This window comes from Carya illinoinensis, chromosome 6, assembly GCF_018687715.1.
Source record: "Carya illinoinensis cultivar Pawnee chromosome 6, C.illinoinensisPawnee_v1, whole genome shotgun sequence".
NCBI lineage: Eukaryota > Viridiplantae > Streptophyta > Magnoliopsida > Fagales > Juglandaceae > Carya > Carya illinoinensis.
In genome coordinates, this window is record NC_056757.1 from 1,671,665 (window position 1) to 1,743,753 (window position 72,089).

At 33.7% G+C, this 72,089-nt stretch overlaps 3 protein-coding genes across 42 annotated transcripts; all 3 read left to right on the forward strand.

The window, feature by feature from the left end:
- The first annotated feature begins 9,995 nt into the window (after nt 1–9,995).
- LOC122314404 (cyclic nucleotide-gated ion channel 1-like) lies at nt 9,996–20,561 on the forward strand. 35 transcript variants are annotated; one of them, XM_043129993.1, is made up of 10 exons: nt 9,996–10,223; nt 12,002–12,223; nt 12,332–12,470; nt 14,167–14,521; nt 14,611–14,800; nt 14,978–15,261; nt 15,736–15,847; nt 18,522–18,734; nt 18,777–18,848; nt 20,139–20,561. In XM_043129993.1, the coding sequence occupies exons 5-10, from the start codon at nt 14,774–14,776 to the stop codon at nt 20,253–20,255; spliced, it is 825 nt and encodes a 274-aa protein (XP_042985927.1). In that variant the 5' UTR covers nt 9,996–10,223; nt 12,002–12,223; nt 12,332–12,470; nt 14,167–14,521; nt 14,611–14,773; the 3' UTR covers nt 20,256–20,561. The 35 variants fall into 35 exon arrangements, 32 of the variants coding, with proteins under 32 accessions (XP_042985927.1, XP_042985928.1, XP_042985895.1 ...); XM_043129994.1 differs by having other exon boundaries at nt 14,611–14,856; nt 18,522–18,848; XM_043129961.1 differs by having other exon boundaries at nt 18,522–18,848.
- Nucleotides 20,562–42,623: 22,062 nt separating this feature from the next.
- Nucleotides 42,624–43,358, forward strand: LOC122313647 (uncharacterized mitochondrial protein AtMg00310-like). Its single transcript, XM_043128821.1, has one exon. It carries the CDS (start codon nt 42,624–42,626, stop codon nt 43,356–43,358), a length of 735 nt encoding a protein of 244 aa, XP_042984755.1.
- A 7,031-nt stretch (nt 43,359–50,389) lies between these two features.
- LOC122314400 (cyclic nucleotide-gated ion channel 1-like) lies at nt 50,390–61,826 on the forward strand. 6 transcript variants are annotated; one of them, XM_043129947.1, is made up of 8 exons: nt 50,390–50,492; nt 52,058–52,202; nt 52,847–53,285; nt 53,782–54,045; nt 55,119–55,411; nt 55,885–55,996; nt 60,127–60,396; nt 61,218–61,826. In XM_043129947.1, exons 2-8 carry the CDS (start codon nt 52,165–52,167, stop codon nt 61,656–61,658), a joined length of 1,857 nt encoding a protein of 618 aa, XP_042985881.1. In that variant the 5' UTR covers nt 50,390–50,492; nt 52,058–52,164; the 3' UTR covers nt 61,659–61,826. The 6 variants fall into 6 exon arrangements, with proteins under 6 accessions (XP_042985881.1, XP_042985879.1, XP_042985878.1 ...); XM_043129945.1 differs by having other exon boundaries at nt 50,391–50,487; XM_043129944.1 differs by having other exon boundaries at nt 50,396–50,765.
- The last annotated feature ends 10,263 nt before the right edge of the window (nt 61,827–72,089 follow it).

Here is a 72,089-nt window from a genome sequence, read left to right on the forward strand (position 1 = left end):
CTTCATCCTCCTCTCCCACGTAAACTCTAACTCAATTATAAATAAAAGATAAAAAGGGACAAAGACCCGAATAAGTATATCAAAACATTGAATACAGGCCCGACAAATACATGATCAGATAAAAACAAATGAAGAATCTAAAGCCCTGATTCTTGACCCATGCATATATGGTTAAAAAGATGGTCCGGCCGCCTCGAAACCCTCTGAAGGATCGGAAGATCAATATTTTTTTTTTTTTTTTTTTTTTTTTTTTAGGGAATATGATCTTAATTACATACATGAACGGTTGCTTCCCAAAAAAGAGATGTACGTCTAGTCGTTAGTACTGCATATATTTAATAGTATTTGCGACAAAATAAAGTACTCCTTAATTGAAAAGGCGTATTTGCAACGAAAATAATCCTTTAAAATATTTTTGTAATGAAAAAAAATCATTCAGATCAATCATTATTGAAGACAAAAAAAAATTATGAAAAATGTAATATTATGGTATTAGAACAGTCTCATTGGATTATCTATATCCAAAAATAAGTGTACTTTTTAACAATAGGATAGAAAATTCACTTACAATGGATTAGCCATTAGCAAATTTTATAACTTTTAGCTACAGTAATTGTAAAGAAAGTATCAAATTTGATATTTACTATATATATATATATATATCAAATACTTATTTTATTATTTTTTATAACACTCTTTCTTTTCTCCCCGTCTACATCCACAAATTTTCATAAGTTTCTTTAAATTAAATAGTAAAATATGATAAAATAAAATAAAATAATAATTAAAAAAATAAAATACTTTTTAAATTATTAATTACTGATTACTATATAATAAATAAATGAATCTCCAATGTGGAGATTGTAAAAATACTATAAAATAGATTTGATGAAAGGCCAGAATAATTACTCTGGTTGTATTGATCTCTATATAAAGAAGTATACAGATAATGTTTGTTACAAGAGCTATCTATTTACACCATAAGTTATATGAGTAAGATAAATACAATCTACAATCTGTTAAGATAAAGATAACAAATCAAAACAAAAACTGAAGATAAGCTTCTAATCATAATCTGATTCTGGAGTTATCTTAACAGCCCCTCTCAAACTCATGGGAAGTGGGGTGATCATGAGTTTGTCTCTCAGAAACAGGAATCGAGCAGACATTAGTCATTTAGTAAAGATGTCTGCACATTGATCAGATGTGGAGATGAAGTACTGGGGCTCAATATCCTTATGCAGAATTTTCTCTCTAATAAAATGATAGTCGATTTCTATATGTTTTGTCCTTGCATGAAAGATGGGATTGGAAGCAAGTGAAATAGCTCCTAAGTTGTCACACCAGACCACTGGTGGAGAAGAAAGTGGTAGCTGAAGCTCTTTTAATAACATTCTTAACCAATATAATTCTGTTGTGACAATGGCCATTGAATGATATTCTGACTCAGTACTTGATCTGGAGACAACTGGTTGCTTCTTAGACTGCCAAGAGATCAAGCAATTGCCAAGAAAAACCCCAAAACCACTTGTAGACCTTCGATCAATAGGATCCCCAGCCCAATCTGAATCACAATAGGCTTGGAGAGTCAAAGAACCAGGAGTAAACCAAAGGCCATGATCTACTGTCCCTTTCAAGTATCTGAGAACTCTTTTGTTGCAGTGAAATGAGTTGTTGTGGGGCAGTGTAGAAATTGGTAGAGTTGATTCTCAGTAAAGGCAATGTTAGGCCTAGTAAGTGTGCAATATTGTAATGACCCTACAATATGTCTGTAAAGGGAGATATCCTCAAAGGGATCACCATCAAACTTTGTCAAACGTTTGCCTAAGGTACAAGGTGCTGAATAAGGTTTGACTCCAACCATGCCAACCCGATGGAGAAGGTCTACAATATACTTGGATTGATTGAGGTGAAGACCTTGATTAGTCCTATGTACATGTATACCTAAGAAGTATGAGAGGTTCCTAAAATCTTTCAACTTGAATTCAACCTGCAATTGCTGAAAAAGCTAATTAATATGAGTAAAATGGGTGCCTGTGACAATAATGCCATCGACATAAACCAGTATAAATAAATGGACTGGTGGTTTGTGCAACATGAAGAGAGAGGTGTCCACCAGAGAAGTTGTGAACCTGAGAGCTAGCAAGGCTTGAGACAACCTATGAAACCAGGCTCTTGGAGCCTGTTTGAGGCCATAAAGGGCTTTGTGAAGTCTGTACACATAATTTGGATAATGGGAGTCTACAAAACCTTTTGGTTGTTCCATGTATACTTCCTCAAAAAGTTTTCCATGCAAGAAGGCATTTGAAATATCCAGTTGTTTAAGTGGCCACTTGAACTGAAGAGCTACTGCCAAGAGAAGTCTTATAGTTGCTAGCTTGATAACAGCGCTGTTAGTTTCTGTAAAATCAATACCATCTCTTTGCTCAAATCCTTTGGCAACTAGTCTTGCCTTGTACCTATCGATGGTCCCATCAAGTTTAGTTTTCAGTTTATAAACCCACTTGTTTCTAATGATATTTTTGTTGGGTGGTCTTGGACAGAGAGACCAAGTTTTGTTTTCCAGCAAGGCATTGAATTCACTCTCCATAGCAGCCATCCAAAGGGAATTTGAAGAAGCCTAAAGAAAGGTAGTGGGCTCACTGGGTAATGAAATTATAGTAAGGGCTTTTAATGGGTGCTTGGTTGAATAATATAACTGAAAATCTAAAAAGTCTTTGGGTTTGAGATTGCCAGTTTGGGACCTAGTGATTATACAAGATGATGGTTGTTCAGGAGGTTGGACTTGGCTTAGAGAGGTGGTATTTGTGGATGGTAGAGTTTGTAAAGTAGGGTGAGATTGTTGACCAGGTAATTCAGGAAGTGTATTGATCTGTGAAGTGCTCTCTGGTAATTACTTGAAGAAGGCATATGTATTGCATGAGAATTTTGAGAAGAAATGCTATCATTTATGGTAACACCAGAAGGTTCAACAATAGAATGATCAATAGGAATTTGAGAGTCATTAACAAGAAATATACCTGGAGGAGGATGGTTAGTAATAGAAGATCCAGAAATGGTCTTGTCCAGTGAAGGAAACAGAAGTTCATCAAATATCACATGTCTTGAGATGAATATCTTTTTGGAGATTGGATCAAGACATCTATATCCTTTGTGAATGGAGCAATAGCCAAGGAAAATGCATTGCTTGCTGCGAAATTCAAGTTTATGCTTGGTATATGACCTACGATAGGGGTAACATGCACAGCCAAAGGCTCTTATGTGAGTGTAATCAACTCTAAGGTTAAACAATTTGGTATATGGGATTTAGAACTGAATGGATGAAGAGGGTAACCTGTTTATCAGATACACATCAGTTTGATAGGCTTCAACCCAGTAACTTGTAGGAAGTTTGGATTGATCTAAGAGAGTGAGACTTGTTTCTATGATGTGTCTATGTTTTCTCTTGGCAATGCCATTTTGCTGAGGTGTATATGGACATGAGATTTTATGATGAATTCCATAAGAAGATAGAAACTTAGTGAATTGATGAGATAAGTATTCCCCTCCTCCATCAGTTTGAAGTTGGCGAATCTTAATGGAAAGTTGGTTCTCAATGAGACATTTAAACTTAGCAAAACAAATAAAGAGGTCTGATTTCAATTTCAAAGGAAACAACCATGTATATTTAGGGTAGTTATCCACAAACACAACATAATACTTGAATCCACTTATTGACATGATCGGTGAGATTCAAATATCACTATGAACTAACTCTAAAGGTGAGTTGGTTACATGAGTTGACATTGGAAAGGGCAGATGCCTATTTTTGCTCATTTGGCAAGAATTACATAAGGTGGATTCTTTATTGGTTCGGGACACAGGTAAATGATCTGATGTGGTTATTCTCTGGAAAAGTTGATCATGAGGATGGCCTAGTCTTTTATGCCAAATTGCTGAGGTAGTTCAAGCTCCAACAAAGGCTACAGGGCTTCTCTCTTTATTCATGAAGACTTATTGCTTCAACTTCACTGGATAAAGACCATTCTCACTGGGTCCCTGCAGTAGGATTTTCCCTGTTACATTGTGCTTGACAAGAAAATAAGTATCTGTTAGTTTAAACCAATAGTCATTATCTTGACAGAATTTTTATATAGAAAGTAGGTTGGTTGAAGCATTTTGGTAATGAAGAATAGTTTTAAGATGAAGCAAGGAGTTTCTGGTTTTAAAAGAAAAGGTGTCTGTATGAGTTATGTGAGTCCACTACCATTTCCAATAGCAAATCATTTCTTTTGTAAGGCTACTGCATGGTAAGATTCTCCAATGAAGCTGAGATATGACTATTAGCTCCACTATCAGCCAACCATTCTTCCTTCTCTTGAATTGCATTGGTTTGGGCAACCATTGTAGCTAATTCCTTAGATGGATGTCTGCCTTGAAAGGCATAATCCATTCAATGAAAACAATCTAAAGCTTGGTGACCATTCCTGCCACAGATTTGACAAGGGGATCGATTAGATGATTTCTGATTTGTATAAGTGGGAGTGCTTTTACCCTGATTTGAATGACCCCCAGTATGATAATTCCTTTTGATTGCCTTTTGTGCACTAGAGTTCCTAAAGGAAGTGCCTTGATTTCCATAAGATTTCTTCTTCTGAGTTGAGGGCCTTTGAGTATAAAAGGCAACTAAGTTGCTGTTGTCTGAGTCTACAGCTTGGTGTTCCAAGAGTTGTTCATAACTGAGCAATTCTGATTGAAATTCCTCAGTAGATAAAGGTCTATCTCGTGTGGAAAATGAGATAGTAGTGATAAGAGGAGTATATTGTGGGTTAAGGCCTCCCACAATATAGGAAGGAGATGAGATCATAATCTCCTACTGGCTTTCCAACTAGAGCCAGTTGATCAGCAAGTGTCTTAGCTGCATGAAGAAAATCAGAGCAGCTCTTGTTACCTTGTCGTAGGTTTTGCAGCTGGCGACGTAGATGATTAATTCGAGACCTTGAGGGTCAGGCAAACCTGTTGGCAAGTGCAATCCACACCTGATGTGAGGTGTTGAGACCATAGATAGTAGATATAACTTTCTTAGAAAGTGTGGAGATAATCCAGCTTAGTATATATTGATCATTTTGCTCCCAGGTTATGTATGCAGGGTTAACAGTTGGATCCTTTTTATTTGAGGTTGATGGTATTTATTTTTTGGGACAAGGTTCTGAGCCATCTACAATGCTCAAGAAACCATTGGTGCACGAGATGGGAAGAAACTGATAGACCCATATAAGATAGTTATTGTCATCATGTTTGGTGAAAACAAGATGAGCAATATTTGGAACTGAAAAGGAGTTTTTGGAAGCAATTGATGATTCGGCCATGGATGGGTGGTGTGAACCTAGGGGCTCTGATGCCATGTAAAAATACTATAAAACAGATTTGATGAATGGTCAGAATAATTACTCTGATTGTATTGATCTCTATATAAAGAAGTTCACAGAAAATGTTTGTTACAAGAGTTATCTATTTACACGATAAGCTATATGAGTAAGATAAATACAATCTACAATTTGTTAAGATAAAGATAACAAATCAAAACAAAAACTGAAGATAAGCTTCTAATCATAATCTGATTCTGGAGTGATCTTAACAGAGATTTGATGTGAATAGTTGAAGGCAAATTCATCTTATATTATTTTATTGTTATATAATAAAAAATAGTTATTCTAATGTAGAGATTTTTGTAAATGGAATAGTCAAAATCTAAATTTATCTTATATTCATTAAATTATCTTTTACATATGCATAATCCATTAACAATGCTCTTAGTCGGTTGAATACTTATATTTGCAATGCAAATTGATCACTATTGATTATGACGCTAATGTCCTTATAATAGTTATAAAAATTAGAGAAATCCTTGAAACTGGTCGGGCTTATGTTACCCAAATAGCAACCCACCAATGATGTAATGGCACCTAGACTTTCTATCACAACAATCTTGTGAATTCACTACGTCAGATTGGAATGCTATTTGCCCTTTTGCACCCCTCGTTTTCTTAGTCCTCTCGCGATTTGCCCTTTCCCTTCTGCACTGAAGCCACCGCTAGGTTCCAAGAGCTGGCCCTTGCCTACGAGGTCCTCTCCAACCCCAAAGAGTGTGCTTGGTATGATTCCCAATGCTCCAAGATTCTCTTCTCCAATCCCAATTTGACCACCAATGCAACCGTCCTCGACCCCTTCTCCTTCTTCTCCAGCATTGCCTTTTCTGACTACTCCAACTCCAGTTGTGGGTTCTACAAGGTCTACTTGGATCTTTTTGGTGAAGTCTATGCCAATGAGATTGATTTTGCTAGAAAAATGGGTTTGGGGTTGGACTTGATCCGCAAAGCTCCTGTCATGAGGGATATAGAGAATTCATAGGTGCATGTGACTACGTTCTACAACTACTGGCGGCAATGGTTTTTTTGCAAAAAAAATTAAATGATTTGTTGCATAAATAAGAATGGTCCCTTTATTTCTCATCACTCTCCTCCTTTGAATAGAAAAAATGGTCCATTTAGACTCGGTTTTTGTGGTCTTGTTTAGATCTTTATCTCTTTGGCTATTAGGATCACTTCAGTTGTAGTCTCGTTTGTTCTCCTCTTCTTTTATTGTCATTCTTCTCCCTTTTCAATTACAAAACAAATAAGTTGAGTAAAATTTCTGAACTTGTAACATTTTTGCCTAGTCCCTCCTCTTTTTTTCTCTCTCAAAGTTCCTCAATCACCGGAATCTACCCTTCACACCACACAAAAACCCAAAGCAGTCACTCTCTCCAGGAGACACAAATGCATAAGAGGAAACCATAGCCCAATCTCATCAAAACCGATTTGTGCATGTTTTGTTCTTGGAAACTGGGTACTTTCACCCCAAAATTTATGGGCAATTATTCATGTGGGCGTAGTGGGTGACGGATTAGTGGGGCGAAATCAGTGAGTGAACGACTGAGGTGGTGGGCAATTTCTAAGGTGGGCAACGGATACTTGTTGTCGGACTGGTGGTGGAACTCTGCTTGATGGTGAAACTGGAAGCATAGCTCAGTTCCTATTTTGAAGCACAAATTGGTTTCCTATCTCTTTTCTTTGCCCTTTTTTTTTTCCATGTGAACGAGTGTAAGTTGAGTTTGATGTACTTTCTGAGGTGGTAGCATGTAAGTGGAAGGCTGTTATTTGAGGAAAAATGGCCCAACCGTATGAGCACTCCCATTGGATTATGTAAAATCCATATATCTGTAAAATTTGAAGAATTTAGCTTAAAATGCACATCTAACCGATTCTTTACTTCATCTTTATTTTTCAGTTTGCTACAGTGTTACCACTACATGCAGCGTGACACTGTTCATGAATCTAAACATTTTAAAATTAATCTTATTTCACAAAAGCACCGTTGTGTGTTTGGCATCATATTCCCTCCCTGTTCTCGCCGATTCCAGCAACCATAGTTTACTTTTAGTTGATCTTCCTTGTCTGAGTTGGTTCTGGCCCTCTGAATAATCTTCCATGAACTCATCCAAAGATCATCTTATGAGGTCCAAAATGAAGTGTTTGTAGAGCTAAGGGATTGCTAGAAGTGAGTTCGTGGTGAAACTTGTTTAATTTGGTAGGATTGTATTGGTGCGTTTTGGAGTGTGAGATGAGGGTGGGTTTTGATTTGGTTGGAAACAAGGTGGGTGATGGGTACGACAAGAATAGTGCCATGGATTTGAGGAGAGGACAATGGTGGGGTTGGGTACGGATTTGAAGGTGATTTTGGTGGATTGGAGGAAGGTAAAGTCACGATTTCTAGAGTTTCAGATTCTTCATGTGATTTCTAGTTTTTGGAGAGAGAGAAGTCTGAAGGAAGAGGGGGGATATTGTAAATATTAAAAGAGATGGGGCCGGGATATAATTGATAGTTAGATAAAATATTGGAAATGAATAAAAAAATATTATAAAGTATAATATTTAAATGATATAAAGAAAAAATAAATAAGTTGATATATGATATATTGTAAAAGTCAGTATATAAAATAAAAAAAATAAGTTTTAATAATATATTTTAAAGAATAAGATGAAAAAGCCATTAGAAGCTGTTCTGTAAAACTTATTACAGCGAGAACTTTGCCAATGAGGGGATCGAGTTAAATGGAAAACATTTAAAGGGGCAACATGCATGCAGTATCATGTGCATGCATGGTCCAGGCATGAGACACCACCATTCTTGTCTTTATTTGTAGAATTAATTCAAGAGAGAGAATTCGAACGACGTCAGTACTGATATAAATTATCATATATGAAGACTTAAAAGTCTACGCACCTAATTAATCTTTAAGTCCATAAAAGTTGTTTATAAGTATAAAAGTTGTCAATTAATGTACCAATTCTCTAGGTCGAATGTATAGTATATCAGTCTATCAGAAACACAAGTTACTGAATTGTCAAAAGTGTCTAATTTCAGAACAAACAAGTTGTAGCTAGAAATATCGTCGAAGGCAGTACTGGCGGAATAACCACGTACGTTAACATGACTAAGAACAGAAAACCCCTTGCCTATTCTTTTTAAAGTTTACTAGTTACTGCTAGACTAAATGATCTTAGAAAAGAAAAGAATTTGGAGTCATTCCATATGATTGAGTTGGTCTTAAATTATTGTTGCGGGAATCTTTCGCTTAAATTATTGTCGATAAAAGAAACACTTTTTTTGGAGTCATTTCATATGATTGAGTACTTGATCTTAAATTATTGTTGCGGAATCTTTCACGTGGTCAGTCATAACATAAATGTGACCTTTATTTTTGATTTTGTTACCTTTATCTTTGTACAAGATATCTTTTGTCAGATCATCTGCATGTCTCTCCTTTTCCGTATTTTGGTGTTTTTTAGCTCTCTTTTTCCACGTTGGAAATACTTGTTTTTTTGTATATTTTAAATATTTTAAACAGTACTACTACAAGTTTTACACTTTATGCCCTAAATTATTAATACTAATACATTATATATATATATATATATATATATATATATATCAAAACATCAATGTCATCAATTAAAAATAAAAGCATTACAAATTAATGTTCTTATCAAGCCAAATAGCTTGGAAATATATTTCAGTATTTACCACATTCCAAGCCAGTCTACCTAATATATATATGTCCAGCCAGCTTCATTTTTCAATCTGTGAACATGTACACTTTAAAGTATTCTGAGAATACTTTATTATTATTTATTATTTTATCTTTAGATACTTTTTATTTTTTTATAATTGAATGAATATTATGAATAGTAAGAATGTCTGCTTATAAGAAAAATTAAGCCAAGTGAAATAATGAAAACAAATAAAGATTTTCTTACCAAAGTTGTATTCTAACAAAATATAGTTAGTTCGAACTTAACTTTAATAAGATTCAAGTATTCTTTTAGTGATGATCTCCAGCTTTCGTCACATGATCATGGTAGCACGTATGTTGGCAGTGAATAGGTACCTGTGTGGGGAACCCCATTTCTGTCCCTTTCAAAGGTAGAAAAAAAACAATTAATGGGTAAGATTCTTGTGCAGGCCGAGAGGATAATATTCTAATTTTATTTATATATCTTCATTTGTTGGGTGAGAATGTCATAATAAAGATATTACTAGGTGTCAAACCAGCAATTCTCCAATCCTAAAACCAAGTATTAATCGCAAACCTCATTTGTATTTTTGAATAAATAGAAAAATAAGCATTATTATAAAAAAAATATAGATAGTATGGCAATAAATTGGATTTTACGTCATAAGTTGATCTATTACAGGAGTTACTTGAAAATGTTATATCTATATAAATTGTTGTATCATATAAATATTTTATTTAATGTGCTATACATATCGATCTGATTGAAAATCCATACCACAAATACAAGTACTCAACACACTACAACAAATTCTTATGATTTTTTCTGCATCTAGATTCCAGATATATATATATATATATATATCTACTTATTTTAAAATAACAAATGTGTCATGTCTTGCATGTTCGAAGATTATAAATATCAATTTTCGGCTATAAAGGATATATAAGCCCCGTCGCCTGGGCCGGCGCCCCCGTCTCTACCTCACCAATTTCTTCGAACCTCCTCTCTCTTTTCGAAGAAGTAGAAAAATCTTCCTTCTAGCTTGAACTGGCCCCCCACGGAATTCTCCATCATGTACTGTACATCCTGATTGTCTAATTACTCTTAGCGTACTCTCCTTGTCCGGTGGGTTTCTTTTGTCGATCTTGTTTTATTATTACGGTTTCATGATCGATTTGTTTTGCCAATCCAGAACCTCCCCATGCAAGTGATTGTCCTTCAACTTTGTCATTATAATTCGATTCTATTTTTTTTGTCTTTTGGTTCCAGTTTGGTTTTTGCGTCTCTCTTCCACTTTCGTTCGCTTTGTGTTTAGTTTTTCTGTATATTAGGAGGAATTCTATTGAATTTCGTTAGAAACGGATTAAAGTTTAATGTGTTAAACTTCCGTAACGAAGGATTCGAATTTTTTTTGCTAATTCTTGTTTCCAAAAGTTGAGTTGAAAAGTTCGCTGCTTCAAGTACCATATTCCTCGATCATTATGTCTAATTATTGTGGATAATCGTCAAGTCAATAGATTTATAGTAGTACTAATTGGTCGATCTGGACATCAGAGTAGCGGTGTATTGCTTTTTTATAATATTTTTGGTATGGATAGTACTAGTGGAAGAAAAGTACTGCCGCTACAAATATATTAGCTAGTGAACTCGCGTATTGATATGATACATTAATTCTAATTTATAATAAAACTAAAATGACAATCTAACTTTTTACATCAAAATATATTTGTATGTAATTTTACTTTTATAAAATTCTTTCGTGACCAAAGCATTCATCTTAGTGGAAATATATGCAAATTTGGACTCTTTGACAAAGTTTAGAATTCCGTTCCATTTTGCAAGGAACAACCGTCAGAGTTTCTTGTTTTGGTCGAGTACCTTGTACACTATACATCCATATTGCATTTTGTTCCAAATTCAAGCCCGTTTCAGCCAATTCTTGTTTACATTCCATTCTAGACTGTTTTAATTGAAATTTTATAATTTTATTAAGTTTGGATGACATTTTTATAAGTTGCAAATCTACATGGCATTCATGTGATTTTAAAATCTAAAAGAGAGTTATTAATTAAATTTTTTTTGTACCTTTGAATATGTCCCCTAATTCTTTTAAATCTCATTATTTTTAACAATTTTTCATCTCTTAATTTTTTGAGTACTATTACTACCAGTACTGGGCCATTTGAATCCTACTGCTCAGATGACTCTCTTGATGTAGCACAACCACATAGTGTCACTTGGTTTCTTATATATATATTTATTTATTAAAACAAAAGGGTGTTAAAGAATACAAAAAGAGGAATTATATAGAAATATATATTCTAACTCTTTTGTGTTTGTATTTTTGTTGTATTATTTTACTTTTTAATAAACTACGTGGCATGACAGTATCACGTGGAGAGGGTGATCATCTGAGCGATAAGTTTCAGATGACCAAGTAGCATTATTCTTAATTTTTTTCTTTGTTTTCCTTGTGTTTCAACTCAAGTTTATGACTCTTTAATATTATATGGACTCTAATATTTCTTCATGTTTTAAATGTTTTCAACATATATTCATTTTATAAATCTTAATTCCTCCGTGTATATATATAGCTAATCCTGAACTGCCATATTGAAATGTACGGTACCAAAATATTATGTTCCAATTTAATTAAACCAGAATGATCACCAAAACAAAATTTAAAATATTGTTGTTTGGTAGTCCACTGCACGGGCCATCACTACCACTAACTTTGTTCCTATCATCCTTCGACCTTTTATTGATTACTTCTTGTAAATTAAGGTGCACAAGAAATTTTGCGACCATGGTGCCTTAAAATTATCAATTATTATAGGGCGAAATTTGGGGAGGATGTGCGATGAAATGCAAATATTCTAATTTCAACTTGTACCTCTCTGCAGGTTTTGGTATTGCGAGTTTTCGTGGTGCATGAAGAAGTTATTCCTTGGGTTGATCAACTTTTCAGGGCTCAATTCTTCATTGGGAAAGCCGTGTGTTATTATAACCAAGATGAGGAATTTAAGTGGTAATGAGATGCTTCAGTTTTCGCAAGTACGTACTGTCAATGATTTTAGAAGCAAATAAATTAAAATCTGGCAGTGTTACTTGAAATAATTTTCCAGGTAGAGTGTTGGTTTTTGTATAGTTCTACCGTGATTATTATTATTATTATTATTATTATTATTTTATAGGAAACATGGTGAAATTTCATTAATAAAAGAAAGTTACAGACAGTTATCAAACCAAATGGCTTGAGAAATAAAGTCTGGACAACAATCACACTACATGGAGATACTCTCAACATTCCAAGCAAATCGACCAAGAATGTGAGCAACCCTTCTCAACATTCCAAGCAAATCGGGCAAGAATGTAAGCAGCCCATTTGCCTTCTCTATATACATGTTGAAATTTGCATTCTACAAACAGTCCTTGTAGCTTTCTGATTTCACTTAATAATGGAACCAACAATACATCATATTCAAGTTCATTTTTGAGCACTTGTACAGCCATCAAACAGTCTGATTCCACCATCAATCTTTGGATACCCATACTCACACACAGCTGTAAAGCTCGAAATATAGCCACCAGTTCAATGGCTTCAGCATTGTTCACTTCAAACTCAACTTAGCTAACTGCCAACAGAACATTACCAGTCCCATCTCTGAGCACCAAACCCACACCTGCTTTATGAACCTCATCAGAAACAGCACCATCCACATTTAGTTTCAACCAACCAGTTGTTGGGGGCTTCCAGTCATAATAAACTCGAGCCTGTGGCTTAAGCAATTGTCTCAGATCAGTAAATGCCCTTATAACAGAAAGAGCATAGTCAATGATCTGTTGAACTGCAATAGTCTTCTGCTCATGAACCATTTGGTTTCTTCTCCACTAAAAACCCCAGGCAATAGCAAATAAAGAGGCTAGTTCTCCCTCCTGTCCCTTGTCTAACACTACCAATGCTATCTGCATTTCAGACAAATTTTTTCCTATACGTTTTATCATAGGGATGTAAGAAAACCAGCTGGAATGTATATCTTGACTGTAAAATAAAGTATGAGCTGTGTCTTCAATTTGTTGCTTGCAAAAACAGCAGGGCCCCTCGATATTAACATGTTTCTTATGTAGATTTGGTTCAGATGGTACCTCCTTGCATGCCCTCCAAGTAAAGACCTTTATTTTATTAGGGACTTTCATTTTCCATAATGCCTTCCATAAAGATTGTTGTTGCCTTTCATTTGAAAATGCCCTTGATCTGCACCATTGTAGCTTCTCCTTAAAGAATCTGTAACTGCTTGTCACACTAAACTTTCCACTTCTTTCTTGTGACCAAATCATCTTATCTGGATAGATCATTACTTTTAAAACATCTGCAACCAAGCTTGGATTGAAGAGAGCTCGAAGCTGTTCCACTTGCCAACCTCTAGTACCTGGATCAATTAATCTGTCGATAGAGACTCCTCTAAATTCATCGGAAATTAATATGTCTACCGTGATTAATTTGATTATTAATGTTAAATCAAAAGAAAATATTTCTCTAGATTCTTTACAATATCTGAAGGCATCATTAATACGGCATTTTAAATATTAGCATATTCTATGGATTAAATTAATATAGATCAATCCGTCTTTGAATATTTAGATTTTTTTAAGAACTTGTAATTGAAACATCCGTTAATTTATGAGAATGCTTAGTTCCATCTATTAAGAAAACGTTCTATGTGGAGTGTAAAATTTATACAATGCCTTAAAAATGTTATTTTATCTTCCTATTTTTTGTATGTGACATCAAATGATTGATAAATAACAAAAGATCATAGTAAATAATTTTCTACTCATGATTTAATAACACATCAAGGATGAGTCCGTAATGATAATAGTTAAAATAATAATGAATATATAGCAGTTGTCATGTTGACTATATGTGTGTGTGCATGCATGCGCATGTATACATATATAATTGCTACCTCTCTGTTAATGTTTTTGGGTCTGTAAATATATATATATATATATATATATATAAATTTATATATAAATACACATACACATATCATGTTGTGCTGATCAGGGATGTGGATACTGAGAGGCAAGGTCCCAAGAATGATGGTACTGGTTCAGAAAAAAAGACAACAATAAAAAGGGCAATTGGCCTTTTGACGGGGAATTGGGATGTGGCGTTTTTAGTGGTGTGCGTAGTTGCAGTAGCAGCGGACCCTTTGTTCTTTTATCTTCCTTTCATCGACGAGTCTACCAAATGCATTAAGTTAGATACCACTTTGGAAATCATTGCTATTTGTGTGCGATCGTTCCTTGATTTGATTGCTATTTGGTATCTGATTGCAAGAAAAAAAATACATGACCGGCCTGACATGAAGTGTTCAGACTACGTAATTAACATTCTCAGCATTCTTCCAGTTCCCCAGGTATTATGACAAACTTACAAATGGATCGGAACAAAAAGTTATTCCATGGATCGATCTCCTCCATTAATTATATTTATGAACATGAACAGGTGCTAGTGCCAATTATATTTTCAGAAATGAGAAATTCGGAATTCCGGGACGGAAGGAAATTCCTAAATGCAGTTGTTCTTTTGCAATATCTGCCAAGGATTTTTCGTATCTACAGATTGTGGAAAATAGTCAACAAGAATATCAAGCCAGGGCCTAAAGTGAATGCAGAAAGGAACAAGAATACGAAAGGTTTTATGGTGATGAAAGCTTGATTCAATCTCTTTCTGTATCTCGTTGCCAGTCATGTATGTTACATAATGATATTTCATCATTTATTATCATATTTTATAATTAATTACACTACTAATCAGTACTATTATTTATAAAGAGATGGATGAAATATTTAACTTTCATCATCATCATCAGGTACTGGGTGCCTTTTGGTACTTCTTCTCCATCGAACGAGAGACCACGTGCTGGCACATGGGCTGTAAGCCTGATGCCGGATGTAGCAAGACTTCTTTTAACTGTGGTCATGGTTCTAGCAGTGACACAACAATTTTAAATAAATTTTGCTCTTTAGAAAATCCAAATACCACTCTCTTTGATTTTGGAATATTCCAAGAAGCCCGTCAATCTCGTATTCTGGAGTCCATGGATTTTCCGCGAAAGACCATTTTCTGTTTTTGGTGGGGCCTTCGAAATTTGAGGTTCGTGCATGTTACACTTTTTATTTATTTATTTTTTTCTTGAGATACATAATCATACATGCATTTTGTTCCTTTAAATTACTTTCCACATCCATTTTACAAAGTAATCAAACATAAAATATTGAAAGTACCACTTTGAGACATAACTAAATCTTACTACCAAAAATACTAAGATGTGCATGATGATCATCACCTCTTAATATCCAACCATCCATTAAAATTATGCCATATACATGATACCTCTTTTTTTTTTCTTTACTTATTTCAATGAATAAAATCGAATGAAAGCGAAATTTGATTAAAAGTTATAGTTTAAATGCATGTCCGACGTGCATGTCAAGTAGTAATTCAGCTACCACAATATTAATTTCAACAAATTAAAGATAATAACTTGAAGGTAAAAAGACGTTATAAATTGTTATTTATTTTGAGCATATATATATATATTAATGTTTTTTTATCATTTTCTTGCAGTTCATTTGGTCAAAACCTTGAAACAAGTTCTTATTATTGGGAAAACTGCTTCACAGTTTTAATATCGATCTTTGGCTTGCTTCTGTTTTTATACTTCATCGGAAATTTGCAGGTTGATACTGTTGATCATCATCTTCGAGTTCTTATTATTTCTATAATTATGTGTATATATGAATAGAGTAATAATGCTATACACCACACTCTCATCATACTTTTATTCTATTAAGTAAGATGTGACACTTTTATCACTATCAGATGATAAAAAAGCATGCAATAAATAATTAATCAAATGTGATAAATGTATCACTTCTTACTTATGGGATGAAAGTAGGATGATAGTATAATATATAAAATTTTTCATCTGAATATTTTTTAACTTTAATTATTTTTATCTATTCAATTCTTGACGGCTCAAGCATTTTTGAAAAAGTGGTGATATTTTATAAACATATATGTTTAGAGATCCTTAATTTGAATTCTCACTTATTTAATTTAATATTCTATTTTAGGTCTTCTACTTATAATTAAAAGAGTCTGCTCACATATAAAGGTATAAATTGAATGATTAAATTCCCATGTATCTTTGGACAAGTGGATTGATAAAGTACGTGTTAGGCCAGGATGGTTTATCTATATTGAGAAGTATTTTTGTTATATAATTTATATATTTGTATATAATTAGATTGGGGGATTCTTAATTTCCAATCCAATTTGGAGGAAAATCTTGTACTAATATTAAGAACAACTTTTTTCTCCGAACTAAATTGGATGAAATTTTCTCCAACCCATTCAAAAGTATCATGCCATAGTCAATTTGAATTTCAAAAATTTATTAAGCACTAAAATCTATATCTTTGGCAATTATTAACAAAGAAAATTTCTACTTATCATTTGTGTTTGTGTGTATATTTAATTAAGTGCTGACCGTATCAGCTCAAACTTTTTTAAAGAAAGTGGTGGTTTAACATATATGTTTAGAGGTCCTTATAAATTTGAATTCTCATCCTCATTTAATCGAGTATTTTATGCTAGGTGATCTACTTATAAAAAGAGTTACATGGCTCGCATGTCATGAAGGTTTATTTAAATGAATAAATTCCCATATATCTTTGGGATAAATGGTTTGACAAAAGTACGTGTTAAGTGAGGAGGATGGTTGATCTATGATATATTATTATATAATTTAATTTGCATTTTTTTTTTTTGGATGGAAATATGCTTCATTGCATTTATTCATAAACGAAGTTACAACTGTGACTTATCAATACAGGAGAACCAGACTATAAGTTAACTAACGCAAACTGCTCAGGAGCTTCCCCGTCAACAAATTTCTTTGTGATGGACATTGTCTAAATTTCTACACCTTCTCTCCTAACAGTAGTCAAAAAGATAAAGCGCTCTGTCAAAACAGAGCTAAACGACCTTTCTTCCAAAGAAGAGAGGTACACCCACGCTCCATCCTCCTCCAAAGAGGAGGAGTACTTCCACACTCTTTTCTCCCAAGAAGGAAGAGTACTAACACCTACCTTCTTCCAAAATGAGGAGTAGGACTAACACCCACCTTCTTTCCTCCAAAAGAGGAGTGAGACACTACTCTATTTCTATTTTATTAATAAAAACTAAACTAAACTAACAATTACAAATATAAAAAAACAAATAAAACTGGCTTTGGGCTGTAAAAACAAATGGCCCAGACTGAGACAAAAGTCCAGATTGTCTGCTTGTGGGGGCCCAACCTGTTAGGGTTTCCAAAACTTTTTCTACCGCCGCCACCCATATTTTCACTTTCCTTCCTCTGCATCTTCACCCGCCTAGTCCCCTGCACCAGTGCAGGAGAAAGGCCTCATCACAAAGAACACTAAAGTTTCGCCTTGGTCCTCGCTCTCATGCCGCTGTCTCTTGCCCAGTCTTACCCCAGTTCGGTGTACATGCTTAGCATGCTTCGGAAATCATCCAAAAACAGTCCAACGCCGCATGATTCGGTTGGAGTTCTTCACAGTTCACTCACACACGACTCCGGAAAACACAGTCCACTCAAGCGACTTCGGATGGACTGGTAGCATGCTCCAGAATGGCTGGTAGTAGGCTACGGTCGTGCCACCTATCTCAACCATCTCAGACATGAACAAATCTCTGCTTTTCAAGATGAGAATAGAGCTCCCAAAACTCTGCTTTTCAAGATGAGAACAGAGCGTATGCCGATACCCAACTTCGGAGGCCAAGCAAACACCAACACAGAAACACCACCCCGGAGCAGAGGTGGTTACTAGAACCACTATGGGAGAGATACACCAAAAAGCCTTGAAACCACCGTTAAAACAACCACCTCAAGCCTTATTATTAGAAGCTAAACCGATCTAAACCAAAGACAAGAGCAACCGGAGAGATGGGAGGTAGGGGAAGCCGAGGCTCCCACCTCCCTCTTGGGAGGACAATCGGCTTTGTTCTCTAGAGAGAGAGAGAGAGCGAGGGGAAGATTTAATTTGCATGTTTGTATATAGTTAGGTTGGGGGATTATTCATTCCAATCCAATTTGGAGGAAAATCTTGTACTAATCTTAAGAACAGAATTTTCCTCCAAGCTATATTGGAAGAAGTTTTCTCCAACCCATATTTTAAAAATATCATGTAAATTTGAATTTTAACCATTTTAGCAAGCAATAAAATCTCTATCTTTGGTTAGTTTTAATTAAAAAATGGCTAGTCATTAAAAGAATATACTGGATTTTTTGGAATTACCACATGTAATATATGAGGAAACTGGTGGACTTAATTGTGATTTGATAGGTGTACATGCAGTGGGAGGCACAAAAAGAAATGGAGGAGCTATCTATGCATAAGCCATCAAAAGAAGTGAAGGAGACATCTAAGCATAAGCATGATGCAATATCTAAGCAGACATCTAAAGAGCGTAATGAGATATCTAAAGAGCATGATGAGATATCTAAGCTGTTGAAGGTGATATATAAAGAGCATGATGAGATATCTAAGCTGTTAGAGGTGATATATAAAGAGCATGATGATATTTCTAAGCTGTTGGAGGTGATATCTAAAGAGCATAATGAGATATCTAAGCTGTTGAAGATAAGGCCGCTGCCGCCGGTAGCCCCCCAAGTAATTTAGATTACAGTATCACTTAATAATTAATCTAGTATTATCATATACTCTTGCTATTTAAAGAAAGACAATATATAATTTGTTTAAGCATATTACATTGAGGATTAAATACTGCACTCATTTTTCAAGTCGTTAATTAAATTGCTAGTCGCTTGATTTGAATATTGGATGGTTATAAGAGTAGGAAACCAAATAAAATGAATGATGGTCTAATAATAAATGAAAGCGCTAATATTGATGCACATTGTCAATTTGAGAAAGAAAAAAGTAGATTCCCACTCCCAAATTATTGGATGTTGTATTTTATATTTTGCTCATTATCCAATTATAATTGCTCATATAGATGGAACATAGTTATATATATATATACATGGTATATTCTTGTAGTAGCTTGATTTGATGATTGGATCTGACAATGATTCGTGGCATAATTTTTTAGTAGAATTTCAATGAGGAAATTGGCCCGGTGCAAAATATTAAATAGAAAGCACCTAGTCAATAAGCAAAGTGTTGACTTGGCTCATTGAAATGGTTTGTGAATAATAGTGAGATTTTTTAATTGAGATGAGATGAGATGAGATTATTGAATTGAGATAAGATGAGATGAGAATTGAGATTTATTAAGCACTAAAATCTATATCTTTGGCTATTACTAACTAAGAAAATTTCTACTTATCATCTGTGTTTGTGTATATATTTAATTAAGTGCTAACCATATCAGCTCAAACTTTTTTAAGAAAGTGGTGGTTTAACATATATGTTTAGAGGTCCTTATAAATTTGAATTCTCATCCTCATTTAATCGAGTATTTTATGTTAGGTGATCTACTTATAAAAAGAGTTACATGGCTCGCATGTCATGAAGGTTTATTTAAAAGAATAAATTCCCATATATCTTTGGGATAAATGGTTTGACAAAGCACGTGTTAAGCGAGGAGGATAGTTGATCTATGATATATTATTATATGATTTAATTTGCATGTTTGTATATAGTTAGGTTGGGGGATTCATTCCAAATATCCAATTTGGAGGAAAATTATGTACTAATCTTAAGAACAGAATTTTCCTCCAAATTATATTGGAAGAAGTTTTCTCTAACCCATGTTTTAAAAATATCATGTCAGTCTTGTAAATTTGAATTTTAACCATTTTAGCAAGCAATAAATTCTCTATCTTTGGTTATTTTTAATTAAAAACATGGCTAGTCATTAAAAGAATATAATGGATTTGTTGGAATTACCACATGTAATTTATGAGGAAACTGATTGACTTAATTGTGATGTGATAGGTGTACATGCAATGGGAGGCGCAAAAAGAAATGAAGGATATATATGAGGATAAGAAGGATGAGATATCTAAAGAGCATGATGAGATATCTAAGCTGGTGGAGGCCAGTGATATCTAACTAGCATAATGAGATATCTAAGTTGTTGAAGATAAGGCCGCTGCCGTCGATAGCCCCCCAAGTAATTTAGATTACAGTATCACTTAATAATTAATCTAGTATTATCAGATACTCTTACTATTTAACGAAAGACAATATGTAATTTGTTTAAGCATATTACGTTGAGGATTAAATACTGCACTCATTTTTCAAGTCGTTAATTAAATTGCTAGTCGCTTGATTTGAATATTGGATGGTTATAAGAGTAGGAAACCAAATAAAATGAATGATGGTCTAATAATAAATGAAAGCACTAATATTGATGCACATTGTCAATTTGAGAAAGGAAAAAGTAGATTCCCACTCCCAAATTATTGGATGTTGTATTTTATATTTTGCTCATTATCCAATTATAATTGCTCATATAGATGGAACATAGTTATATATATACACATGGTATATTCTTGTAGTAGCTCGATTTGATGACTGGATCTGACAAGGATTCGTGGCATAATTTTTTAGTAGAATCTCAATGAGGAAATTGGCCCCATGCAGAATATTAAATAGAAAGCACCTAATCAATAAGCAAAGTGTTAACTTGGCTTAGTGGAATGGTTTGTGAATAATAGTAAGATTTTTGAATTGAGATGAAATGAGATGGTTTTTGAAAATTTTGTGTATTTGGATTAGGAAGTGAGGTGAGATGGTTTAATTTTAACTTTTTAGATATTTGATATATGTAGTCCCACCAATTATTACATAGTATTTGTAATTATTTTGTTTTATTTATAAGTATATTTATAAATAGTAATGTATAATAAATTACCTGCTCCAATATAATTTTTTCTAATATATTTCATAATGATATTATAAGATGACAATAATTTTATTAAAATATTTTAATTTAATAAAATTGAAAATTTGTTTACTCCAAATGTGCTTAAAACGTTTATTAAAATATTTATTAAAATATATTAAAATGTTTAATTACATCCGAACTTTGTTTATATATTAAAATGTATTAATTTAATATATTTTATATATTTATCAAATACTTTTTATCAAAATATTATATTGTAGTCTGCAAAAGCAAAAGTGCTTAAAGAGTAGTAACGGGAAAATAAAGGCATTTTTTTGTCTAATTTATCGTTAGTAAAAATAATGAAAACCAACTCAATAATTTGAAAACTTGCATTCGTTTGAGAAGTTTTTTACCGTATAACAGAGATTCGAATCCAAACAGGGCCTGGTGACGATATCCTGCTTCCGTCACATGGTGGTACGTTGGCACGTAGTGAATTGAAGCCTGTGTGGAGAAGCATTTCTGTCCCTCTCAAAAGTTTAAAAAACCAAAAAAAAAAATTAAAAAATTAAAAAATTAAAAAATTAAAAAAAAAAAAACAAAACAAAACAAGAAGAAGAAGATGAAGAAGAAGAAAGAAAAAGAAGAAGAAGAAAGAAATAAAATAAAATGAAATAAAAAGGATTAGATTTGTGTGGACTTTTATTCTGAATTAATGGTAAAGATACTTGTTGTGAAGAGTATAATATTTTAATTTTATTTATATATTTTCGATTGAAAGTATTAATTATATATATACAAGTTTTAAATATATAATTTTTGCATAAAGTTTTTATAAAAAAATAGATCTCATCATAAAAAGTGTGAAACACACTACAAGAAATTTTCTTTTTAGGGGTGAAATTTGTTAGGGGCAAAATAAATTTCACCCCTAAAGATACTTTTTATTCGTTTCAAAATATTAGTTTGAACTGGAGATTCTAGGACGAATTAGATCGTCTCAAAAAATCGAAACCGTTCGAACTAATAAAATTTAATTCGAACAAATAATTAATCTATTCGAATTAGTATTAATTCGTTCGAACGGTATTATTTAATTGAAAAGATATATTGTTAAAATTGTAATAATACATATTTTTTCTATTAATTTTTTATCATTTTCAAATTAAATAAAAATTTTTATATATTATATATTATGATTTACAATGAATTAAAATATTTACGAATTCATAAATTAATTTTATGTAATTATTTTAAAAATATTTTAGGTAAATAAATATTACTTTAAAGATAGTGTCATTTTTTCAATTATCGTGAACATTAAGTATAATGAGAAGAAAATATAATTAACAACAAAGAGGCTAGCAAACACTAAAAATAAAAATCATACATTAATTATATCCCAAAAAAAGTTAAGCGTTATATACAACATAAAAAAAGTAAAATAATAACTAACAATATCTATTTATTAAGTAAATCAAAATCTTCCTATAAGGTATGTAAGCATCCTTCCACATCCTTAAACTTATCCATGATGGATTGAATGAAGTCTATGAATATAATTTGGCGGTACTCTGCCAATATAGCTTGTACCTCATCCGGAGTAGCCCAAGCAGGCTGTCTCTCAACAGGGGCAGCAGAAGTAGAAACTAGATCAGTAGGCGAAGGCTGATCCTGTACTGCATGAGTCTTCGACAAGTGACCCTTGCTCTTGCTGAATGTGATCCTGTTAACGGGCCCCATCTGTGGGGTCCTCCGCTCAGTCGAAGTCACTTGAACCCCTGATTGGAGTAGGAGGTTAGAGATCAGCAATGCAAATGGTAGACTACTCCACCCGAATAGCGTGACTCTGATTAAATGCGGAGGAAGAAATATAATGCCAGATCAATTGGCTCCCACTGTGCTAACCGTAATCAGTCTTGTGTTTTTTGGATCAATATTATATCCGATAATCAGATTAAGTATTCTGAAAAATGTTATACAGTCGGCCTGTCGAATCACTTTACTGCCATCATATGGAGGAGCCGAAGGCTCTCGCACAATGTCACGAACCTGATAGTCTGTTAGACCATCATTAGGTACCTCAACGCAACTCTCACTATCATCTGAGCCAGCATCCAGCTCTGGGGTCTGTACATCCGGTGCTAGCGATGAGGATGCGACTGGTGTGTACTCTCCAGATGGTGCAGTCGCTACTCTCTCTGGTACTGGTGCTGCAGGATATGCACCGGACTCCCGCCGTAGATCAAGAAACTCAGCAATAACGCGGAAAGAGAAGATAATACTCACTCCCCGGACTACTAAGTTGTAGCACAAAGCATCACCAGACTGCTCTCCCATGGCACGGTAAAACTCACCGACCATCTTAGGATATGCTGCGCCCCTCTGTTGACAGATCGGGGTCCATCCACGATCGATAATGATGTCATGTATGCTCCATCCCTGTCAAGTGAGATCACAGAAGTCATCCAGAATGATCTCTCGCTCAACAAGTATAAGCCGCACAGCAGGCTGAGAAGGAGCTGCTTCGCTACTTTGGTCTGTCTGGGGTCGGGAACGTTTTCTTCCGCTGCTGCTTGCCATTAGTATACTGTTGATCTACAAAATAATTATATAATTTAACTAAAGTGAATTAGAGGACATAAATGTTGTCCTACAGTGTTTGGCAAGTCTTTATTCGAGTGGATTAAAATCCGTTTGAATAAGGGTTGCCAAATATCATGTTTAGTTCGAATGATTAAAATTCAATTCGAATGGCCTAAATTTTCATTCGAATGAAGTAAAAGTCCATTCGAATGGAATTTAACGTAATTCGAATGACCATAAAATTAATTCGAATAACCTCATAACACATTAATTTGAATGAGCAAGAAGTTCATTCGAATGAACTTCTTTTCCATTCGAATGAGCATAAATTCCATTCGAATTGAAATAAATTTCATTCGAATAGAATTTACGCTCATTCAAACGGGACTAAGCCAAACAGACATGGCTGAGTCGACTCAGTCCCGAATCTACAAATTCAAAATCTTCAATGTACCAATATTTTAATCGGTAGAAATGATTGAGTAGTAAAGCCCCATCATTTTTACTGATTACTTTTGTGTCATTTAACCCCAAAACAACAAAATGGGGTCAGATTGATTAAAATCCAAACCCCCCCAAAACCAATGATTTAATTGGTAAAAGTAAATGGAATTTAACCCATACCTCTTGTTGTAGGGGATTTGAGGACTTGGTCGGAGTTTGCGGCGGTGTTGGGGCTGTGAATGGCAGAGGATTCAATCGGACGGTTCGAATAAGAGGATGCACGAATGGCTGAAGAAGAAACTATATCGCGGCTTAAATAACGTATATTCGTTCAAACGGAAAGGGTATCAGTTCGAACTGAAATGGTATATGTTCGAATGAATATTGTAATAATTCATAAATAATTTGATATATATAAGTACAAGAGGTAAAACAATATATACTAGTATTAGTACTAATACTTAAATTATGCATTAGATGAGTATAAAATAGTCTCAGGTAAAGCATTGCATTATATAGTAATATACTAAGTCTATAGTAAAACATTGCATTAAATATAAGAATAAAATACATATATCTAATATATTTAGTTTTTGTATTAGTAATTAATAAACCAAGTACTTAGAATATATTAGAAAGTATTATAGTACTATTAGTTTTCAAGTATTTATGCTATATATCTATACTATAATAGATAGTATTATACTATTAGTGATACTTAGTATTATACTTATAGTGATACTAATTATAAGTATAACACTATTAGTGATACTAAATAAAATATTAATCTATTAGTAATACATAATATTATAGATTGATAAGAAACTTAGTATTATGCTATTAGTGACACTTAGTATTATAACGTGTATTGTATTTTATTATATACTAATAATAATATTTAGTGTATATTTATATATTTCTATTATTATCTGTTCGAACGCATATAAAATTGTTCGAATAGATATAAATTTTGTTTGAACAAATTTTTTTGTTTGGAGGGAAAATTCGCGCCAAATTATCGGTATATGCTGGAGAATATTCATTTTTTTTCGTTCGAACTGAAATATTATTAATTCGAACGGGAAAATATTGTGGAAAAAATTCGTAGTTTTTATGATTTTCGCGTTCAAACTTGTAAAAACTCTGTTCGAACGTAAATTCACATATTATTAACCCGATCCTTTCACTTCATTGTCACTCGGATTGAAGTTTAAGAAGGGGAGAGAGAGCGTGACAGAGGCTATTAGAGAGTGTTGTGGAGAGAGAAAGCTTCAAAGAAGTGAGAGAGAAGAGATTCTTGAGAGAGAAGAAAGAAGGACAAGAGGTAAATGGTCTTTTTGTTATTTTCCATTCCAATTTTCATTTACAAGTACAATTTCATTTGTTGAATTTATTTGTTGGGATAGAACAACTGTTTAATGTGTTTTATACATATATAGGTATTGTGGATTGATATTTTGATTGGGTTGCACAAATTAGAGGTAAGTTTTTATAGTTTTTTAAGTTATTTAATAATCATATTTAGGGATAATCATATAGTTTCCAATGTATTGTATTGAAATATGTCATCATGTATGTGAAAATTATGTTTTGCGATTCAGTTTTTTACTTTTTTTCGTGACTGGTTTCTGGCTTTGTCCCATTCGAACACTCTGAATACCATTCGAATTAAATGTAATCAGTTCGAACGGAATTACATTCAATTCGAACGGAATCAAATGATGGCTTTATTCTATTCAAACATATTGAGTGTTTGTTCAAACAGTATCAATTAGATAATAGTTATAATGTAATTATAAAATGTAATTATGATGTATAATTGTAAATATTTAAGTACTGTATTGTAATATTCGAAAACTTAAAATATAATTATTTGATATTTAATAAAAAAAAGTTTAATGTATTAGCGAAAATATTTAATAGATTAATAGATTAATGCTAAAAAAAAACCATAAAATATTAGTTATAAAAAATTATAATTAAATATTTGAAAATATTTAAGTACTCTAATTAAGATGATTAATACTTTAAATATTCTTATTGTACTTAATTAAAGAATTATAATATATAATTAATTCTATTTAAGTACTCTAATTAATAGATTAATACTTCAATTATAATTATAAAATATAAGTTATAAAAAATTATAATTAAATATGAAAAATTATTTAAGCTCTCTAATTAAGATGATTAATACTCTAAATATTCTTATTGTACTTAATTAAAAGAATTATAATGCATAATTAATTCTATTTAAGTACTCTAATTAATAGATTAATACTTTAATTATAATTATAAAATATAAGTTATAAAAAATTATAATTAAATATGCAGAATTATTTAAGCCCTCTAATTAAGATGATTAATACTCTAAATATTCTTATTGTACTTAATTAAACAATTATAATGCATAATTAATTCTATTTAAGTACTATAATTAATAGATTAATACTTCAATTATAATTATAAAATATAAGTTATAAAAAATTATAATTAAATATATAGAATTATTTAAACTCTCTAATTAAGATGATTAATACTCTAAATATTCTTATTGTACTTAATTAAAGAATTATAATGCATAATTAATTCTATTTATAATTTCTAATTAAATAGATTAATACTTAAATTATAATTATAAAATCTAAGTTATAAAAAATTATAATTAAATATTTGAAAATATTTAAGTACTCTAATTAAGATGATTAACATGATGGAATTTTTAAATAAATAATTATAAGTACTTAAATATATGGCAGGGCCCATCATGTAATCTTGTAATGTATTTGTGATGTATACTTGTTATGTTTATTACTGAGGTGTTGGATTTTTTAATTATTTTACATGCAATTAAACCTTAGACCTGTTCGAAAGTTGTGGCCAAATATTCTTATAAAGAATGTTTGGGTACAACTCTTGAATTGTCCAAAGTGGACAGTTTGTGATTCTATCATCTATATGGCATATATATTTAGTTAAAACTCATGTGTTAGTCAATTAAAATTTTGGTTTAGCATTTTCTTACATTCTTCGAGTATGTAGTTTGTAAGTTTCTTGGCCCATGAATAGGGTCGATGACTTATCGTGACTAGCATACTTGAAAAATTGTAGGGAAATGCTATAGAAATTTTTACTAACATACGAGTTTTGGACTGAGTATATATGCGATATAGATGATAGTCTCTCTAATGGGATAAGACCAACTACCTTAAAAATAGATGGTACCCAGACACGTTTATTATAATAGTTTATTGATAGTGTTTATCCCATGAATTGGATTTTTTTATAGATGGATAAGAGTTGGATGTTGTTGGGAGATAGATTTGGTCGAGACTATAAGCAATATGCACAAGGGGTGATGTCTTTCTTAGAATTTGTTTGTGGGGGTGTTGATAGTCGAGAATTTATAAGATGCTCATGCAAGAAGTGCAAAAATCTTAATTCATATAATATGATGGCTGTGGAGGATCATTTATTCGTAAATGGGTTTGATCCAAAATATTCACATTGGGTTTCACATGGTGAACCATTTCTTAAGGGAGTTTGATTTGGCAATAATCTCAATCAGATGGATGAATATAATGAGATCGGCACGGACGACATAAATGATGATGTTTCTGATGATAGTTATGATAATGGAGAAGATATGACTAAAATGTTAAGGGATCTTGGCGCGGGCATATTTGGCGCCAAGGATGGAGAAGGAACATCTGCACAATCATTTGAGAGAAATGAAGAATTTTGATTACTGTAGGAGGATGCACAACGAGAATTGTACCCAGGGTGCACACGTCATAGCAAGTTGTCATTTACTGTCACGCTGCTCTATATTAAGTCTATTTGTTATATTTCTGCAAAGGCCATCGATATGTTGCTTGAATTATTTAAAAAGGTTCTCCCACAGGATAATGTAGTACCTCGAAATTTTTATGAAGCGAAGAAATTGAAGCAAGGTTTAGGATTTGATTATAATATTATCCATGCATGTAAAAATGATTGTATTCTCTTCTGGAAGCAATATGCAGAATTTGATTCATGTCTGGTGTGTCATGAGTCAAGATGGACATCAGATAAGCATAATGTACCCCATAAAGTGCTAAGACATTTTCCGCTTATTCCTCGACTTCAGAGATTGTTTACTTCCTAGATGACTGCGACAGATATGACTTGGCATTACGCAGGGAGAGTTCAAAATGATCAATTCCTCACGCATCCTACAGATTCCTTACAATGGAAGAAATTTGATGACGAGTATCCATGATTTGCCAGAGAACCTCACAATGTACGTCTTGGGTTAGCAACTAATGATTTTAATCCATTTGGCAACATGAGCACTTCTCATAGCACCTGGCTTGTCATAGTAATGCCTTATAATTTGCCACTATGGAAGTGTATGAAAGATTCCTATTTTATGATGACTCTATTAATCCCAGGGCCAAGGTCACCAGGAAATGAAATAAACGTATATTTGCAGCCAATGATAGCAGAGTTGAAAGAGTTGTAGGAGCAGGGTGTCAATACATATGATATGGCCATGTCGGGAGAATTCAAGATGCATGCTGCAGTACTTTGGACAATAAATGATTTCCCAGCATACGATAATTTGTTTGGGTGGAGCACGAAAGGAAAGATGGCTTGTCCTGTTTGTAACAAAGATACACAGTCTCAGTGGTTAACGAATGGTCGGAAATTATGTTTCATGGGACACCGTCGATATCTACCTCATGATCATAGATGGCGTTCAAATAGAGCATTGTTTGATGGAAGGGTTGAGCGTAGGTTATCACCACCAGAGTATTCTGGTATTGATATTCTCACTCAATTGGAAGATGTTCCAGACAATAGATTCTTCCATTTGTTTGAATAATAATTTATTATAATTTCAAATAGATATGCCTCCTAAATGCAAAAGAACACGTGAGCCATCCCCACCACCTACTAACTCCCCGTGTGATTCACCTGTCAACAATGGTGGGCCAACATCACCAGAACTAGAACAAGGTATTTTATCATTGTATATCTTTTAAATTATATGATTAATTTAATTAAAATATATGATTTAATTTTTGTATATATAGCTATTGTAAATTAGCGTTGAGTTAGAGGCATTATGAGGGGTGTCGGCATAGAGAAAGTAAGGAAAGTTGGTAAAATTAAAGTTGATATACCTGATGATCACACCGGTGGCTCTGGGGATTCAGTAGCTTAGCTTGCTTCTTATGTTGGTACACTTACTCGCACGTATGCACCAATGGCTATATCCTCCTGGGCTAAAGTTCCCCAAGATCTGAAAGATCATATAAAAAATCGTTGCCTGGTAATAAGTTACTCTAGAGAATATTTTTATTTAAATAACTTTTGAAATTATACTAATTGCTTCTAATTTTTTGAAGGGTGAATTTGAACTAAATTTTGGCTGACAAGAGGATTAACTAACGATTGAAGAACTGATGTCGAATGCATTCTGGAGGTACAAAGGTCGATGTCATGCACACTATCAGAAGTTCAGTACTATGACAGAGGTGCGTCAAAATCCATTCCAAGTATTGCCACCAAACGAATGGGAGAACGTTTGTGATCTGTTTGAAGATTCTGCTTATTAGGTAATTTCACTGCTATCTTTTTTTAATATGATAGATGTATTAAACATAAAATTATAATACATTTTTTTTTTGGTTTAATAGATACACTTTTCTGATTTAAATTCTGATATTAATTTTCATTTTGCAGCAAGAAGAAAATCTTGCTGATTATGATCTGACCCAATTGTATGCTAAAGTACATAAAAATCGTAATGGTGTTTGAAGCAATCCTGAAGCAGAGGCAAATTATGTAACTTTAAGTTTATTTAATTTCATTGTCTAAATATATTTTTGTTACCTATACTAATTTTAATGTGTTTCTTTTTGTAGGACAAGATGAAATCTCTTAAAGACACTACTGCGAATCCATCTGATGAATTATCTGTCAACGATGCTCAAATCTTTTCTCAAGTTCTTGGATAACATTCTGGATATTTGAGGGATTTAGGACGTTGCGTGAAGCCATCCTCATCATCGTCATCCTCTTCTAAAGTCAGATCAAATGACGACCAGACTAAGAGGTTAGAGGAAGCTACAGTTGAGATAGAATAATTGAGGTCGAAGGAAAAAGAGTTGCTGACCCGATTAGATCAAGCAGCAGATTTAGAGGCAAGATTAGAAGAGAGGCTACAATTAAATAACCAAAAAATGTTTAAACAATTTCAGTCAATGATGTCTCAAAACCCTATGCCACCTGTACCGCCACAATCATAGTTCATTTAATTTTTTTAATTACCTTTATTTATGATGTTTGTAAACATTTGAACAGTTGATGTATATAGATTACAATTTGTATTACTATTATTATTTTAATTAAATTTTATTCTGTTTGATCAATACCGTTCAAACTTTAAATAATGCGTTCGAATGGTAAATTATTATTTATGCATACATTCGAACAAAAACATATCATTCGAACATAAAAAACCCATTCAAACGTATTGAAAAATACAATCAGTGCCTTTGTTCAAACAATTAAATACTCATTCGAATAACGATATTTTTCAAAACTTCGTTTGAACAAAAGATTTCCATAAATATATTGTCTGTTCGAACAGTTAAAATTTTTCTTCGAACAAAAGTCACTTCAAAATGTGTTGTTCGAACAGATTCAGTTAGAGATGGTTATTAGTTCAAATTAACATTTTATGTTGTTCGAACAGTAATTTTTTCATTCAAATTTCATTTTGAGACGAAATTTTTTTGTCTCAAAAAGAATTTTCCTCATTAGCTCGACTCGATTAAATCTTATTCATACATAGATAAATGTGCATAGATACATACGTATATATATATATATATATATATATATATATTGGTTAATAATATAAGCATAATACCTTTTATAATTAAACATATAGTATATAACCTAATTACTTATGCCTATATATTGAATATACTTCATAGCTATTTTATTATTTGTACAATAGTTAGTCATTTAATAATTTCATCTACTAGTATATAAGAACCATATATGAAATGTTGATATATACTATCATATTATCTATATTTATGGGTAATTTATATAGGCATATAAGATATGGTTATTATGAATAAATATAAACTATTCAAATACTAATTATTTATAACTTTTTACAATTTTCTAATTCAATAAAGGGCATACACTACAATAAAAAATAGATTTTGGGACCATTTTGGTTTGGGATGAAATGAAAATCGTCCCAAAAAGTTAGATTTTGGGACGATATGGTTATTATTTATATGAATTTCATTTCCAAAAAATGATGGATGTCCAGACCGTTCGAACGCGTCTAGTTAGGGACGAAATATTTTGTCCCAAATTAGTTAAACATTCAAACACTAAAGATATACCATTCGAACATATAAATTTTACCGTTCGAACGTAATTTTGGCGGGTTAAGTAAAATTTTTTTAGAGAGAAATTGATGCATCGTTCGAACGTTAAAGTTTAACCGTTCGAATGATACATCAGCACGGTTCAAACATGATTTGAAGGGGTCGAACGATGACCAGGGGTTTTATTTTTTATTTTGTTTGTAGAATTATATTTATATTAACTAGTAAATCTAAGAAATTGGTTAATTAAATAATAGGAATAATATAAATTAATAATTAGTTTAGAAAATATAAAATAATATTATTTCATAGTTAAATATTGAATTTACAAAATACGAAATATTGTCCATACTTAAAACAAAAACTAAATATAAAAAAAAAAAAAAAAAAGATAGAAGGTACTAATTAAGACCCAAGTCTTTGCACACTTCTTTGACTGCAGCTATACGTTCCTCTATTTGTGTCTGTCGAGTACTGATGGTGACCTGAGTTGCAGACATGGCATCAATCTGTGTACGAAGCACAGACACAGCAAAATGGATCTCCATACGCACTGCATCAATCACCGCTGATGTCTGTTCGCTAATCGCTGCACGCACAATCTTGGCCATCTCCTCACGAGTAACATTGTTTACTGATGCCTCAGCCTGTATGGATGTCCAAACAGTTGATACTCCATGATCTCCTGACTCTACATCTCTCTGAGGATCAATCGGATCTGGAACATGTCCACGAAGACGCAGTCTCGAGTGTCCTGGTGAGAGGGTGGTGTTGTTTATCGGTCCCATCGGCTCCCGTTTACGCTCGAAAATATCAAGCACAACACCAACAAATAGTAGAAATTGGGTGATCAGGATCTCGAATGGCAGTATATCTATCAAAATGTATCGAGACTCTGATCGAATTCTATCGAATATATACCCCACCAAATCGATAGGAATGCCACAAGCGACCCGTATCATAAATTTTGTCCGATCAATGCCAACCTCTATCCTTTGCTGCTGAGGGTCAATGTTGTTGGCAATTATTAAATTCAAAATCTTGAAGAAAGAATATAAATCTGCCTGTTTGATACTCTTCATCCTGTCATACGGTGGAGCATCTGGACCAACAACCAAATCCCTCATCTCATGATTAGCAAGGGTATCGACCTCATCAGTATAAACTGATGCATTCTCCTCAGCTATCTCTACCTCAGCTGAAGGATCAGACTCTCTAGGCACCACATTCGGATATGCATCTGGCAACCTAGGAATACTGAGATGCTCAACAAGTAGTACCTGTGAAAATACAATAGGTACTCATCGGACGGAGATCCTGTAGGCCCCTCCGTCATCGGGACTAGCACTACCGAGCTCTCTATAGAACTCAGCAACAATGTCAATATAGGAGACTGGCTCCCATGCTTCCTCCCGTGCGTTTAGGATAGGTCCCTAACCACGATCACTGAAGACTGTTGGCAATGAATGACCCTCCCAGACAAGATTCTGAAAATCAGAAATCTTCACTGGTCGCTCAAGTGAAACAGTCCTCTTCCTCACCGGACTAACTACTAGTCTCACCAGGATTGTGTCGCTTACGTCCCGCCCTAGAAGAAGACATTATAATCAACTTGAAATTTACAATTAAAAATTAGATACACAATATTTACAATAAAAATACATTAAATAACTATTCACAGTACACATCAAAGAATAGCAATTTAATAAAGTGAGATATTGTGAACAAAATAACTTTTAATAAATAATATCACTTTATTTAATATTAATGTGATTAATATTAATAGAAAAATTAATATCAAATTTTATATTTTTAAATTATGGCATTAATTGTATTATAATATAGAAATTATTTTAATTAAAATTGATTGGAATTATAATATGGAAAAAAAAAATTAACAAATATTACTAAAATAGTTTATACCGTTCGAACTTTTGGATTAGTGATCGAATGGTAAAACTGTACCTTTGAACGTGTAAAACAATGTTCGAATGTTTAACGTTTACCGTTCAAACACCTAATGTAGAGATCGAATGGTCTATCTAATGTTCGAACGTTTACATGAACGGTCGAACGGGTTACTATTTGGCCCAAACGTTTGAACGTCTAAAACAACGTTCAAACTTGTAAATACCATTCGAACGATTTGGATGAACGGTCAAACGGTTGCATTGTTTTGGGATGAACGTTTGAACGCCTAAACAACCGTTCAACCGGCCTGGACGCCCAAATCGATTCGAATACCGTTCGAACCAGTTTCTACAAAGGATTAAAGCAAATCTACGGTGAGTATTGATGGAAAAATCGGTTTATCATAATTCAAACAAATAATCTATCAAAACCTAAATCTAAACGGTAAAATGCTTCGAGTGGGTGCTGTTTACGTCGGAGAGGACGGCGTTGAATGGCAGAGATCGATGGTTAACGGTGGAGAACGTACAAAATGCACACGTTTGGCTTCCGTGAAAATGACATTTGCGGTAACTTATATATGCAATGCCGTTGGAACGGTATTAACTTACCGTTCGAATGTATTAACTGTAATTTCCGTTATTATTAAAAGATGATATTTTTATCATTATAATTTTTCATTATTACTATATTTATTATTTATAATATAGTATATAGTATATTTTCATTTAGTAGATAATATTATATTATATTATAGTAACTTATATATAGTATAAGTTACATGATGTAGTATAATATAGTATACTATATAGAGCTCTCTATATAATAATATTAGTTAACATATAATAGTGTTATGGTAAATTTATGTTATGAGTTGTTTAGTATATTAAGCTAATTATATTTTAGTTATAAGCTAATTAACTAACACTCTCTATTCTAGCACTATAGATGACATTATATTATATGATAGTATATATTTGTTATATATATTAGGATATATTAATTTATCAAAAAAAAAATATATTAGGATATATTAACATATTAGGTAATATATAGTAATATTTGAATAGAATACATAATCAAGCATATATGTTATAGCTATTGATGTCAAGTTGTTCATTAAATTGAACTAAACAATCGTATGTCAATTGTTCTTTAAATCAAACAAAACAATCGTATAACAAATAGACTCTGCAGTGAAGTGCAATCCCTGAGATAAGATATGCATTTTTTTAAGATAATTCTTAATCATTGTCTCCGAGATAAGAAGCTTGTAAGCATTTCCTCCGTCTTATTTAGTAATTTAACATTATTATTTTACTTGATATCTCGAATTTGTAAACCTAATCAGATAAAAAACAGTTCATTTCGATTACATAGAATGTCTTAGGTTTTGTACTCTCGGAAAGAAATGCACTTTAATTTGATTCAGTTTGGCTTGGAACATTAGTAGCTATAATCTAGTGCAAATCCAATTTTTAATCGAATATAAAAGTACATTGAATCTGAGTTTGAACATCGTTCGATCGCTTACTATTATGCATTTGAACGTTTTTGTACCCGGGATATTAATGTTCGAACGTAATATTTCACGTTCGAATGTTAAAATCACGGGGGAAAACTTTCCTGCAAAATAATTTCATGTTCAAAAAGTTAGTAAGTTACCGTTCGAACATAAATGTTCTACATTTAGACTACAAAACCTGACAATCTCGCGCTCGTCTCACCACTCCCAGTGTCGCTCCGAGTTCATTTCCCATATAACCAGCGTCATTCTCTCTCAATCTAGCCCCCAAATATTATTTGCTTTCATCCATCTCGTATTTTTTCGGATTAAGGGGTTATTTTTACTGTTTTTTGAAGAGCTTTTTCAAGGTTTTGGGCATTACGTATACTCTTGCAATTTCATCTATCAAACCCAAGTATTTATGCTATCTTTGACTCATTTTAGTTTGAATATAAGTGTTTTCGTTTGCTGTACTGAGTTTGTGATATTGTGTGCTTTCGTTTGATGTAATGAGTAACATATATGTTGGGATTTTTGGAAGTTGAAGACGACTGTAATCTGTTCCAGTAACATTCGAATGGTACACGTTTACCGTTCAAACGTGCGTTATAAGTTCGAACGGTCAAGTTCACTGTTTGAACGTTATGTTGGTTAGTGTTAAAATGTTAATTACAAATTAGAATATCCAACTTAATCTTGAAATCTATCAATTTCAATATTAATTAAATTACAAATAATTAAAATTCAATAATACTTAAATACTTATTCTTTAAATTAAGTATATGAATTTAGTTTAATTGTCAAATAATTAAGAGTTTATAATTGAACATATACTTAAAATTTAAATTAATCAACTGAATTTTAAAAAAATACAAATAATTAAGATTTAATAATACTTAAATACTTAATATTCTCCATTAATAAATTGAAGGTTAATTAAAATACAAATAGTTAATAATTAATAATACTTAAATACAAATATTCTAGATTTAATAATACTTAAATACTAACTATTTAAATTAAAAAATTTAAAGTTTGGAATTAAAATACAAATAGTTAAGATTTAATAATATTTAAATAGTAACTATTTAAATTAATAAAATTAAAGTTTGGAATTAAAATACAAATAGTTCAGATTTAATAATATTTAAATAGTAACTATTTAAATTAATAAAATTAAAGTTTGGAATTAAAATACAAATAGTTAAGATTTAATAATATTTGTATAGTAACTATTTAAATTAATAAAATTAAAGTTTGGAATTAAAATACAAATAGTTAAGATTTAATAATATTTGTTTACTAACTATTTAATTTAATCAATTGACTTTTAATTAGCAAATCTTGCATTGTTTGTATGATACATATTAGCATATTTTGTATTGCTTGTTCATCAAAATAAACCTTAGATCCGTTCGAGTTATCAATCTGGGTGAATTGAAAGATTGATAACTCTTGAATTGTCCAGAGTGGACAATTTAGAATTGTAAGATCATTCTCGCAAACTATCGATCTATATATGTTATACGTCCATCATTAAGATTTTGGTAGATTCATTCATCCATTGTTCACCGGATATGCATGATGGTGATGGTGTATGGACGTGTTAAACATCGGTGCACACAACGAGATGAGCATATTTGGAGAACTATGGGGAGATGTTGCCGAAGTTTTGTTGGACGTGACAGATTATAGAGGATAGGTTTGTGACTATGATGTTACAATTCCAAATGGGATAGGACCAACTACCCGGTGTAAGATGGCATACTCCTTGATTGATACATGATACATGCTTGTTTGTTGATGCACACGTGATTGTTTGTAATGAAGATAGTCAGTATGGATAAGAGTTGGATGCGAGTTAGCGATCGATTGGGTCAGAATTACAACGTATATGCTGAAGGTGTTAAGAAATTCTTAGAGTTTGCATTGGGTACATGTGATAGTGATAGGCGTATTAAATGCCCATGTAAAGAATGTAGGAATTTGCGCTCTCATAAGATAGACTTGGTGAGAGAGCATCTGTTTGTAAAAGGTATTGACAAGGGTTATACTGATTGGGTCTTACATGGCAAACCATATCCAACTTCATTCGATGTTCCACATGAAGAAGAAGAGATCGATGAAGATGTACAACCAGATGTTGTTGGAGATGAATATGATGAGGATATGAAGGAAATGTTAGGTGACATCGGTGCGGGAATGTTTATGAATGAAGGTGGCACGGACACATCAAGTTCAAATAATGGGGGTCATAATACTTTTACAAGATTGTGGAATAATACTTTACTAAATATGTAGGTTGTACAAATGCATGCCAATAATCCAAACGTTAGCGCATGGCCCATCGAGATGCGCTACAAGATATTCTGCATGTATTTCTCAGGGAAGTAGGTATCACACAATAGATCGAGATCATTATAGGAAAACACAAAATAGTGGTGTCCTAGTTGAGGGAAGTCATGATGGAGAAAATATTGATTTCTATGGAGTGATTATTGATATAATTGGAATGAAATATTTGGGGGAGCTTGTAGTGTATCTGTTTAAGTATGATTGGTGAGATTTAAGCTATCCTCGAACTGAAGTCCGTGATGATGAATATTTTTTGAGTATTAATACATCAAGAAAATGGTACGAGGATGATCCATTTATTTTAACTTCTCAAGCATCTCAGGTATTCTGCTTAGATGACCTGAAGTTAGGAAATCAATGGCGAGTAGTACAAAAATATTCTCCAAGAAATATATATGATGTTATCCCTCAGGCGGAAAGGCGAGATGAAGAAGAAGATGATACCTCTACTCAAGAAACATACTAAGAGAGTCAGCCCGTCTTTAATTTGTTTGTGGATTTGAGCCAGTATAAGATGATTCCATTAAATAGAGAAGATATTGAGGCTAAAATTGTTGATGCGACACTTGAGCAAAATGTTAATAATTCATCTAAAGTATCTACAGATGATGAGACTAAATTGTCAAATGATATTGATAAAGACAGTGATTGACGAATTATGTTTTCACATTACGTGATGATGAGCACTATTTTATTTAATGAATATTCTATCAGTTTTTTAAAATTATGCCTCTGAAGAGAAAGGAAGTTCGCAACCCATCTCCACCTGTTCCTAGCTCTCCTTCAGACTCACCATTAGAGATTGACTCTACAGAATAAGGTAAAATTTTAATAGTCATAAAAGTTATTAATTAAGGTTATAATAGAAAATGGATTACAATGTTATATATCATGATGACTTCACAGTACAATCTCGTCAAAGTTGAGGCACTACTAGAGGCATGATGTTGGAAAAATATCATAAGGTGGGTAAAATCAAGGTTAACATTCTTGACAAATATACCGGAGGTGAAGGACAACCACCAGCTTCGCTTGCATCGCATGTGGCTGCTCTTACACGAACTTATGTACCTTTGGCAACAAGTTCATGGAAGAAAGTCCCCCAAGATGTTAAAGAGCTTATCAAGAAGCGTTGTTTGGTAATGTTTAAAATAGATAGTGAGTTGGTAAATTTTTTTTATTTTACTTAAAGTTAGAATATTATAAATGATAATATGTTTGTCTTAATTTTTTTTTACAGGATGATTTCGAATTAAATTTTGGTCGGAGAGAGGAGAGTAAGACTGTGGAAGAGCTTATGAGTAATGCATTCCGTAAATATAAGGCGATGTGTCATGAGCACTATAATAAATTCGAAAATATGGAAGATGCATGCCAACATCCTTTTCAAGATGTCAAACCTTCTAATTGGGAAAAACTTTGTGACATATTTGAGGATCCATCATATAAGGTATAATTATATTAATTATTTTAGTCATCCTATTTTTAATTTTGCTTTCTAATATTTTCAATTCCTATGTAGGAGCGAAATTCTATAAACAAAACAAATAGATCGAAATTGGAGATTACTCATCATGCAGGCTCAAGATCTTTCCATCGCCTCTCTAAGAAATTGGTATTGCTATTTTTTTTTTTTTTTATATAGTTAACTGAATATATGAATCCTAATGACTTTATATCTTCATAAATATTTATTACAGCAAGATTCAGATGCCAATTATGATCTGACAAAATTATATGCTGCATCACATATTAATCGTAATGGAGAGTGGAGTCATCCTGATGCCCGTGAGAATTATGTAAGTATTATAAATTGTTCTAAATAAATATATTAGAATTTATGATGATATTAACTATTTATCTTATGTATAGGATAAAATGGTTGCCATAAGTAGTGAATCTGCGTCAGATCAAAACTCCTCAACAAATGAAGTTGATATTTTCACACAAGTTCTGAGTCAATGTTCAGGATATTTGAGGGGTTTGGGTCACTGTGTAAAACCTTCTCCCTCTTTCTCTTCTTCCGAGTAAGCCTCTGCGGCCTCTATAGTGTAAGAGAATTCGAATCGCAGAATTGGTTGCAAGGCAGCATGAGTTAGAAACTCAATTGGCGAAACGAGGAGAGATAGAGACGAGCCTCAAATAACATGAAGAACAACAAGAACAGTTCAGGAGAGAAATGCAGCTCCAAATGCAGCAGCTTATGCAACAGTATAGGCCTCCAAGCAACTGATGGTTTTTTACGTATAGATTATGACATTATCTAATTATGTATAAACAATGCCAGTCTCGTGGTTATTTATTAGTTCGCACTTATTATAAAATTTTTGTGAGTACTAAATTGTTTCTAATGTATGTTTTTCAAATCTTATGAATGTCAAATTGGTTTTTTATTATTATGAGATTGTAATAAAAAATAGTTTTCGTTCGAATGACCATGTAACGTTCGAACATTATTGATTGAGCCGTTCGAACTACATCAGATTGGTCAAAAAACGTTCGAACGCAATTCATTAACGTACTGTTCGAACATAACTCAACACCGTTCAATCCATTTACAGTTTGATCTTTTCTTTTAACGTTCGAACGAAAATCTCTTTTATACTGTTCGAACGTTATCAAAATGTGTGATCGTTTGAACGTATTTTCATAACCGTTCCACCAATTTAATTTAATTCGAGCGCCCAATGTATTACCATTCGAACGTCATTCTGGAATGAAATTGAACTGTGACAAATAACTAACTCCTTCGAACGGTATCGAAAGGTCAATTTCAAAATCGTCCCTAAAGATATTTTCTAGAAGGAAATGATGATTTTTGTCCCAAAATACCTTCTGGGACAGTGATGTTAGGATGACCTTGGGACGATTTTTTTTTGTCCCAAAATATTTTCTGGGACGAAAAATGAACAATTTGGGATGAAATTTTTCATCCCAAAAAAACGTTTTTGTTGTAGTGATACTTGTTAGTTTTATAATTTTTATAAAATTTAGATTGATTATTTATCTAATTTCTTAATTATTGAATTTTATTCAACAATTAAAAAATAAACAACTTTGGCTCTACTCAACTCAGCTTGGCTCAACTCGACTCGACTCAATTTAACTCAGTTTAAATTTAAGTATTTTTAATCAAGTCGAACTCGACAAGTTAAAAATTGACTCACCTCGACTCAACTCGATTAGATTACAATACTAATTTTAAGGTAGATCATCTTTCAATCCAAATAAAACTTAAATGAAAGAGCGAAAGAGGACACAGTTACTTTTGTGATCACTGAGAGGAGTAAGGCCATGCAGTTGGAAATTACAGGGATGGGGCTAGATTTTGGCTTTGTGAGTTAGGAAAAGTAAGGTAAAAGGTAATTAAGTGAATCTTGGAGACCAAACCTAGAATTTTACAAATGGTGAGAACTTGCTCGCTGGTTGCTTAAGGATATTGATGATAAATGCATACTCAAGGTACGTACAAACTGGGGTGGAGGGGTGATAAGTTTACGTGGAGCAACAAGCATACAGACGAAACTTTCACTAAAGAGAGACTAGATAGAGCTGTTGTCAATGCAAAATGGAAGTCTTCCTTTCAGGAAAGCTGGGTCGAGGTTTTGACAGCAAGGTGCTCAGATCATAGACCATTATTATGGTGTATGCATCAGACCAGAAACAGTGGTATAAGGAGGAGAAGAGTATTTAGATATGAAGCCAGTTGGGCCTTGGAAGAGGAATGTAATGAAGTTCTAAAAAGAGTATGGAATCAGGAGGGGGAATCCAATCTTTTATCAAAACTTGAGAGCAGTAAGGTAACTTTGCTGAAGTGGAACAGAATCAAGATGTCAGTCTCAGAGAAGGAAATTCAGGACAGAACAGATGAGCTGAGGTTACTACAATTGAATGAAAGTAGAGGCAATATTCCAGAAATCAAGAGTCTGCAGAAAGAGTTGGAAAAGCTATTAGAACAAAAAGATATGCAGTGGAGGCAACGAGCAAAGCAAAATTGGTATCAGCTTGGGGATAGAAACACAAGATTTTTTCATAGCTGTGCCACCCAAAGAAAAATAAAAAATAAAATAGTGGAAGTAAGGGGGGAAGATGATAGGTGCTGGTCAAATCAAGAAGGGGTTGAGTTAGCTTTTAACCACTATTTTGGGAAGGTCTTTACCTCTTCATATCCAAGTGCTGAAGATATTGACTTTTGTATTGCTCATATGGAAACACGGGTTACCAATCATATGAATGAAGGCTTATCAAGGGATTTTACTAGAATGGAGGTTGAGGAGGCTCTTAATCAAATGGCACCATTCAAATCCTCGAGACCTGATGGATTTGGTGCCTGTTTCTACCAAAATCATTGGCATGTGATTGGAGATGAAGTCAGTAAGGCAGTGCTCTCTTGGCTAAATGGTAATTCCTTTGATCCTTCCCTTAATCATACTTTTATAGTTCTTATTCCTAAAGTTAAGAGTCCTGCTTATGTAAGTGAATACAGGCCCATTAGTTTGTGTAATGTGGCCTACAAAATCATGGCCAAAGTAGTGGCAAATACAATGAAGAAACTCATGAATGTTATCATTTCTCAAAACCAAAGTACTTTCGTACCGGAAAGGTTGATAACTGACAACATCATGATAGCATATGAACTCTTGCATGCTATGAAAGCTAGGAAGAAGGGGAGAATGGGAACCATGGCTATTAAGTTAGATATGTCGAAAGCTTATGATCGAGTAGAATGGGTGTTCTTAAAGGCTGTTATGCTGAAAATGGGTTTTTGTTCAAAATGGATTGAGATCATTATGAGATGTGTAACAACTGTCTCTTACTCTGTTATGGTTAATGGCCAGCTAGGCCCAAGGTTTTATCCATCAAGAGGTTTAAGACAAGGAGACCCACTGTCTCCTTATCTTTTCTTACTATGTGCTAAAGGTCTTTCAACTCTCTTGAATTATTCTGAGGTGCGTGGGGTAATAAGGGGTATTAATGTGGCCAGAGGAGGATGTAGAATCAATCATCTCTTGTTTGCTGATGATTGTGTGCTTTTTGGCAAGGCAACTGTAGATGAATGGAAGAGAATACAAGCTCTGTTACAAACCTATGAAAAAGCTTCTGGTCAGGTTCTTAACAAGGAAAAATCAGCACTCTTTTTTAGCTCCAACACTAAACTGAGTGATCAAACTCTTATAAGAAATGCTAGAGGTTCTGTGATGGTGGGATCTTATGAGAAATATTTGGGACTGCCTTCAGTTGTAGGCAGATCCAAATACTACACGTTTAGGGGCATAAAGGAGAGAGTATGGAGAAAGGTGACAAACTGAAAAAATTCTTTCCTCTCTACAGCAGGGAAAGAGATTCTCATCAAGGCTGTATTACAAGCAGTCCCAACTTATACTATGAGTGTATTCTTATTCCCAAAAAGACTCTGCAATGAATTGAATGGGCTTTTAGCTAAATTCTGGTGGGGCAATCAGAATAATGGGAAAGGGATGCATTGGGGCAGCTGGGATAGATTGGGGCAGCAGAAAAAAGATGGAGGTATGGGCTTCAGAAACACAGAGTGTTTTAACTTGGCTTTGCTTGCCAAGCAAGGATGGAGAATCCTTTCAAACCCCAAAAGCTTAGTGTCTCAGATCTATAAGCAGAAATATTTTAAAGGTTCCTCCTTCTTGGAAGCCAAACTGGGCAGCAGTCCTTCATATATCTGGAGAAGCATATGGAAGGCCTCTGAGCTTATTAAAGAAGGACTGAGGTGGAGAGTAGGAAATGGGGAGAAAATCAAGATTTGGAAGGATAAATGGCTCAATGTACCAACTAGCTTTCGAGTTCAGTCACCAGTAATGAGATTGCACAAGGAAGCAAGGGTGGAAGAGCTTATTGTGAAAGAAGGGAAGATATGGAATGAGAATTTAATCCGAGGAATTTTTGTAGAGAGTGAGGTGGAACAAATTCTTAGTATACCACTAAGTAAAATGGGGAGTGAAGATAAGATGGTTTGGGGTCCTTCCAACAAGGGCATATTTTCAGTTAGGAGTGCTTATTTTATGGAGATGGATAGGAGGAGGAGGAGTAAAGGGGAGACTTCTGCTGAGTTTTCCTCTGATAAGAGGTGGGGCAGATTTGGGAACTAAACATTCCAGAGAAAATGAAGATCTTCCTATGGAGAGCAGGGAATAACTTTATAGCTACAAGAAACAACCTGAGAACCAAAAAAATAGTGGAATGTGATCTGTGTCCAGTTTGCAAGGTTCAACAGGAGTCGGTTATCCATGTATTGTGGCAATGTGCTGCATCTACTGATGTATGGGCAGAATCAGGCTCAAAAGTGCAGAAATGGAGAACATCTGAATCTAGCTTCATGGAGTTGATTGGAAATTTGTCACTGGCTCTTTCTAAGGAGGAAATGGAGGAGGTGGCAATGATAATGAGAAGCATATGGTACAGAAGGAACCAGCTGGTCTTTGAAAATAACTTTATCTCACCAAGTCAACTCAGAACTGAAGCAGGGGAACAGCTTAGACAATTTCAGATGCCTCTAAATTTGGTAAAGCAGAATAATCAAGAAAGGGAAAGCATGAGGCAACAAAAATGGATAAAACCTGGAAGTGGTAATGTGAAGGCAAACTGGGATGCAGGATATGATAAAAATCAGAAAAGAGGTGGGTTTGGGATTGCCATAAGGGATGAGAAGGGGGAAGCTCTAACCATATGCTGTGGCCAGAAAACTAACATTCTAAGTCCAGTAACTGCAGAATGCTTAGCTTTGTGGAGAGCTATGGAGTTATGCAGTGATCTCGGCTTTGGCAGGGTCATTTTTGAGGGAGATGTTCAGATAATTGTTAAGGCAGTCAATGAAGAGAGATCTGATTATCCTTTATATGGCAGTGTGATCCAGGATGTTAAAAAGATGCTCCAGGTACAGCAAGGATGGAAGGTGCAGTTTGTACACAGAGAATCAAATAGAGTAGCACACAGGTTAGCTAAGAAAGCACTTCAATTGGATACAGAATTAATATGGGTGGAAGACGTTCTAGCTTGCATTTCGGATTGTATAGAATAGGAAAAGTAATGTAATGAAGAGGTTATCAATGAATGAATATGAAGTTTTTTTTTTTTTTTTTTTTAAAAAAAAGGTACGTACAAACTGATAGTTATAATTTGCCATTATTAATAAATGCATGCTAACTACTACTCACATCATTAATAAATGCATACAATAAAAGTTGGCAGTGATGGCTATTTGTATTTGAAATTGAAAACAAAACTAATTAATGCAATTAATGCTTTTTTCTTTGTTAAATTGGTAGATTACTGATTATTCATGACATATATATCGCATTGATGAGATTCATCGACCATTCATCAATTATCTGCAATTGGTAGGGTCACGTGGTATTTATACGTTGGCAGTGATAGGAAGCGTGGGGCCCATTTCTGTCCCTTTCAAAACTTGGATTAAAAAAAAAAAAGAGTAGATTTATGTGGCTAACGCTAGACTTGAATATTTATGAATAAATGGGAAAGATTCAAGTGTTTTTTTAGTAGTGACGACATCCAGCTTTCGTCACGTGGTAGTACGTTGGCAGTGAATAGGAAGCTGTGTGGGGCACCCATTTCTGTCCTTTTAAAAGTAGCAAAAAAAGAGGATTAGATTTGTTTAGCTTCACTTATAAAATTTTACTGTATATAAATACAGTCACACATTAATTTATATAATAATATTAATTTATTTATATTTAAAATTTAAATTAATATTATTTTTAATTAAATTCATTTTTTATCAATCACATTATATTAATATATAAATTAATATATAATTATACTTATAACTATATTTTTTCTCATTTATATTTTGAATTAATGGAAAAAATTCTTTCATGGAGATAGAAAGAACTATATTCTAATTTTATTTATATATCTTCATGATTTGTTGGGGCGAGAGTGTCCGCGTAATAAAGATATTAATTACTAGGTGTCAAACCAGCAATTCTCCAATCTTAAGACAGTCTTAATGGCTACCCTCATTTGTACCTTTTGATAAACAGAAAAATAAGCATTATTATTAAAAATATAGATATTATGGCAATAAATTCGATTTTACATCGTAATTTGATTCATTCATGAGTTATTTGAAAATATTATATTTATATAAATTATATCATATATATAAATTATATCATATTATATTTATATTATATCAGTTAAGTTATGAGTTTAAAATGAAAAATATGAGATAAGCACCGAGAATTTTAGTGATGGAGATCAGCAGAGATAAATTGAAAGGTACAGTAGTACACTTTACTCAGAAGTAATATCTAAAGAAAATACTGCAACGCTTCAATATTGACTCGAAGACGAAGCCAGTGAGTATTCCTATGATTCCATAAGTACATTGCAGTCTCTTAAAAATGATGAAGAGCGAGATTACATAAAGATTATCTCATATGCAAGTATTGTTGAAAGTTTAATATATGCCATGGTGTGTACACGATTGACCTGATATCTTCCAGGCCATTAGCTTAGTTAGTCGCTATATGCATAATTCTGGAAAGGCTCATTGATATGAGGCTAAGTAGATTATACGGTATATTTTAGAGACTGTAGATCAATATTAGTTTGAAATTCGAGAAGAATGAAGATAATCTAGTAACTGGATATGTTGACTCAGACTATACAGGTAATCTTGACAAACGGCAATCGACAACTAGATATGTGTTCGTTCACTATGGCTGGAGGACCAGTTAGTTAGCAATTAACTTTGCAGTCGATAATTGCACTATCATTTACTGAGGCTGAATACATGGCTATAATAGAAATCGTGAAAGAAGCCATTTGGTTACAGGGATTTGTAACAGATTTGGGTTTTAAGCAAAAAGAGGTTACCGTTTACTGTGAAAGTCAAAGTGCAATTCATTTGTACAAAAATTAAGTATATCACTCTCGAACAAAACACATAGATGTTTGATTTCACTTTGTACGTGAAATATTAGAAGAAGAGAACATCAAAGTTCAGAAGATTGGCATTAAAGATAATCTAATAGATATATTGACGAAAGTCATCATAGGGATCATGTTTCAACATTGTTTGGACTTGATCAATATTGTACACTGCAGAGCACCCTTGGGTGCATTAGAGCGCATTCGATAGTGAAAGTCTCTCATGTCAAAGAATAAGATGCATTCATTTGAAAAATGAATCAGTTTGTAAACAACCTAATATGACACACTTGGGTAGAGGGATGATTGTTGAAAACTATCCTAAGTGTGAAACCAATTCACTTGATCAGCACCACTGTTTTGTCATTTGTTGTATTAGGCATAACCCAAATCTTCTGCAATAATTTATGGCCATAAATCACTACACCGAATTTCTTTTAATCAGAAATTATAGATGCCCTCCTCTATAAAAGGAGAGTTCAGTTATGCAAATTAATGGTAGGCAAAGATCAGAGAAAGAGAAGACATGAGAGAGAAAGTGTTTAGTGTTATAATCTCGTACAAATTTAATAAAAAAGACCTTAATAAATATGGATAATTTGTTAAACTATATACATATTATTTTGTGTGATTTTAGACAGATTATAAGGCAATAATGGATGATAAATGCATACTCAAGGTACGTACGAACTGATAATTATAAATTGCCATAATTAATAAATGCATGCTAGCTACTACTCACATCATTAATAAATGCATACAATAAAAGTTGGCAGTGATGGATATCTCTATTTGAAATTGAAAACAAAACTAATTAATGCAATTAATGCCTTTTTCTTTGATAAAATTGGTAGATTACTGATTATTCATGGCATATATTTCGCATTCAGATTTATCGACCATTCATCAATAATCTGCAATCGGTAGCTAGGGTCACGTGGTACTTATACGTTGGCAGTGATAGGAAGCGTGGGAACCATTTCTGTCCCTTTCAAAACTTGGATTTAAAAAAAAAAAAAAAGAGTAGATTTGTGTGGCTAACGCTTGACTTGAATATTTATGAATTAATGGAAAAGATTCAAGTGTTGTTTTAGTAGTGACGATATCCAGCTTTCGTCACGTGGTAGTACGTTGGCAGTGATTAGGAAGCTGTGTGGGGAACTCATTTGATATGTCCCTTTTAAAAGTAGCATTCTGAATTAATGGGATAGATTTGTGTAGCTTCACTTATGTTCTGAATTAATGGGAAAGATTCTTTCATGCAGATAGAGAGGACTATATTCTAATTTTACTTATATATCTTCATGATTTGTTGGGGTGAGAGTGTCCGCGTAATAAAGATATTAATTACTAGGTGTCAAACCAGCAATTCTCCAATCCTAAAACAAAGTATTAATGGCTACCCTCGTTTGTATCTTTGCATAAACAGAAAAATAAGCTTTATTATTAAAAATATAGATATTATGGCAATAAATTGTATTTTACATCGTAATTTGATCCATTCATGAGTTATTTGAAAATATTATGTTTATATAAATTATATCATATATATACTTTAATTAACGTGCTCTACATATCTGATTAAAAATATTCGTGACAAAAATCGATACCACAATTAATACAAGTCAACAAGATGAGCTAGTGAATAATTAGGATATTTTTTTATCATGTCCTAATTACTATAAGTAAAATTAGATATAGTTTTAAGGTGTGTAAGTTTTGTTCACTTATTTTAAAAAAAGTATTGTTTACTAGTAAAAATATGATTTTTTTTTACATGTAGATTCCAGATATATAGATATACATTTAAAAAAAAAAAAAAATGAAGTGTGTCAGCCAATTACTTGCATCTTCTAAGTTTGTAAATTTCTACATTTTCCATCAAATTCAGATTACCCCATTTGACGACTTTTACATTCCTGCAAGCATAGAATGTGTCTCTAACATATTTTGACAGAAGCAACGCATAAATATGTTCTGAGTTCCATTTCTTCTATGGAAGAGAGAGTAATTACCATTCTCATCTGAAACTGGAATGTAGCTCGTAAAGTGGAGTGTTTTAACGGTTAATTGGAATGTGCATCCTCTTAGCAATTTTGTTTTCTGCCTCACGGGACATCAACAGTTGTGTGTCATGAAGCAGGATGCTGTAGACATTCAAATCCTGTAAAACAGGGGCAACAAGCATCAGTCAGCAGCATTACCCAATGGAGTGGGATATTTTATTATAGAAGAAAAGTGCTAGCTAGGTTCACAAAAGTATATTACAAAATTAAGTTGATAAAATTTAATTATTTAATTTATATTTTAAATCCAAACCTAGAATATTACAAATTAATGATGAGAACTTGCTTGCAGGTTGCTTAAGGATGTTGATGATAAATGCATACTCAATTAGGTACGTACAAACTGAAGGTTAAGATATAATTATTTAATTTATATTTTAAATCCAAACACAGCTTGGGGACCAAATCTAGAATATTACAAATGAATAATGAGATCTTGCTTGAAGGTTCCTTAAGGATATTGATGATAAATGCATACTCAAGGTACGTACAAAGTACTGATAGTTATAATTTGTCATCATTAATAAATGCATGCGACCTACTACTCACAAGGGACCTGCAAATACAATAAAAGTTGAGAGTGATGGATATCAGCCTTTTTCATTGATCCTATAGCAACTGATATCTGTATTTGAAATATGAAGCAAAACTAATTAATGCAATGCCTTTTTCTTCGAAGTGCATGCATGGTCAGCCAGAAAACTTGTAGATAATTCATGTCCTTAATTCACACATGATATATACACACACATGACATATATATCACATTCAGATTCATCGATCATTCATCAATTATCTGCAATTGGTAGGGTCACGTGGTACTTATACGTTGGCAGTTATAGGAAGTGTGGGGGCCATTTCTGTTCCTTTCAAAACTTGGATTAAAAAAAAAAAAAAAAAAAAAAAAGATTAGATTTGTGTTGCTAGCGCTTGACTTTTTTTTCCACGACTGCATGCCGACTACATTTGTCGACTGTAAAAAGTATTTCTTATGAATTAATGGGAAAGACTCGAGTAGGAAAGCCTAATATTTTAATTTTGTTCATATATATATCTTCATTTGTAGTACTTTACGTTTGAACATATTAATTGTATATTATATAAAATATAGTTAGTTCGAACTTAACATTAATAATAAGATTTAAGTGTTGTTTTAGGTCCCGTTTAGTTATATAGATAAGATGAGATAAGATGAGATATTTTAAATAATAATAAATAAAATATTATTATAATATAATTTTTTAATATTAATTTTATATTAAAATTTAAAAAAATTAAATTATTTATTATATTTTATTTAATATTAATGATAAGTTGAAATGAGAATATTAGAAACTATATCCACCTTCCGTTACGTGGTAGTATGTACGTACGTTGGCAGTGAATAGGAACCTATGTGGGAAACCATTTCTGTCCCTTTCAAAAATGAAAAATAAATTAATTAATTAATTAAAAAAAAGATTAGATTTGTGTGGCTTGACTTGTATTCTGAAATAATGGAAAAGATTCTTTCATGCAGAGAGCTGGATAATATTTTAATTTTATTTATTTATATATCTTCATTTGTTGAGTGATAATCATGTCGTAATAAATATATTACTAGGTGTCAAAGCAGTAATTCTCCAATCCTAAAACCAATTAAGTAATCGCAATCCTCATTTGTATTTTTGAATAAACAGAAAAATAAGCATTATTATTAAAAGTATAGATATTATGGCAGTAAATTGGATTTTACATCATGATTTGATCCATTCATCATCAGTTATTTGAAAATATTATATTTATATAAATTATATCACGTAAATATATATTTTACTGGACATGCTCTACACTACATGATATGTGATTGAAAATATTATATTGGTGGTAAAATTTCCATGCCGCAAATACAAATCAACCAGATGAGCAAGTGAATTAGGTTATATCTAATCCTGCCCTAATTAAATTAAGTTAGATATATTCTTATAACAACGTGCAAGTTTCGCATATTCATCTTAAAAAAATATTATCTACCATTAAAAATATATATTTTTTTATACGTAGATTCCAGATATATATATCTATTTTTTTTTTTTAAAAGAAGGTGTATGAGTACTACATATTTTAAAATTATAAATATTATTTCTCCGCTGTAAACCGCTATATAAGGCCTTCATCACCCCGTCTCTGACTCGCCAATTTCCGCAAACCTCCTCTCTTTTAGAGGAAGTAGAAAGTTTTCCGTTTTGCACTGGTCCCCCACTGAGTTCTCCATACTGTACTGTACATCCTGGTTTCATCAATAATTTGTTTTGCCAGTCCAGAACCTCCCAAGTGATTGTGATCTTCATATATCTTTGTCAATATTTGATTCTATTTTTTCGTCTCTTTCCACTTTCGTTCGCTTTGTGTTTAGTTTTTTCTGCATATTTGGAGCTATTCTGTTGAATTTCGTTAGAAACGGTTTATAAAGTTTAAAGTTCCTTAAGTGTAGGGATTCGAATTTTTTGGCTAACTTTTGTATCCAAAAGTTGAGTTGAAAAGTTGCTGCTTCAGGTACCATATTCCTCATTTTGTATGGATAATCCGCGCGCGTCAAGTTAATAACATAATTAATAGATTTATAGCAATTTGTCTGGCATTTTACTTTTGGAAAGTTCTTTTGGGACCAAAATATTCATCTTAATGCAAATATAGGTAAATTTGGACTCTTAAGTTTTGAATTCCGTTCTATTATGGCTGGAACAACCTCCAGAATTTTTTGTCTAGTCTAGTACCCTGTACGTACACCATACATCCCAATTCCATTTCGTTCCAAATTCTAGCCCTTTTCTTGCCAATTCCGGTTTACATTCCATTTTGGATTGTTTTAGTGATAATTTTGTAATTTTATTGAGCTTAAAGGGCATTGTTATAAATTACAAATCTAGTTGGCACTCATTTGATTTTAAAATCTAGAAGAGATTAATATAATTTAATTTAATTTTTTGTACCTTTCAATATGTTCCCTAATTGTTTTTAAATCTCATTATTTTCAATAATTTCTCAGCTCTTTATTTTTTGAGTACTGCTACTACTATGACTGGATCATCTAAATCTTACTGCTCAGATGATTGAATTGGCCTCTTGATGCGGCACTAGATATATATATATATATATATATATATATATATATATAAATATTCAAAACAAAAGTGTGTTTGAAAATAGAAAATAGAAAAAGAGGAAGTACATGAAAATATATATTCTACCTCATTTGTATTTGTGTTTTTATTTTGTATTTTATTTGTTAATAAACCACATGGCATGACAGTATCGTCATGTCAAGAGGGTTATCTGAGTTATAAGTTTCAGATGTCCAAGTAGGATTATTCTTATTTTTTTTTCTATATTTTCCTTTTGTGTTTCAACTCAAGTTTTTGACTCTTTAATATTATATCGACACTAATATTTCTACATTTTTTAAACTTTTCAAAGTATATTTATTTTATAAATCTTCAATTTTTTCGTGTGTGTATATATATGGCTAATTCTGAATTAACTGTCATTCTTAAATATATTAATATCGAAATATTCCGTTCCAACTTAAACGAAAATAATTACCAGAACATAATTTAAAACATTGTTGTTTGGTAGTCCACCGTGCAGGGCGTCACTTCCACTAATTAATTTTGTTCCTATCATCCTTCGACCTTTAATTGATTAGTACTTCTTGTAAATTAAGGTGCACAAGAAATTTTGCGACCATTTGGTGCCTTGAACTATCAATTCTTATATATAGGGCACAACTTGGGGAGGATGTGCGATGAAATGCAAATATTCTAATTTCAACTTGGACCTCGCTGCAGGTTTTGGCATTGCGAGTTTTCGTGGTGCATGAAGAAGTAATTCCTTGGGTTGATGAACTTTTCAGGGCTCAATTCTTCATTGGGAAAACCGTGTTGTTATAACCAAGATGAGGAGTTTGGTAATGAGATGCTTCAGTTTTTGCAAGTACGTACTTCAATGATTTTAGAAGCAAATAAATTAAAATCTGGCAGTGCTACCTGAAATAATTTCCAAGTGAAGTGTTGGTTTATGTATACGTACATAGTTCTACCGTGGTTAATTTGATTATTAATGTCATTATGTAAAAGTATTTCGATAGATTCTTTATATATATCTGAAGGAATCATTAATACGGCATTTTAATTAATTATTAGCATATTTTATAGATTAAATTAATATAGATCAATCCGTCTCATAATTTTTAGATTTTTTTTAAAGAAGTTGTTAAATAATCTAGACTCCATGACATGCGAGATTTAATTTTATACGTACCACAGATTGATTTAGCCAAATTATTTGCGTTGTAATTGAAACCTCCTTTAATTTATAAGAATGCGGAGTTCTATGTGACATCAAATGATTGATAAATAACAAAAGATAATAGTAAATGATTTTCAACTGATCATGATTTAATAACATATTAAAGATGAAGTAATGATAATAGTTAAAATAATAATGAATATATAGCACTTGTCATGTTGACTATATATATATATATGTATATAGATGCATGCGCGCCTCTCAGTAATGTTTTTTGGTCTGTGTATATATGTATATATATATACACACACATATGTTGTGCTGATCAGGGACGGGGATATTGAGAGGCAAGGACCCAAGAATGATGATACTGGTTCAGAAAAAAAGAAAACAATAAAAAGGGCAATTGGGCAGGTCGTCAATCACCCTTTGACGAAGAAAATCATTTCAAAAACGGCCAAATTCTTTTCAGAAACGGCCCAATTACCGGCGTGGTGCTTCCATTACTTCCATTGGGATGTGGCGTTTTTAGTGGTCTGCGTAGTTGCAATAGCAGTGGACCCTTTGTTCTTTTATCTTCCTGTCATCAACGAGGCTACCAAATGCATTGCTATAGATACCACTTTGAAAATCACTGCTATTTGTGTGCGATCGTTCCTGGATTTGATTGCTCTTGGGGATCTGGTTGCAAGAAAAATAAATAATTGCCCTGACATGAAGAGTTCAGACTACGTGATTAACATTCTCAGCATTCTTCCAGTCCACCAGGTACTACAACTAATATTACAAACTTTTCTGCCTTTAATATTTTTAATATTGTTAGTATAAATTTTAAAAACTAAAAACTTATGGAAGATATATTAAGAAAATGATCAAATTTTAAAAAATAACAAATAAAGGATCAGAGGAGGGGCAGACTGGGGGCCCCAATGCCACCATGTAAAAGGGTCATGAAACTAGGCCCTGTCACCCCATCCCAAGTAAGAAAGTATATCTTGTATTATCGTAATGAATAGATCAGTTTTCCTTTCAATTGAGCTGAAGGAAACTTCATAAAAAATTTATATTATATATAGATTGGAAGAAAAACTTCTTCCATTGATCTATCTTCCTCCAACTCAATTTGCAAGACAATTAGAACAATACCAAAACACTGGAGAATGTGATATAAAATGTAAGATGTTAGAAGTTGATGCTATTTGAATATGAGAAGATGCATATCATGATCTGTTTGTATTGATATTTATATATGAACAACGTACAGGTGTTAATGCCAATTATATTTTCAGAAATGAAAACTTCAAAAATCGAGAACAAAAGGAAATTCCTAAATGCAGTTGTTCTTTTGCAATATGTGCCAAGAATTTTTCGTATCTACAGATTGTGGAAAATAGTCAACGAGACCATCATCCTACCGAAAAGAAGTACTAAAGAGAATGTAGAAAGCGACAAGAATCTGATCCCACCCAAAGGTTTTTTAGTGATGAAAGCTGGATTCAACCTTTTACTGTATCTTGTTGCCAGTCATGTAAGTTAATTTCATCATTATCATTTAAAGAGAGTGTCAAAGGATATATAGAAATTTAGTATATAACAAAAATTTAGTATATAGACTAATATAGTACGTTTTAAGTTTGAATGTAAAATAAAAAATTAAGACATTTAACAATATGTCAATTGATCTTAATATTTTTTTTAATAAATGAAGGTTATTAATTGAGCCTTGCTACTCATCATCCCCACACATAACACATCACACATATTTTTATTTATTTTATTTATTTTTTTAGTTTTATTCTTCTTAAACTAATTGATTTCTTCTACTTTTCATTCATACACCACACATTTGCTAAGAGAAAAAAATAAAATAAAACAATTATGTGTGGTGTGAGGATGATTAGTAGAATTATTTATTTATTTATTAATTATCACATTCATTCTCAATATAGACTAGCAAATAATTTATAAGAAAGTTGTCATTTATTTTATTTTGAAACATTATTTCAACAATATTAAAAACTGAAAAAAATTATTTTAATTAATTTTTATTTTGAAACATAGTCTTTATAACACGGTTTATAATTTCAAATTCTTGGCTACCTTGTCCATATTGTTCAACTTTAAGTTTTCAAAATAAAAGTCAAAGAAAATGACACATTCATATATATTATAATATTCAAAATTAACTAATTTAAACGTACATATATAAACATAATAAATCAAATTAAAAGATTGGAAACAAAAAGATAGAAGTAGCACATCTTCGACTACTTCTATTTAAATTTTCACATACAAAAATTATTGTAATATCGACTTACGTACGGATTTATGGGATTATTATAAAGTCTGAAGCTGCTGTTGATGTCATGTCTCATAGTATACTATACACGTATTTTTATTTTTTATTTTTACATAACTTTTGATTAAATTAATGAAAAATGTCATAATTTTGGGGGACCAGCACTCGGCCCTCGCCCCCCTTAAATTCGTCCATGTATTTCATATTTTCATGATCTATAATTTTCCACTGCTTTCTAATTAATTACGCTAATCAGTATTAATTAAGAGATCGATGAAATATTGGTACGTATCTTTTATCAGGCACTGGGTGCCTGTTGGTACTTCTTCTCCATCCAACGAGAGACCACGTGCTGGTACAAGCTGGCCTGTGAGCGTGATATTAATGAATGTAGCAAGGGTATTTCTTTAGACTGTGGTACTGGTGGTTTTGGAAATTACACGTTTTTAAATGACTTATGCTCTATAGAAAACCCAAATACTACTCTCTTTGATTTTGGAATATTCGAAGATGCCCGTCAATCTGGTATACTATCGTCCATGGACTTTCCGCGAAAGACCATGTTTTGCTTCTGGTGGGGCCTGCAAAATTTGAGGTTCGTATAAACTGTCATCTGTATGATATTTCAAAATACTTTGTTTTTATGATACTTGTCATCTGTATTCAGCTAACATGCACAGGGCCAACTGTATAGTTCTATTATTTGGCTGTCACTAATCTATAACGTACAACACATATCATACTTATTTGGGTTATTCCACAATAAGAAGAAAGATTGAAAAAAGTAAACGAAATAATAGAATATTATTCTAATTATCATAAAATTAATATTGTTCTTATTAGAATAGGTCCCGAATAATAAGCGTTACATACCAGCTTGGTCCAAGCAACTTCATCAATTAAGCAGCTTTCTATTAACTCACACATCAAGCTTTCTATCAACTTCATCATCAAGCCGCGTTTTAGATCGCAAGCTTTAGATTTTGCTTGTTTATTTTGAGCATATGATATCCATGGTTTTGATGTTATTAACTCACACATGGAGGTTCCAATGTTCAAATCTTGCAGTTCACTTGGTCAAAACCTTCAAACAAGTACTTATTACTGGGAAAACTGCTTCACAGTTCTTATTTCAATCTTTGGCTTGCTTCTGTTTTTATACTTCATCGGAAATCTTCAGGTTGGTGTCTTGTTATTTCCATTATGAATAGGTTCTGTGTATATATGAATATGTTAGAATTTCAATTGAATATTCTATATGTTAAACCTACCTATTAAAAAAGTCTGCTCACATATGAAGGCATAAATTTAATGATAATCTTCTTTGGTATTAGGGACACTTGGTTTGACAGTACGTGTTGGCCGGGCAGGATGGTTTCTGATATATATTTTTGTTATATGATTTGTTAGTTTGTATATAGTTAGGTTGGGTACGTAATTCTCTCCTACCTAATTTATTTGATCAGGAAAATCTTGTCCTTAAATAAACAGAATCTTCCTCCAAACTAGCTAGATTGGAAAAATTTTCCTCCAACTTATTTAAAAAGCGTCACATGTTAGAATCTTGTAAACTTGAGTTTCAATCATTTTAACAAGTAATAAAACCTCTATCTTTGGTGATTATTAATTAATAAAAGATGCAGGCTAGTCAATTATAGTAAGAATATTACATAATGGACTTGATAATTTTTTTTTTTTTTTGATGGTAAATGGCTTTACTATATTGCATCAAGGATTACAAGAAACCTTATCCACCCAAATAACATGGGCGATAGGTTCTGGTACAGATTCCCCCCATACAACCAAGTCATCCACATTCCAAGCCATTCTAGCTAGCTTATGAGCAGCCCTGTTACCTACACGACTCACATGTTTACATAGACAAATTTCAAAATGAGACATTAATCTTTTGACTTCAGAGATTAAATTTCCTAACTGTGAGACATCCTGTTGAGGTTCTTGTTGCAGTATTTCCACTAGCAGCTTACAATCTGACTCCACTACCAGCTTTGATATACCTGATTGTATGCATAATTGAAGCCCCCTTAAGATTGCCACTAGCTCAATAGTTTCTGGTTTTTCTATATAGCATTCCATCTTGCTAGCTGCAAGTATTACTTCACCCTTTCCATCCCGAAGCACTGCCCCAATTCCTGCTTTCTTTTGATCAAAAAATAGAGCTCCATCGACATTGAGCTTCAAAAACCCCTCAGGAGGGGGACTCCATAGACCATGTAGTTTGATATGGTCAGGGTTTTTCTGTTGAGAGTAGGAAACAAAGCTAGACTGAACTGAGAGGGCATGGTCCACAACTTGTTTAATAGGTAGAACAACCAAATCATGTATCTTCCGATTTCTCCTATACCAGAAGCTCCATGCTATTAGACAGAAAAACTGCAACTCCTCAGTAGTACCTTTGTTATGCACATGGTTGATTAGGTCAATGAAAAGAAGAGGTTTCTGTATATCAAACAGTTTTGGAAGCTGGCCTTTCCAAAACTCTATCAGCTGGGGACAGTAAACAATTGCATGGCTCAAGTCCTCATTCTATTCAGCACATAAACAGCACTTAGGATCTATATCAACATGTCTCTTAATTAAGTTCAATCCTGTTGGTAAGCAATCCTTACATAATTTCCATGCAAAAATCCTTATTTTCAAAGGCAACTTCATCTTCCAGATTGCTTTCCACAGACTATTCAAGCTACTACTGTTTGAACTCTGCCCTACTGCATCATACAGGCCTTTTTGTAACAGCTTATAAGCACTACGAACACTAAACTCCCCACTTCTCTCTTCAGACCACATCCATCTGTCTTCATAGCCCTCTGGACATATTACTATTTTTAGTATCTTCTCTGCTATAATTGGATTGAATAGAGCTCGAACTTTTGAAATATCCCACCATCTGGTTTCCCCATTGATCAGAGTATCCACTGTCTCATTTTTCCTGTCCTGGCTCTCTCCTACTGAGTGATCATGTAACACATTTCTGTGTCCTGGGATCCAGTAATCATGCCAAATCCTGATATTTTTTCCATCCCCTACCCTCCTTTGACAACCCTGCTTTAAGAAAACTCTAGTATCCCAAATCCCTCTCCATGCATAGGAAGGGTTATGCCCCAGCTTTGAGTCTAAGAACTCCCCTCTTGGGAAATATTTTGCTTTAAACACTTGGTACAACAAGGATTTAGATTGTGTGACCAACCTCCAACCTTGTTTAGCCAGAAGGGCTGTGTTAAATAGCTTTAGTTCTTTAAAACCCAACCCCCCTTGATACTTGGATTTGCACAAATTCTTCCAACTCACCCAATGAATTCTTTTGTTGTTTTCTGTTCTACCCCACCAGAATCTGGCCATCAAGCTTTCAAGTTCTCTAAACAGGCAATCTGGCAATTTGAAGCAACTCATAGCATAGGTGGGAATAGCCAAAGCTACTGCCTTCAGTAGTATTTCCTTTTCTCCTTGAGAAAGTTGTTTTTCTTTCCAACATTGCAGTTTCTTCCATACTCTTGACTTGATATCCGAGAAAGCATTAGCCTTCTTCCTACCTATCATTGGAGGCAAACCCAAGTATTTTTCATACTGTTGAATAGCACTTCCCCCCCACATGTTCCTTATTTCCTCTTGCATGGGAGCACTTACATTGCTGCTGAAAACCATACTTGTCTTATCCATATTCAATTTCTGCCCAGATGCCAGTTCATACCTCTTAAGGATTCTTTGTAGCTCGAGATTTGTTTGGACATCAGCTTTACAGAAGATAACACTGTCATCAGCAAAGAGTAAGTGGTTTATGGCTGGAGCCCCTCTGCAGATTCGTATACCAGGTATCATTGAAATCAAAGCTGCTTGCTTCAACATACTGACTAAACCCTCAGTGCATAGGAGAAAGAGGTAAGGGGACAAAGGGTCCCCTTGTCTCAAACCACGAGTAGGTTTAATACAACCTGTTGGTACACCATTCAACATGACAGAGAAATAAACTGAGGTCACACAGTACATAATTAAGTTAATCCACCTGGTCTCAAACCCCATCTGAACCATGATTCTTTCTAGAAAATCCCACTCAACTCGATCGTAGGCTTTGCTCATGTCTAATTTGATGGACATATAGCCTTTCTTTCCCCCTCTTTTGTGTCTTAGAAAGTGAACAATTTCATAGGCCACTAACACATTATCAGTAATTAATCTACCTGGTACAAATGCTGACTGAGAGGCAGATATTAACATAGGGAGTAAAGCTTTCAACCTATTTGCTATAGCTTTGGACATGGGCTTATAAAGAACATTACATAAGCTAATAGGTCTAAAATCAGCTACTTTGGTGGGATTCTGTTTTTCAGGAATTAAACAAATGAAAGAATGGTTTAACTCTTTAGGGAACACACCAGTATTTAAAGACTCTAGCACTGCCTCAGTCACTGAAGAGCCTATTGTACTCCAGTATTTTTGATAAAAGAGAGGGGGCATACCATCGGGTCCAAGGGCCTTTGTTGGATGCATTTGAGAAAGGGCCAAGTTGACTTCTGCTACAGTAAATGGTTTCTTCAATTCTTCATTCATTCAAGATGTGACTTTGCTCTCCACCCTAGCAACAGATTCAGTATGGTCCCTCTCCTTTGAGCTACTGAACAGCTGTTGAAAGTAGTTAACCACTAACTCTTTCATATCTCTTCCTTCTTTCCACTGGTTTTGCTCATCTTGTAGCCTCTTTATGGTGTTCTTCTTTTTCCTATGTGAGGCTTTAGAGTGAAAGTATCTTGAGTTTTGGTCCCCTGCCTGGATCCACAAAGCCTTGGATCTCTGATGCCACATTTCCTCCTCCCTTCCTAACCATTTATTCACTTCTTCTCTGGCACTCATGTTTTCTTGAGAGTTCAAGCCTACAGGATCCTTTTTTTGTAACTGACATAGATTTTCTTTTGCCTCTGCAAGTTTGACTTTTACATTACCAAAGCTTTTTTTGTTCCACACTTTCAGTTTCTCCCCCACCTTTTGAGTCCATTGCATCAAAGTCTTTATCCCAACTCCTTTGCTCCTTTCCCTCCATGCTTCCTTGATTAGTTTAGAGCAGCCTTCCTCTCCTCCAACTTATTTAAAAAGCATCACATGTTAGAATCTTGTAAACTTGAGTTTCAATCATTTTAACAAGTAATAAAACCTCTATCTTTGGTGATTATTAATTAATAAAAGATGCAGGCTAGTCAATTATAATAAGAATATTACATAATGGACTTGATAATTTTAGGTGTAATTTATGAGTGTAATTTTAATTAGAAACTGATCAATTTAATTGTGATGTGACAGGTATATATGCAGTGGGAGGCATCTAACGAGTTGGAGGAGATCAAATCTAAGTGGTTGAAAAACAAGGAGGAAAAATTACATAGCATCGAGAATTGGATAAGCACTATGGTCAAAACTGATCACGAGTTAGAAAAGAAGATCATGGACTATGTGAAACCAAAACTGGAAGATCAAAACAATAATTTTGATGCAGAGAATCCATTCCCTCATCTTTCCGAAGAGATTAGAAGCTTGATTAAGATCAAACTCTGCTCTCCCCTGCTACAGAAAGTGAGTTTTGATCCCCTGGCCTCATTTTAATTTTTATGATTAATGAAAAAAATCATTCAAGTGAAAACGTCAGTTATTTTCCATAAAAAATGCTTCAAAATTAATTGAATGGATAGTAAGATCGAGGTAGTGGTTTAGTTACAACTTCGTTGTTACAGTTAGCTATAGTTGAGAAATATCATTGCTACAATGACACATTCATCCTGAATCACACTAAGGCCTAATTTGGTTTTATAAATCTTTCAAACAATTTTGTCTTATCTTAATATTTAAATATTATTCAAACACAAATATTTTTCAATTTCAAACTTTCAAATTTTCAACTTTTTCATGTAACTATTATCTAATCATTATAAATTTTTTAAACTTTCAAATAAAACAAAAAATAATTCACTTTTTTAAATCCGAAAATAAAAATTATATTCTAACTATCTTTTAATTTTATAATTTTTTTCCTCTCCTTTTCTAAAACTCCATAAAAATCTTAATTCAAATAATTTTTCACTACTTTTCACAAATTATCTCGATATTATTAACAGATTTTTCGTCTCCTCTGCATATATAACTAGACGAGGCCAACTACTGTTATGAAATACTTTAATTGATTTTTCATTTTAGGTAGTTAACTTATAAACCACTTACATGTGCCACGTGATAAGTATGGTCGCTCAATTTTGCATCAAGTCTATTTTAGCTTTGACCTCATGTTTGATTTGAAAAGAGTACTATGCACGGATGTCCATCTCGTAGAAGTTGGTCTATATTACCTCATCAATATTTAATTAATTAATCAATCTTGTCAATTGTTTGTGAGCATGCAGGTGCCAAAATTCCAAGAAAGTGAAGAATTGTTGTCTAAGCATCTCAAGCATGTGCAGTATAAACAGAACCGTTTAATTGTTGGGGAGGGAAAATCACTGAATGAGATGATTTTCGTAGTAAAAGGAATTGTGTGTACGTGTACAAGTAATCATGATGATAAAACTGATCAGTGTCCTGATAAATGTGAAATCATCGGAGAAAATCTTGTACAATGGGTGCTGGAATCTCCCAAACAATCCAACCCTCCCTCATCGGAAAAGAATTTCAAATGTCTGACAAAAGTTGAAGCTTTTCGTCTTACGGCTAGGGACCTCAATGATATATTTCAGCTACATCCATCCAAAGAGTGTGGCGGCGACTCAACCACTCCATCCATCCCGTACTTCAAAAAGATACCAAGTCTGCTATGCAGTCACTGCAGCCAGCAGCTCCCCAAATAATTTAGATCACGGTATCATTTAATAATTAATCTAGTTTTATCAGATGCTCTTGTTCTTTATCCAAAGGCAACATATAGTTTGTTTAAGAGGGCTTGTATTATGTTGTGGATTAATATTGCACTCACTTTTTTGAAGTCATTAATTAAATTGCTAGTCGCTTGATTTCCATATTGAGTGCGCTACAGACTTACAAGAGTAGGAATTAACCTTAAATGAATAATATTTGTCTAATAATAAATGAAAGCACGCTAACTATTGCTGCACATCATCATGAATTTAAGGAAGGAAAAAAAGTAGACTCGCACCCTCAAATTGTTGGATGTTGTATTTGCATACTTTGAACCATTATATATCCAATTATAATATAATTGTTAACATATATAGATGAAAAGGATCAATTGATCAAGGTCGAATCTTGATGATGCGATATGTTAATTTTGGTAGTTTTAATTTTTGGTTTAAATTAGTACAAAATCCCTGATGCTCTAAGGGTGCAAGTTATATTTATCATTTGGAGAAATGGTATACTGTTATACGATATTTTGAGTTCTTTCCAACCTAATTAGAATTAAGTGCAGCTTCAATGAATAGAAGCAAATAAAGCAGCTGCATCTCAAATGTACAAATGATCAGGTCGGGCGGCTCATGCGGTAGACAGTATGTTCGCGCCATTGCAACATTGTAATCCAGAAGGCTGAACAATTAATGAATTTTATTTTTGTAAGCCACTTGATTATAAACAGAAGAACAAATAAATGAATAAAAATATAGATCCATTCCGAAGTCATCGACCACCCTTCCAGTATTTTTATTTTTGTATCCCATGCCAGCCTCTATTTTTGATTCATGTATAGTACTGCATGCTCCTAGGGTTGCTACTCGGCCTACAAAGGCAAATAGCAGGACCTTTGGCTCTCGCACCTATCTGGGCAGGGAGCCTATTTTTGTCTCCATTACCAGGCCCTGCTATTTGCAAGCAGGTGGTCCTGCTTGTCAGGATGAGCGGGCAGATTAGCCCATAAGGGTGTACAAGAACCAACGAAACCGGCCGCTAGAATTAGGAACTAGCTAGAATTGATGGAGAACCGATCGGCTGGCGGTGGAAAAAACAAGAAACCAATATCGGCCGGTTCAATATCACATTTGCTTTATAATAAAAAAGACTTTGCAATATGTTGTATTGGACTATATTCAATTTGTGACTTTATTTGAATGAGATCCTTTTTGAAAGAAGAAGTGCTAGCCAGGTTCATAAAAGTATATTACAAAAATAAAGTTGGTAAAATTTAATTATTTAATTTATATTTTATCCTAGCATAGCTTGGAGACCAAATCGAATATTACAAATTAATGGCGAGAACTTCCAGGCTAGACCTGGTCTGAGGCTAAGGTGGGAATCCAATCATCGAAGTTCGCATCGGCAGCTTTCAATCAATGAATGGTAGCAATTGGATAGATCATGAATACAGCAGTAGCAGCTGTAACAGGGGCTAAATATGCAACAGCAATCCAAGGGCGCATACCCAGACAGAAACTAAGTTCCCACTCCCGACACATGTAAGATCATTGGTATTTGTTAGAAATACTAGATTAAAGTACACAGCGGAAGTGATATTACCTCATTGGAAATATCTTGGATCTAGTGCGGTTGTTCCATAGATTTTTCGGCATTGCTAATTGTTCGAAATCATCCCGTCGATGGTGAAATGTGCTACGTGATAATATACCAGAGCAATACCCACATATTCCACAGCTTAGATGCTGAGACTAGAGAGAACCTTTTTAGAGAGAAAGAGAGGGCTTGTTGATTCAAGTGTCTCATCCAAAATGGGGAAGGGCTATACATAGCCCTTCTAAGTGTAACCTCCGGCTGGCCATTAAGGGCTAGCCATCAAGTCTCATGAAGTGGCTTTTAAGCCACTTCATAACCCCCAAGAGAAGGTGAAGAGGTACCCACTATGGATGCCCATTTCTTACATCTCTCACTCGTACATAGTGGGCAAGACCCCAGGTCTGCATTTCTCAATATGTTCTCAATCTTGTTCATATTGGCAAATAGGTCGTGCGACCATCGAGCACAACTGTAAAAGAAAAATGGGAACACTATACCAAATCTCTCTGAGAGAAGACTGGCATAGCAACATTCCTAAAAGTGTCTCATTATGCCTCGACTCATTTGGTCACATCAGACTAAGCATCCCTAATCCCTCTCGAGTCCAAATGACTCAGAGTAATGCTCAATCTCCTTAAAACATAATGTACTCACAGTTACATCGCAACTCCTAAGAAGCAACATAACTTGCCGGCAGTGAGTACACACCATTATCGATGTGTTACCAAATAGTCTTCCCTTCACCCTCATGTCATTCAGTTTCAGTTCAGTCGCTTTCCCAATAATGTCTCTTTAGACCACATCATTCATGGCCATAGATAACATGCCAAAGTAGCTGACACTAAAACATCAACCTTGTGACATAGTCAAAAGTCTCCTAAGGGCATAAATAAATTAAGGTAATCAATTATGACCTTTAGGACTCACGCGGTGAGGAAACAGGGATCCATTTACTCACCTTTACTGTTGGTCGCTAAAGCACATGTAGTATGAAATACATGTTACGGTGGAATTCTCTTTCCAAAGGAAGAGCGTATATCTTATCTCAATACACCGTACAGATCTAAGTGTAGTCGCTATCTCAACACCTAACCCGAGCCCCTCCATTTGCTCGCTATCCAAAGCGCCAAAGAGGATCTTGCATCTGGCTAAACCACAGGCTACATGCATTGTGGGTAATCATGTACGGTCCTTAGACCTCATCTTAGCTCCCACTAAGGCGACATATTTTATGTGTATTACAACTTATCCTTCTCTGAACAAGTTCCAAATGACACATTGTCTCATCTTTGCTCACTATCCCTTTATAGCGCCAAAGGCGATCGCTAGTGTGAGTGAGCCGATCTAAGCCTGTTGACATATCTTTTTCACCATAACTACTAAAATTATGATGAATGTGTGTGCTTACAAAAAAAAAATGCTTCCAATCACGCTACATGATCCTAAAACACATTAGTGTCAGGTGCATGATGAGCAATACCATGATGGATGGAAATCACATGGTCAACAAAAGGAAAAATCAAATCACAACTCTCGAGTGAAGTTTTAGGACCATTTCTCTCCATGCGCATTCTTATGTATAGTAACTTTCCAAAACATACACCTTCCAAGAAACTCTACTTTTATATATAAAAGTCATTAACACAACCATGAAGTCAGTGAAGACTCATCGCTAATCTCATTGAGGTCAAACTCACAATTTTAAATCTTTAGATTCTAGTCAGCAAATCCTACATGCGACTTTTAAGAATCTTTAATGTGATCTCAAATACTAAATTTGAGATTTCAAGGTTTCATATGAATATCTTGTACTCAACAAAAAGCATGTGAAATAACCATCATTTATTTTTCTTTTAAGGGTAAAGCGATTAGGGCCTTTGCCCACAAAGACAATCACAATAGTCTAGTCATTACTTTTAATGACAATCGCATCACAAATTCACTTAATCAAGTAATCCATATTTACCCTCTAACAAGAGCTACTAGAAACTGTTTTTCTCATACATAGTCTCATAAGACGTAAAGTCTTAACTACTTTTCACAAACCCACATCCATCACCTTATAGTATGGAAAACCTCTCATTAGGCGACAATTAATAATTTAAGAAAACCAGATCATCATCTCTCTCATTAGAGACGTTTTTCTAAAAACCGTCAACAACTTTCAAAGAATCCCACTTTATTCAATAGGTCGTTAATAAAAACGATTAGGTATATTGGGTATCTTTGAGTAGATGGTTCGTTTAAGCCACATGTAAACAATACTAGCAACATTCATTTGCTTCTTGTACCAAAACAATACAAGCAACAATCATGCGCTCACAGTACTTGCACCTAAACATCACAAAAAACTTAACCATCTAATTCTCCTACGAGAATCAGCTATTTGACTATTTCAGGAAAAACTTCAATAAATGTGTGATCAATGGTTATCTAAAGGCAACTCGATTAGTGCCAAAAGACGGATCTATACCTCTATCGACTCCACTTTTTCTTTGTCAAACCGATCAACAACCTCGGGTCGGATCATATAAGTAAAGTGAATCACAGATTCTATGTTGATGTTCCTACTATGTGAATTCTATAACTTTAGTGGAGCCATATTACAAATATTCTCTTCTAGTCTCTAAACGACGAGATAATATTGATATATTGCTTCCGCACTATTTATGAGGATTTTTATATTCTATGAATTTTAGGAGTCACTATCACTAATGGTACACCTTAATTCAAAGATATACTCTCACTAGTTGTTGAATTACTCCCACTATCTTCGGCGATCTTTTTCTAAAAATTTTTTAATTTAAGGTACCAGATAATGTGGAATGAAACATAATAAAACGTTCTTTCCAAAATACAAGTATTTAAAAAAAACACACAATATCCCACTCTCGCTGAAAATACGAGTAATTTTCTCGACTCAACCAAAAATGATCAAGCTTAGATCTTCTAGACAGAATTCACATTTGCACAAAGTAGTCACTCAAGCCAGCTCAATGGAAAATGACCTTGATTTGAGGACAACAAGTCAAAACTTAAGGCTGCAATTGCTTTTGTTCCATAATTCATTTAAAACTCAATTCTCATCAAGTCATTAAACTGCGAGATAATTGTTTTAATCATATAACTCATACGATTTCAATTTTGAAAAAAAAATTTAACTGAAAATATATTTTTCTTAAAAACAAAAAAAGAATTGTATTTATATGATGAAACAATATTTTTATTCCATGTCCTTATTGTACATCTATAGGAACTTCTATATAGAAAAAGTTCATATTTGCCTTTTCTGTTTGACTCTTCTAACTAAAGGAGAGGGTTCTTATTAGCGAGAAAATCTTAAATTTTTTAACCTTCACACCCATGATCCTATGCCTCCACGGCATATTTTAGTATATAGTTTTCCCACCTGAGAAATAATTTCACCGAGTCAATGAGTGACCATCTGACTTCTAAACCTCTAGGAATTTTCACTAACACCACTACTTTTAAAAAGTGTCAAATCAAATTAGGTCTAGACTTCTCTAATATCGCATCAAAAGCGCTAACAAAAACATCTCTTTGTGCAACAAATGCAGTATGTGAATTTTTAGCCGCTAACTAGCAATATATCCTCATTTCTCGCTTACTCAATATTTTCATATTCTCCAATCCACTATAGGAGAGAAAAGAAAACTTTGCGAGAAATTATCTTAACCTAAAATCTATCTTGCATCAATGCAACCATGAGCAAGATTTTTTATACTTAATTAAGTCATACCTAATTATTCAGACTGCCACAATTACCATGCAAACCTCCAAGGTGCTTGGTATTACTCTCAATGGGTACTCCTAATCATATTTATGCAAGAACTTACTTGTTCTCACTATAGATAAATAAAATTTGAGCAATATTACCAATGCTAATACCACATAGAGGTGCAATGATAAAACCTTTAAAATGAATGTGCTAATCAAGAATGTCCTCAACACTCTTGCACACTCAAATTTTAATGTCTTTACTCGTCAGACATACTAGCAAGTTTTAGAAAGTATGTTCTTATCCATGAGTTAATTTGAGTTGTTTCAAGAGTATAATGCCTAACCTCAAAAATAAGAGCAATTAATCTTTGCGTTACCTTAAATAATGCACAACTTCTATTATTACCCATAAGATTCTCAAAGGCAAAATAGTGGTTTAGCTCTATATAACAGTTGATCCCATTAACTTTTATTAAAAATTGTAGTGTAGTCCCACGCGTACTTCCAATTTTACTCTAGATCTTTCAGAGGTTTTTACATTAATAATGATAATCCAAGACTATTTAACCATGTTAATAATCTTAATTGTTTCCAGCTATTGCTCATGGAGGAGATTAATAAGACACTTAAGTCACATATATAATCTCGATACTTTCTTCTCGGTTATCTCAAAATTACTAACATATGCGCATCTAATTGCACACACATTTAAGAAATTTGCCGCATCAATCTAAATCAGAACAAAAATAATTAATACAAGTCGTAAGATCAAAAATTCGCTATGCTTCCTATCATCTTTTGCTCCTCAATGTCTAATTATTAATTTCTAACTTAATTTTTGCGGAAATTTATATCGTATGAGAGATTAATTCCAAATTAATCTCAACCATACTCCCACTAAGATAAGCAATCTACTGAGTTAGTCACATGCAAAAATAATTTCTTCCTAAATCGAAGGAAACGGTTTAAACCAGTCATAAGCATGTACTAATAAAACTCAGGCTACTTAATCCTCTATTTTATTACATTTAAAAAAAATAATGACTATCCCTTACATGTGATAAAACAAACTCATGCAATTACATGTAAACACAATACATGTACAAGAAATTCATCACATTTCATCCAAATAATTATTATTCATAAAAAAATAATAATCTAGGCAATTTATAACATAAAATAAAATGCCTAACAAACATGACGAAAAACATTTCATAATATCATGGCATGTATGTATTCAATAACCATAATAACATGCAAAATTATTTCAGATAAATATTCTATGCCACAATAACATGCTAAATAAATAAATAAAGTTAGCAAACTTACCAACACTAAGCTCTAGCCCAATTGTTGAGCTCATTGTCCTTGTGTGAGAGGTCTTGGCTTCAAATCACCACCCAAACATTTTTTTTTTTGAAAAAAATAAAAAAAAACAGCCATGGGCCGCACCCTCTTGGACTCCCAGCTCTTTTTTTTTTTTATTAAAAAAAGACTGGGCTACAATTAATGAATAGCCCATCTCGTTTTACAACTACAGCTTAAAAACAAGTTCTCAACATGATTTAAAACAAATCAAGATGGGTCAGATTTAAAAAAAAAAAAAAAAAAAAAAAAAAACAAACAAACTTTAAGGCCAAGTCCATTTCATTAGGAAAAAAAAAAAAAATTCGTCCCAAGCCAAAATTTTAAACAAATTATTTTCGGCCCATCTGAATTTTAAACCCAAACCAGTTTTAAATCCAGACCAAAAACCATTTCAATAGCCCAAAAGAGATTTTAAGCCGATATGTTTTTAAACATCATCTTCTTCCTCATACGTAGGGCAACATCGCATAACACAAATGTTCTTTTTTTCTTTTTCTTTTTTCATCTGCTGCCACCTTCATCTTCTTCCTCCAGCAACCTGTCAAAAAAAATATATCTTTCTTATTCTTGTAGTTGCTGCCGCCACCATTCAAGGTCCCCTACAGCTCACCATCCGGAGCACCATGCTCACTGTAGCGGCCTGAGTACCTTCAAGCTGGGCTCCTTGTGCGGCACTTGGTGCGCTCTGCACCATGTGCGTGGTGCAACTGCTGCTGGTATGCACATGCAGCACCTGGTGCGAGCCGCAACAGGTGCGCTGCAGCACCTCTTGCGCAGCTGCACCAGGTGCGCTGCTGCACCTCAGTGGCTTCTCCGTGGGGAGCAGTGGTGCGTGCAGCACCTCTGTGCTACACAAGTGGTGCGCGCAGCACCCCTGCACTGCGCGGGTGGAGTGTGTTAAATATTATAACATGAACATTAATAAACAGATCTTCGATTTTATATGATTTACACTAATAAATAGTAATAAATAAATGCGTACCTTTATTATCAGTTTGATGAAGAATTAAAGCTGGCTATGAGGGAAGGATCACCTTAACAATCTTGCCTCACAAGTGTCTCACGATGGCAAAAGGCACTCTAATGTTGTAGGTGAAAACCCTTTAACCCCTCAGTGCTATTTATAGATTTCAGACCATCATGAAATCTAGAGTTTGTATCGACTATAATTAGAGATATCTGACTATAATTAGAGATATATGTTGAGCCTCTAACCTGTCCGAATATCACACAAAACAATTTTAAAGTGGTTCAGCAAATTGCTTACGTCCACTGGAGCCTCTTTTATAGAATTTGTACAAGATTTTCAGAAAATCTACAAAATTCTATTTCTCTCTCTCACGTCCCTCTTCCTTTCCTCACTCCACTGCCCTTGATCTCTCACCGCAGTGAGGATAATCTTTCTGCAACTGAACTCTCTTCTATTTATAGGAGGAGTTCTCCTCAAACGGTTGCCAAATTCGGTGCAGCAAATTGCTGCTAAAATTATGGGATGGGTTGTCTGTGGGAGGCGCCTAACATTGTCAAGGGAGAATGGGTGGCCTAATAAGCCAAAGCACCTTACGGTGCATGTGCAAATTAGACCACTTGGGTGGCTCTCAACAATCACCCCCTCCACCCAAGTGTACCATACCAGGCTGCTTGCAAACTGATTCATTTTTCAAATGAATACACCTTTTTCTTTGACATGAGAGACTTCTTCTATCGAATACGCTCCAATGCATCTGCAGGTACGTCTTCAAATGGATGTCCAAATGCTTTTCCAAATGCATCTTCAAATGCATCAGCATCGTCTACATTCACGGAGCTTGCAAGGGATTTTCTTCAGAGGAGATTTACCAGTGCTCAATTGCACAATCTCAACTCTCTAGTATTCTTCTTTTGCTCGAGTCCATGAGTCCGCACTCATGTACACCTTGAGCAAACTGAGCTTCGCTCTAGGCTCATCCGAGCGAACAATCTGCTTCGCTCTAGCCACATCCGAGCGAACAATCTGCTTGGTGCCTTTACAGCTTTCAAACCAGGCTCCATAATCCTACAATCACACCAATCTCCAACTTGGAGACTGGTTCTCAACATGCCGAGCTCTATCTCCAGCATGATCCCTTATACAATTTTACAGCTCATGTCTTCAACTTAGAAGACTAACTAAAGTGATGCATAACTTTAGTTCATCACGTACAATGCCCTTAATCAACACATCTACATAGGGTAACACATCTCCCACTGCACTGGGAATCAATGGTCTCGCACAGACCTTGACACATATCAGAGAACCTGTTGCTGAGGTCTCATCTCTGATCTGGGTGACTGACCCTTCATCCTGCTCCTATCTTCAGTCGCATGTGTCCATCTTGTGTGCAGTCTCCAACTTGCATAATCTCCCTTCTTGCAAGATTTTTCTTCATACCGTAGTTCAGTACCTTCATTCAGCAGGATACATTTTAAGGTAGTAACCACCATGAAGGTCTGATCGTCTTGGCAGTTTTTTAGGTGTAGATATCCCTGGAACATCTGACGTTTTGTTCCCATCTCTCACACATGTACTTCATGTCGTGGTCTAGGGAGATTTCTTTAGAAAGGTAAAACTGGATTCCTTTTACTTTCTCATCTAATTCACACGACAATTACCACGAGCCAAGACCAATTAATCATTCGTGACCTTCCAACACCAAATGCTATTAGCAACAATAGCAACAATCTCCACCTTGTGACTTTGACTGGTCCCACAGCCAAGCTCCACCTCAATGAAGATCTTCATAGCTCCCGCTATCATGCTTCACCATAAAAGCATATCCACTCAGAATAAACTAATTCCAAGCATTTCACTTCGGCCCATGTCGAAAATAACCTTGCTGAAAACTATGGTGTAACTTCCACGTTTGGCTCTCCTGGAAGTTCATCAGCCATCGACATGAATTTTCACCACACACCCTGCATTAATGCCAAACCAATGCATGTGTGTAAACTTGTGGACCTGCTAACATTAACACATCCTCTATCATAGCAACTCATGCCATGAGGATATACATGTCTCTTTTTCCATGGAGAGAGACACAACATTAGCATCAATACCAGTATCTCCATTTACTGACTTGGAGCCACTTGCCGAAACTGCTCCTTGTACTAACCGTTTCACCAGTCGCTAGTATCACTGTTGACTTCAGGGATTGATTTGCCCTTCAACGCCTTTGAGAAAACACTACTGAATGACTGCTGTCTTCAAGCTGTCTTTAACAGCATTGTGCACTGCAAGAAATGCAACGCCATGTATTTCTTCAGTCACCATATTCACAGCATCATTCTCAATTTTCTCCTGATTTTAGTAGTCTCTTGTGGTCTGTCTTGCCACAATTTCTAGCGAGTCATCTGTTGTCCAGATCTTGACTTGCCTCTGTCCTTACAATCAACATTCAGGACCAACAACTCGAAATCTTGTCAGAATCTCTTCTGCGCACTTCCTCATCCAGGATAAGATCTCTTACATTGAGAAACTTCAACTTTGACTTCTTTGCAGAATTACTCATAGCCATTCTCATGACCTCCCAACCTTTTGACCACAACGCCAAATGCTATTGGGCAACAATAGTACCTTCTGCCTTATCTGAAATTGAACCGTTTCTCCACCTCAAATCTGACAAGATTTGAAACCTTACTTCCTGACATTGCTTTAATGAATTTACCGTAGAAATGAATAGTACCTCACTAAG

Excerpts from the sequence above, each read along its gene's own strand:
- LOC122313647 (XM_043128821.1), top strand. The coding sequence starts at position 42,624 with ATGAGTGTATTCTTATTCCCAAAAAGACTCTGCAATGAATTGAATGGG.
- LOC122314400 (XM_043129947.1), top strand. The coding sequence starts at position 52,165 with ATGAGGAGTTTGGTAATGAGATGCTTCAGTTTTTGCAA. Across the intron at positions 55,412-55,884 it reads TGGGGCCTGCAAAATTTGAG|TTCACTTGGTCAAAACCTTC; the intron begins GTTCGTATAAAC and ends CAAATCTTGCAG. Across the intron at positions 60,397-61,217 it reads GCTCTCCCCTGCTACAGAAA|GTGCCAAAATTCCAAGAAAG; the intron begins GTGAGTTTTGAT and ends GTGAGCATGCAG.
- LOC122314404 (XM_043129961.1), top strand. The coding sequence starts at position 14,774 with ATGCAGAAAGGAACAAGAATACGAAAG. Across the intron at positions 15,848-18,521 it reads ACTTCATCGGAAATTTGCAG|GTGTACATGCAGTGGGAGGC; the intron begins GTTGATACTGTT and ends GTGATTTGATAG. Across the intron at positions 18,849-20,138 it reads TGCCGCCGGTAGCCCCCCAA|GTGTACATGCAATGGGAGGC; the intron begins GTAATTTAGATT and ends GTGATGTGATAG.